Source organism: Zeus faber, assembly GCF_960531495.2.
Source record: "Zeus faber genome assembly, chromosome: 14".
NCBI classification, from domain to species: Eukaryota; Metazoa; Chordata; class Actinopteri; order Zeiformes; family Zeidae; genus Zeus; species Zeus faber.
Genome location: NC_137200.1, coordinates 17461497 through 17514522, shown reverse-complemented (window position 1 = coordinate 17514522; position 53026 = coordinate 17461497). Strand labels below are relative to the sequence as shown.

Sequence of the window (53026 nt, the reverse complement as noted above, 5' to 3'; positions counted from 1 at the left end):
TTCTAATATTACTATTGTTACTATTATTACTAAAATATGTCCAACCCGGCTAAAAGTGTCCGGAACACAAAGAACACTTCAGGTGGTTTTGATGTCGTTTAGACCAGTATGGCGCAAGGATCTCGTGGTTTAAAGTTTCATTCAAATCGATCCACATACGCAGCAGAAATTAGCAAAAAAAAACAAAAAACGACGCAGTCCAATGCATTTCATGCCGATATATGTCCAACCCAGCTAAAAGTATCTGCTACACAACAATGACATACGGACACGGTTGGGGGTGTCGTTGGGGTGTCGTTTAGACCGCTATGTCACAAGGATCTCGTGGTTTATATTTCATTCAGATCAGTCCACATACGGAGTAGATATTCGTGAAAAGCCGAACAACTTTGAATATTCAGCTGGTCCTGCTTGAATGACGCGACACTATTCGTAAACAAAATCAACATGTGCAGTGTGCGGTGTAGACCCCATCGCTCTGTAGTGGTTCGACATGACCAATTATGGGTTAACGTGTATGTTGACGTACCTTCTTACCTGGAAGATGTCTGTGGATCTGTTCGATTGATGTTAAATATCATTGTATTCACAAATCAGGCAAAGTAATGGGGACCAAAGAGATAACATTTTTAACTCTTTGGTCCCCATTACTTTGCCGGATTCATGAAAAATACGAAAAACAGTAGCCCACAAAAACTCGTGACCACGCGGAGTCTAATCCACTGAAATTGATGACTAGGTGATGCGTACAAGATCCATTGAGGCGTCAGAAAAAACAAGTCCACGACGTTATTGGTATTTCATGGAAATGTAACTTATTGGAAATGTAATCCAAGGAAAAAAGTCACCAATAAAATTACGTAGATTGGACTACTATCGTAAATCTCTGTAAATACGTAAATCTACCTAAATAGGATCTCGTGGGTAAAATTCCATCCAAATTGATCCACATACGGAGCAGATATTAGTAAAAAACAGAACAACTTTGACCTGAAATAACTGTTTCAGTTATTTCTGTTAAAATAACTGTTAACTGAACGAGACTAAACTGAACGAACTAAATTGAACGAGATTTATATAGCTTCTTACCTGGTAGATGTCAGATCTGTTTTAAATCTGTGGTCCACATTACTTGGCCAGATGAATGAAAAATATAATAAAAAAGAATCCAAAAACAATGGTCACTGTGTCCACTCGAAACCATAGAAATGTGCGACTGTGACGCGTTTAAGATGCAGCGAGGCGTCAGAAAAATAGAAGACGTTGGTAATTACTCACAGAAATACCACAACGTTTTTTGTATTTCACGGAAACATAACTTACTGAAAATGTAATCCAAGTAAAAAATTCAACTCAGCTTTACAAATAAATTCTGTAAACTCGACTGTTATTGTAAATCGACATGAATACATCATAATTGACGTATATGAGACACAACGTCACCTACCGAGACCCCAGATGTACTTACATGCAAGAAGGTAACTTATAACAATGACAAGATGTAGTTTAAGGTAAAAAATAAATAACTTTTTAAAATAAACTTCATGTATAGACATTTTCCTACACCTAAACTTCACAAACCTTAATGAAAAGGCAGAAAGTGTTTGATATTAACAAATTATTCCATAATAATTCTACTTGCAAATTTATGTTAAAGTATACAAAAGTCATCTATTAAAGTGAATTTTCAAATTGTACATTATTTACAGAAAAGGTACAATAAGGAAGTATTTTTCAAATAACATGTATTTATATATTTCTGAAATGATATGTTTTTACTGTTGTTTTTGTTATTGTGTTAAAATAATATGGCGCCTCTGGTTGGAAACAGTTCTTTGTGATCCATATGCCCTTTTGTGACCAGTCGTGCACATGTTATTCATGACCGTAGCTGCTTGCGTACATGTTGCACACATGTTATTCCTACACGTAGCCGCTTGCGCGCGTGTTGTTCTGCACGTAGATAAGACCATATAAGGGTCCAGGGAAGAAGGAGCGGGGCTTAGACTTTTGTGAACTGACCCTGTTCCATAGCTCTGTCAGGGACACGAAGTGCGGACCCAGAGACTCTGTATCTTGTACTTTTTGATTCTGCCGGACAATAAATATGACAAACTCCTAAAGTCATCGTACATCCCCTGTTTGACGCTCCTACCCATCAACGAGCACGCGGAGAACCTCGAAGGTAATTGTTATCATACTTGAATTGATCAAAAGAATAAGAGTAATTGATCAAAACAGGTTTTCTCCAACAATTGTTACAGGAAAAAAAAGAAAAACCTGTAACAAGTAGCTAAAACGAAAAAGCTGGACTCCTTGTATTGCTGCCTGCAGCTATATTTATTATTGTTATTATTATTATTATTCTCCTTGGCACTTTTCGGGCTAAAGGTGTGTGGAACACGATAACCGCTGGAGCATCTCGTGGTTCAGTTTCACCCAAGTCGATCCACATACAAAGATGGAATTAGTGAAAAACCGACAATATTTGGGCAGGAAGCAGCAGAACGTTCGTGCATCATCCAAGGTTCTAAAACTTGCGGTCAGGTGGAGGAGCAGCCAAGCTGACTGCCCTCCTCCCCTCCGGGAGGCGCTACAAAAACCTCCGCTCTAGGACCAGCGGGTTCAGCAACAGCTTCTTCCCCTCAGCTGTCATCCTGCTGAACTCTACACCACGGTGACAGCCCCCCCCCTCCCTATACATCTTGTTTTGGTGTTCGTCAGAGAGAACACCAAAGAAGAAGAAGAAGCTGTTCTTGTGTCTGGTTGTTTTGGCGTGCCGTGTTCTGCAGCGCCTACCAGAGGGGAGGAGTTGAAACAGGTTGTATCCAGGGTGTGAAGGGTCCGCAGTGATGTCTCCTGACTCTGGACACGTACAAGTCCTGAATGGAGGGCAGGTCGGCACCAATGATTTTCTCTGCGGTCCTGACAGTCGGTTGTAGTCTGTTCCTGTCCTGATTGGTGGCCGAACCAAACCAGACAGTGATGGTGGTGCAGGGGACAGACCGGATGATTGCAGAGTAGACCTGGATCATCAGCTCCTGGGGCAGGTTGAACTTCCTGAGCTGGCGCAGGGAGTGCATCCTCTGCTGGGCCTTTTTGTTGACCGTGTCTGAGTTGGGTGTCCTCTTTAGGTCCTGGGAGGTTGTGAATCCCAGAAAGGTGAAGGATTCCGCAGCAGACACGGTGCTGTTGAGTATGGTGAAGGGGGGGGCAGTGTTGAGGGGCTCCTCCTGAAGTCAACTGTCATCTCCACATTTTTCTGACCGCACCAGAGGGCCAGCCGTTCAACCTCCCATCTATATGCAGACTCGTCACCTTCCCGGCCGTTAGTGATCCCATGGCAGGTGGGGGCTGGCACAGTGAGCTGGGTGAGTTTGAAGCGGAGGATTTCAGGGACGATGGTGTTGAATGCCAAGCTGAAATCCACAAACAGGACCCTTGCGTATGTCCCATGCAGTCCCATGTTGACTGCATCATCCACTGACCTGTTGGCCTGGTAGGCAAGTCTCGTCTGACATGCGCTTTCATTTTGGCACCTTACATTTGCACCGCCTATGCACTGTGCTGGAACATCTGCCGGAGGTGGTGTACAGGGGGTGGGCCGGTCAAGCGTAACCGGTGTGGTGGCCCTCCACCGTGACCGGCTCGTCTCTACCGGCCCCCGGCGCCGACTGAGGAGGGTATCGGGAGCTGAGGACCGGGTCCGAGCAACCACCTCTGTTGGGTGGGAGAGCCCCAGGGCAGCGCGGTGTTCCCGCTCTCTCAGCTGGCTCTGAAGCTGTGAAATAACCACACCCGATGCATTTGCATATAACAACTGGAAATGTGGCTTTATGGAATAAAAGTGCCTTGATATAAATAAAAGTGGAGGAGGAGGTGAGATCATCAAAAACATCCTCCTCCTCCTCCTCCTCCCGCCTTCCCCTCTCCCTCGCAGTCTCCTTCTCCTCCCTCCTTCCTCTCTCCCTCACAGCCTCCTCCCCCCTCCTCCATCTCTCCCTCAGTCTCCTTCTCCTCCCTTCTTCCTCTCTCCCTTGCAGTCTCCTCCTCCTCCTCTTATCTCTCCCTTGCAGTCTCCTCCTCCTCCCTCCTCCATGTCTCCCTTGCAGTCTCTGCCTCCTCCCTCCTTCATCTCTCCCTCAGTATCCTCCTCCCTCCTTCGTCTCTCCCTCAGTCTCCTCATCCTCTCTCCTTCCTTTCTCCCTTGCAGTCTCCTTCTCCTCCCTCCTTCATCACTTCCTCAGCCGCCTCCTTCCCCCTCTTATCTCTCCCTTGCAGTCTCTTCCTGCTCCCTCCTCCATCCCTCCCACAATCTCCGCCTCCTCCCTTCTTCCTCTCTCCCTTGCAGTCTCCGCCTCCTCCCTTCTTCCTCTCTCCCTTGCAGTCTCCCCCTCCTCCCTTCTTCCTCTCTCCCTTGCAGTCTCCTCCTCCCTCCTCCTATCGCTCCTTCGCAGTCTCCGCCTCCTCCCTCCTTCCTCTCTCCCTCAGTCTCCTCCTCCTCCCTGCGTCCTCTCTCCCTTGCAGTCTCCTCCTCCTCCTCCTCCTCCTCTCTCCTTCCTCTCTCCCTTGCAGTCTCCTCCTCCTCCTCCTCCCTTCATCTCTTCCTCGCAGTCTCCGCCTCCCCCCCCCTCCCCTTCGTCTCGACTCCTCCTCCCCTCGCTGCAGAACCGTGCATATTACGTCGCGCCGCTCTGCACACTGTGCGCAGCTGCTGGTGCAGGGCGCTGTAACGGACCCGGGGACGCGGGTCGCTCGTCGGCTTTCGTTTTGTCGCAGAGCAGCCGTCGGCTCCTGGCGGCTCCTGGCGGCTCCTGGCGGCGTCCCCCCGCACATGCCTCCGCCGCCAACTGCAGCTCAAGGTGCCGTCAGACGGTGAACATGGCGACCGGAGGAGCGCGTACGGAACCGGAGCGTCGGTGCCTTGACGACTGTGGCTTTTAGAACCACAGAAGCATCACTCGGGTCGGTGCGCTCTCACAACCTGTCCGTCTCTATGTCTGTCTGTCTCTATGTCTGTCTGTTTGAACAGCTGGAATTGAGAAACAATTATTTAGTTATTGTACTAAATGCATGTTTCCTCTTTTGATGGTGGTGGTGGTGATGATGATGATGATGATGATGATGATGATGATTATTGTTATTGTTATTATTACATTATTATTATTATCATTATAATTATTATCATTACCATTTGATTGCCTTCCATTAATGTAAAGCATAAAAGCACAATGAGTCGTTTGTTGTGTATTAACCATATACACATAAAGACGGTTACTATCTATCTATCTATCTATCTATCTATCTATCTATCTATCTATCTATCTATCTATCTATCTACCTATATCTATCTATCTATCTATCTATCTATCTTTATCTATCCATCTATCTATCTACTGAATCTAGCTATCTTATATTTACATATTTTATCAAATGTATGTTGCCTGTTTTATTACGAGGGCTTTCGTTTTGCTCGTATTTTTATTATTATTAAGCTTCTTGGCATTTTTCGGGCTAAAAGTATATGAAACACAAAAAACACTGAATGTAAAGACATTGTTGAGGTCTCGTAAGAACCGGGAAGTTTCGGACGTCTTGCCCCTCGAGTTTGATCAATACTGAGTGAAAAACTGTTGTAATTTTACCAGAAGTAGAAGAACGTTGGTGCGATTTGATTATTTTCGGGAGTGGGGCACGTTGTGACATCATCATCCAAAAGTTGTTCAAGTCCACTCTTCGTCTCTCTGAACTCATTCGCATACAGCGATTTGCACCTTGTGAACTGCATAGCAGCCGATGCTGCATTTAAAGGAGACTCGGAAAACTGTCACATTCCTACTGCGTTTCACAAAACCCCAAAAACTTTAACTATATATATATTTTTAAGCTGTAAGTTGTTTTTTTTTAATTCCTAAAGATTGCCTTTTTTGTACTCAAAAAATATTACCAGTTTTGTTGTTTTGTCCAATTGTTTTGGCCGACTTTTATTTATTATTGTTATTATTATTATTATTATTATTATTATTATTAATAATAATAATAATTATTATTATTATTTAACGGAGTGGGAATTAATGAAAAACCAACTGAATCAGACCCACATTAGTCCGACAGGTCGTGCGTCACTGACATGCCAAGATTCTAAAACTAATGGACCGAGAGTAAGATGCTTTGTGACGTCATCATACTATGTAAGCTGCTTTGTGATGTCATCATACTATGTACAATAAATATGCAGGTTCTGATTCGAAATGCGAATGAGTGATGCGTTCATGCACCAGGAACGCGTCATAAAAATAGACCGCGTGAAATTGTAATAATTATTTACGCAACCCGTAAATACGTTAACCTCTGTAAATACATCACTTCAAAATGTGACACGAACAGCCAATCATACAGGGTAGAGAAAAGACCATGTGACACAAACAGCCAATCGTACAGCAGGACAGCACACAGTGGGGTTGAGGCCCCCCGGAGCTGACGCGACCGGTCTGCCAATTTGAACTTGAACTTGAACTTGAACTTGCACTCCTCCCAACCAGAGCCCGGCGCGGCCCCTATCCCCATAGAAGGAGAGCGATTAAAAAATAAAATCTGTGGTAGGTGAGAGTCCCTTGGTACGCTCTAAATGTCCCCTGCATTTAATTACATAGCGCAGATTCAGGAACAACGGAACCACCGAAACCACCAAAACCTGTAATACGTATCTAACATGACTAAACTGGACCCCGTGTATTGCTGCCTGCAGCTATATTTATTATTAATGTCATTATAAGGGGTCCAGCCCGAAGGGCAGGCACCCTATTGTTTTGGCTTGGATTTTTAGGGGTCCCTGTCTCCTCTTCCTCCCAGCCCGGGCTGGACCCATTTCCAGCCCAATACGTTTCACAAGAACTCGGAAAAAGTCATTTGTGTAATTGATACAATTGCTGTGACTGGACCCAGCGCATTGCTGCCTGCAGCTAAATTTATTATTATCCATTTTTCTGTCGTCCCGTACTGGAAGTGTCTTTAATGCCGGTCGTCCATCCAGGGTCTGAGGCGATGAGGTGAGACAGGAGCTGCAGCTGGAGGAGTATAACTAAGCCACCACTGCGACAGAGTGACACAGGACCTGGAGAGGCAGCATGGGCTACAAGGTGAGACAAGATTTAGGAGAATATACGCTGGTAGTGTCTTCTGTGTTTTAGAAATGTAGATTGATTATTATTCTCTGCCTCTCCCCTGTGTTTCTGTACCCTGTTGTTTTGTTTCCATCATCTCTCTCCCTCCCCAGACTTGTTGCCGGTTAGAGCTCAGAGCTATGACACATTTATTTCACCCTCTCTCTCGCTCTCTCTCTCTCTCTCTCTCTCTCTCTCTCTCTCTCTCTCTCTCTCTCTCGCTGTTTATCCCTTATTCCTTCTGTCCGCTCTTTTTCTCTCCTGCACTCATTCTCTCCCCCCTCTCCCATCCCCTTCTCTCTCTCTCTCTCGCTCACACACACACACACTCATACTGTACAGCTGGGTATCTATGTCCTGCGCCCTGCTCTTTGGCTGGATTAAAATACACTCACACACAGATGGGAGGTTCTTACGTGCACACACACACACACACACACACACACAAGCATGCAACCACACGTGTGTGTATATACATGCAGACCGACATTTACACAAATTAAAAAAAAATGGCCCAGAAGACTTTCGTCATTTGCATGTGCATACAATATTTTAGTTTCTGCCTCCCTTCCGGCTCAGGTCAGGCCTGCCTGTGCTGTGCAGGGAGTGCTGCATAACCCCCAGAAAACATGGAGGCAACGCCATAAATTGCTATGCAGCAGCACACTATGTGGACGTCTGAGGTCCGGTTGAATGCAGGCATTCAGCCCCTCAGCATTAAGCCCCTCCCCTAAGAAGCCACCCTACCATTAGGTGATACATGCATAAGCTCTTGATGGAGATATATAGATATATCCATCAAGAGCTTATGCATGTGTTTTTCTGTGCCTTTGCTCTCCAAACATCCTGAATTCTTCATTGATTCCAGAAGATGTTGGAAACATTCCGTTGAGATTCCGCTCCATGTTGACATGACTGCATCACGCAATTCATCAGATTTGTCAGCTCCACAATGATGCTGCGGATCTCCCGTTCTATCACATCCCAAAGGGTGGCTTCAGATCCGCTGACTGGGAAGGAAACTGAAGAACATCAACTCATCGTCAGGTTCAGGAAACCACTTTGAGACGAGTTTTGCTTTGTGACATGGTGCATTATCATGCTGGAAGTAGCCTTTAGAAGATGGGTGTGGCCATAAAGGGACGGCACATGGTCAGCAACAATACTCCAATAGGCTTTGACGTTCAAGCGATGATTGATTGGTATTAATGGGCCCAAAGTGTGCCGAGAAAAAAATCCCTCGGGCGGTGATACAGCGACATGTCCTGCCACTTAAATGTTCTAATTCCAGACTATCTGTTTGAAGGCCCGACTTCGTCCTCGCCTTCTTCTGGCGCTGGCATGAGGCTGAGTGGAGTTCCAGCGGAATACGCACTTTTGTTCGCAAAGTGTCTACTCCATTTCAGCAGTCGGCCAGAGCCGGGGTCAGCTGGCTGTCGGATGACTCCGTGCCCCGCCTGGATTTGCGCTATGAGCTACATTAAATGTTCTTAATCTATTCATCTAAAAGCATCAATACCATCAACACACAAAACTGTATGAACATAGCGTGTGTGTGTGTGTGTGCGTGTGCGTGCGAGTGTGTGTGTGCGTGCGCGCGTATGTGTGAACAGGAAGGATTTATCTGACATCTTTAAGCAGATAGTAGGTGACACCACCATCTGTCTGCAGATCTCACTGCCCCGGAGTGGCCTACGGGTGCACATTGGAGACATTTTGGGTTCAGGTCAAAGTTGGGCTTTAAGGATGTGCCGTAGACTCGCTGTTTTTCAACCCGGGGCATTATTAAGATGTAGGTTCATAGCACAACCTCGCTCAGCGCTTTACCGTGGAGAGCCTTTAACGCTCTGCTGCGGCTTATCACTGTGCTGACACGCAGTCTTAAGGGGGAAAACGCTGAAACCTTCGTCAAAGTGAACGTGGTTAATCCCCTTTTCGAAAACGGAAAGTACAGAATTGGGCAGAGGCAGCCATGTTGGTTGACGGACAACGGTGATAGAGGAACAAGTTACGCTGCCGGGGAAGGGATTTCATTGGAACTTTAATAATAATAATAATAATAATTATAATAAGCTTTATTTGTATAACACCTTTCATACGAGATTTGCAGCTTTAAAGTGCATTAAGAGACATTAAGAGGAGAAAAAAACACAGTAGTCATTCTAGTTAAATGTCAGAGTAAACATGTATGTTTTCAGTTGCTTTTTTAAAGTCCAAAAGACAAATTAACATGACATTACAACGATGCCATATTGCATTTTCATCCTTTTTAATTCATTTATACAGTAATGCTTTCACCTACAGTATCAAGAACGCAAATTTTGTCAAATAGTTAGTGACTTTACTTTTTTATCACACAACGTTAATTCTAACCAAACCGCATGACCAACGGTGGTCTTTCCGTTTAACTTCGACTCTTAATCAGTGACAAATTAACTTGTCCTCCCTGCTCCCCGCCTGGCAAGCAAAGACCATTTGAGCTGAGCGAAGTAGAACATTCCACATAATTGGAACTGGATAAGTACAGGGTTGCCAGATAAGGCAGGCATTTCTAGACTCACTTCCAGATCCCATGAGAGTCTTCAAAAAGCAGCAATGCTGGCAACCCTGCGGGTGTGTTGACCAGGGCGATGAAAGCAAGGAAACAGAAAACTGCTTGATTCAAGATTCAAGATTCAAGAGGTTTATTTGTCACATACAATATACACCGGGGAGGAGGTTTACGTTCCATTATTAAGCTGGGAACTTAAGTGTGGCGGCAACATCCCTACTTACCCACAGTCATCTTTTCTGTGGTTCTATACACAGAGGGGCAGCACTGTACCGCCTCAAGGTGTACAGTGGCGTCCTCCAGCTACAATGTGGTAAACACATTAGTGTCCTCTGACACCTCTAAAGCTCCACAACCAGCCTCAATGTCAGCTTGTGCTTTGTATTTTACAGCCACACAGGCTTGTAGGTAGGCTTTATGCAAATCCTTTACAGTAGGGTACAGATGAGGAGAGATAGGAGGCTTGTTCTTTGCCTCATTGCACAGTGCAACCAGCTGTTTCTCTCACACATTGAAATCCTAGTTCTTATTTATGCAAAATCGTAAGCGCCGTTTACATGGCCTGTTCAAGGCGGGAATGTTGCGCCCTTATTCCGCCCTCGCTGTTCCGTGTAAAAGGTACGTCCACAGAATGGGGGGGGGGTTGTTGATCCGGCGCTGAGCCGGCAGCGGAGCTAGCCACAGAGACTCAACTGGGCCGAAACCACGTCTGTGTGAAAGGGACAGCCGGCGAACTGGGACAGGGGTGCGACGTTTGGGTGACGTGTGATGTGTGAGACCGGCCACTGTCACCACTGCTCTCACATGGAACACGGAGACAGCAAACCGGACGGAAGCCCGGTAGAGAACACTGGCAACGGCAACGATACGTGGCATTTGCCCGTGCAAAGTTAAAATGTTTTAGCTTTTTGCTGTCCCCTGTGAAGGATTTACAGCCGGATGAACTGCGCTGGTCTACCAGTCCGGAGTTTTGCACTGCAGTGACGTAGCCGGCCGTTTTCTACGGAGCATCGCATTTAAATGGCGTAAATAAGAACGATGGATTGATATAAAAGTTGTTTTTTTCTATTAATTATTTGCAATGAGACTGTTTGGTGCTTGTAGCGAGGAAGCAGGTGGAGGATTTGGCCGTGCATGGCCAGATTATTTCTTGTGTAATATAACCAAATATGAATAATTAATACCGGTAATTAAAGAAGGGTTTCTTTTGCCAGTGGAAACCAGGTGATCAGCCATTGATTACTCCAGATCACTCATATGTCATACATCACTCTAGAAGCTGACGCTGGTGTGTTGCACGTCGCGCCCCGTGATCACGCCTCTGATCCGGAAAGCCGGCATGCTATCTAAAACCACACACAGGGGTGGAATTATGTAGCCTTTGTTTGGTTCAGTGTAACAAAGCAAAGCCGCGATATCGACAGGTCTTCCTTACGGCAAGTGTTGCGGGATCTCTGTATAAAAGCATCTCTGCAGAATCTCTCCCCCCCCCGCGCTGTTAACTTTTGAACAGCACAGACAGATGTTGAGTTGTAGGGCAAGTGTACATTGCCTCAAATTCTCAGCGGCCCCATGAAAGCCATCCCAAAACGAAATTCCAGTATTCATGAATTCATGCAGTGGCTCTCCTTTTTTTGCTCGAAAGCACTGTGGCGGGTAGGGCTCTGTTAAGGAATTGGAGAGGAGATGTTCTCAGTATTTGGGCTCGGGGATGGAGGCTGCAGGCAAACCGTGCCTTGAAAGTGGGCCCGCAAAGCCATTTGAAACTGTGACTTTGACAAAGTAAAAGGGAAACGCAAATTGACTATACTACGGATTTACAAGTAATTTCTCCTTTTTGAGTGAGAGGGAGCATGAGGGACAAACCTTTGACTCTTTGCCTTTACGACGTGTTTAATTATCGGCCTATTTGGGGCATGTATGTTTGTTTGCATGTATGCCTTTGGCTCCGCGGTGACGACCGCGGATGCGATGTTCAAAATCACATTGGATCACATTGATTTTATGGGTCCACGCTGTCGCTAGGCGTCAACGTTCCCAATCGAGTGTGTATGAGCAGAGTGGCGGCGAGAACGGGGCTCCATCTCTCTATAGACGTTGCGATGCATCGATGCGCTCAATTCAATCATCGATTCTGGTCCCCTTCTGTTCTACTTAACCACGGTGTACAGTAGCCGGAGGGCAATTCTTTCCGTGCCTGTTACTTTTCCTCTCCAATCCCTCTTTGCTTTCATTTCAATTCAATTCAATTCAATTCAAGAATTGATTTGCCATTTGCTCAGGTAGAGGTGTACAAGGGCATTGGAACTCTTCGTATCTCTCAGTCAAGTAATAAATATGCACACGGATACACACAATTAACAGATAATAAAAGATGTACAGAGTAAAAAGTATAAAAAGCAAAAGTGTGTGTCGGGGGGGGGGGGGCGATTGTTAGACACACACACACACACACACACACACAATTCTGTGAGGTTAGGGTATTTCACAACAGCTTGAATGTCTTTTGCAAGTGGTCTGATGGCCGTTGGAAAGAAACGGTTGTGGAAGCGCTTCCTGTTTGTTCTGATGCTCTCTGGCTCTCTGTGTCTTCGCTGGCGTCTGGAGCTTCTCCACCTAAACAGGAGTGTCCAGGTTGATGTAGGTCTCTTGAGTATGGCCCCGCAGGATCAGAATGTCCATGGAGGGGAGCTGTGTTCCTCTGATCCTCTCTGCGGTTTTAATGGTCCTCTGGGGGGCCTTCCTCACCTTTAGTGTGGTCTCTCCATACCACACACACTTATACCTTTGGTGAGGACGCGCTCCACAAAACCTCTTGAGGCATGGGTGCGATTTTTACAGTGCTATACAGTCAATCTCACTGTATCCCACGGTCATTGTCGGCAAAGCTGTCAATGATCGACGCCGGATTAAGGAAGAGTAGGGGGTCAAAGGGTCAAAGATCCCTATGGGAGATTCGTAGAACTCCCCTTTTTACAATTAAATTCTGTTTTTCACTATAGAAGTCTTGCTTTGTTCTTCCTGGCTAGTAGGCAGCAGCCTTGGCAAAGCTATTGTTATCGAGCTTTCACGCATTTAAACAGAGAGATCATTTTAATTACATTTTGTTCTTCAAATCAATGCGGCTCTTTTTTATGGGGTGAGACTGCAATGCCAAGCAACAAATACAGGTTTGCCATTCTTCTTTGCTTTGGATATATGATATAATGGCTGAAATTGTGTATGGTAGACTGCTTTGTCGTTATGTTAGACTGAGATACGTACATACTGGATTATTATGTTAAAATGCTTTTGGGGCTGAATGAGGCATTGCAATGGCTCAGATTCATTACGGGCTGAGGATTAGCTACAGAAAAGCCTGGGTCATATCCTGGGTCAAGGTTGGATTAATATTAGACATTGTATTTTCGGTCTCCCATCGTTCCTTTAACTTCACCCCTACTCTATGCTACTCAGGCCAGAAGGGCATGAGGAAGGCTGGTCTCACAGATTCACTGGGTAGTGGCGATCCTCAGGTGCTGGTCGCTACCATTTTTACAGAGACACGCTGCCTTAAGCAGGGGGAGGAATTTCACACACACATCCATGAAGGCTGGCCATTTATGGGTTCATTTTAACACAATAGCTCTTCCACAGAACGCCATTGACACCATTCTGTGCCCAAGTACTTATTCACTTAATCTCTATTGGGGATCACATTGACCATATTTGAATGACATTCCATTTCACTGTACAGTGTCAATGTCATTTTTGCAGTGTGTGATTGAAAGGGGAAATGGTGCTCCACTTTTAAAGTGGAAAACTGTATGTCAAAACCTATGGCCCCATCTTGAGATGCCCACTAGGCCCATTAGGCCCATTGTATTGTAAAACAATGGGCCTAGAACAACTATGTATATGAAAATTTTCTATTCTCAGGAACAGGAGTTATAACATAGACATTGTGCAGCCTGTGCTTTGTGCGTGTGTATCCGGACGGTGTACAAACAGCTGTTTGTATCAAAGGCCAAACCTGACTCAGTGAAGCTTGTATCTAAGCAGCACCACCCTTACTGGATAGAAATTCCGCACTCCTTCAAAACATGCAGGGCCTTCAGGAATTAGCTGCGTGCGCAGAGGAAAGAGTTTCTGAGGCAGCCTCCCATAGGTTTCAGATGCTGCGACTCTTCAAGCCAAGGACCGCAAAGCCAATGTCCACTGTACAGAGTGCGGCAGCAATCGGCATGTCGCAGCTCTTCATGCTGGTCCTCCGACCTGGCCATCAGTACGGTCATACACCACAACTAGTGGGGAGCGAGGCGCCACTGCGCAAGGCGGAGCACGAAAGGCGGCAGCCCAATGTGTACATTGTACTAAGACTAGCATTCTAGAAAGCGGACAGCCCAGCTACCTCCTACTGTGTGTGAGAGAAGCATCCATCATCAGGCCATCACCGTGCTGAAAATAACTCAAGTCTGATGTTGGCCAAGTCCAACATCAGACTCCACAAGATCACACCAACCCTGATGCTGTGAGAGTTTTCCCAGGGGAAGACCTCGCCAAGGGCTTACATGACCCCAGGATGTACACATCACTGCCAATCTCTAGAGCTCAGAGAAAAGAGATATCTTCTTTTTTTTTTTTTACCTGTGCTGTCAGCATGCTGTGCATACAACACAGAGTATTTGTATGCCATTGCATCTAGGACAGAGTTAGTCTGCAAGTGGAGTTGAACTTCTCAACCTGCAATGCAACTCTTTATTCATTATTAAATCATCAAGAACTGCTGCAATAACTCTGTCCTGTGGACGGCCTGTAGGATGACAAGAGCACAGTTTTTGGTTACGCAGAACCGCCACACATAACCGCTATAAACTATGAGTCTATAACTATGGGTCTATAAACAACTAATCACTACTCCAAGAGGGGGTGATACACCACGGGTGAGACAAATAAACATAGAACCAAACAACAACATGTACATGGAAAAACAAACATCAGACGACAACATCTGTCAGAGACACACAGAGGCAGTCAGATTAAACCACAGACCTCGACTAACATATCCTTGCATCTGCCTCGTTGAGAAAGCACAATCTGTATGTTTATTTGTGTTACATGTGTATGCATACAGTGTAGGAGCTAACGTATAAACAGGTTATTTGCATCTGCATAGAGACTGATCGTTAATCTGCATACTTCTGTACTGTTCCACAGTTTCACACCGCTTCCCTGAAAGAGACCAAAAGTCAGCTCCTGTCGGCAGGTACTTTTTGGCAGTGTTAAGCTCGCTGCGTAGCCATGAACGTCTTCACGTGGCGAGGGCAGAAGATAAATGAACAGAAAGGGTTGGTGATAGACTTTGTTTGGGGGGTTGCCCAACAAAGGCTGGTGTTGGCATAGTGGAATCTGAGCCTCTGTTGTGGTCAAGACACCAATGCCAAGGCCAAGACACTCGATGCGAATTTGAGAGCCCGACTTAAGCAAACAACCAATAACCAACCAATAATTGACTTGACACTGGCTTGGGATAGCGGGGTGATTTCCATCTCTCTCGTCAACAGTTAACCAAGCCGTTTCACGTGAAAGGTCTTTATTGACAGAAAACAAGGTGGGTTTGATGTGTGAAGACGCTAGTGAAAGTCCCAGCTGATGGGCCTGTACTGTATTATGTTGTCGAGATCTGGTGGCAGAGGACAGATATTAGCACACCTGATGGTTATACTCTAGGATTTTTGTTTCATATAACATGCATATTGTATTGATCGAATTCCAGAATATCCTGTAACCACTTTTGTCGGGCGTCATCTTGCCTCCTTGCAAAGGACAAAGTACCTTAAGTGCTGGAGCTAACGAGCTGTGGAGCAGTCTATTCAGTTTCACCTCAAGGGGTAGGAGATGCTTATTTCGTATTTACTTGAACAGTAATTCAGTTTACTGATTAATGTTTTGTATTTGTTTTGCATTTATTTAAAATCAGTGCAACTTACATTATTTAGCAGCATTCCCTGTTGAAACATATTCAGTTAAATAATCAATATTCCGGTTTGGCTATGTCCACTATATACTGTATGTTCCCTCCTGTTTCATTTGGGGGCTCCGGTCCGTTGGGTGTGTCGTCTTTATGTTAACCCCTGTTGTTTTTACCTGCTATGGCCAATATCAAATTTTCTATCAGTTGGACTGAGGCAAATAAATTGTCTCCCCAAATTTTCAAGTTTCAATGTTAATAAATGTCGCTTCCTTATAAGGTGGATGTTATTACTCCACCTTGAATTGGATGCAGCTTCATCAGTGAGAAATCAGGCAAAAGGTCACCTCTCTCATAAAATATTCGTATTCATTCTATTAGTTGTTCCGGACATGTTATTTTCCCATTGGACAATTTTTCAGATCAGTTTCCTCACATATATTTGGCCCTTTATGTCAACAATAAAATGGTATTTCAGTCAGTTGTCATTGTGACCTACTGGAGCCCAGCGCCCTTCTCTACAGGAAGCTATAATTTCCTGTTTTTCTGCCTTGAACCCAACCACGACAGCAGTTATACAACTTCCCTTACAAGAACCACAGAGCGTGAATGTGTAAAATACTGTTACAAATACATTGAAAATACATATAAATGCATTGAAAAAACATAATTGCAAGGCTAATGGACAACATTATCAACAAATGGGTTGGCACATTGTAGATTTTTAGCATAGATTCATGTGGGAGTCGAGTAGGAAATTGGGTAATTGTTTACGGAATTGGAATGAAAAGTAAAGTGACTAATCAGAACTGGCTATATAGGAACAAAAATGGTTAACTTCATGAAGTGTGCTGGCAGCACTGCACCCCTTGCACTTTTTTAATCGTTTATTGGGCAGTTTTGGTATTTATCGTGGAGAACAGTGGAGAGAGAGGGAGAGACACACAGCAAATGACTGCAATGCTGGAACGCTTGGTTAAACACGCAAGACAATCTGGCGGCGAGCGAAGGGAAGTGGACTGGTATACAAGCTGAGGGACCAATGATTAAAGGAGCTGCAGCTAAGGTAATGGGCGGGGAAACTAGGTGGAGGGAAGGAGGTGACCGCATGGCCAGAGGGAGGGACAGGATCTGAAATGACAGGAGAATTAGCGACATGGCATAATAACAAAACCCGGATGCAATTAGCCACTACTAGTTAGGGGACTTAGTGACAGGAAGTCCCAGGGGTGCACGGTATAAATGGCCTACTGTATGGATTTTGACGATACCATGCTGACGGGTAAAGTCCTCTCATCTAAAGTAGGGTTAGTGTTAATATGGATTTTTTTTTTCTATATTTATCGATTGTGAATATTGGAAAGTTCAAAAGCAGATGATATCAGTGGGAGTGGGTACCTGTTTTTGACGGTGATGTCATTGAGTCCTCTCTGGTCGATTCAAGGGCGTAGGGACCTCCTTCCCCCTGGAAGAAAAGCCCAGCTCCAGCAGGGGACGAGGAAGGGCAGATGATCCGCTGCCAGGGAATCATGGATGTACTTACCCGTGGTCTTGGTTTTTAGGAGCAGACAAGGAAAATAGCTGACCCCTAGGATAACATGCGATACGGTGGCATTGAGGTAGCCCGGGCCTTGTTAAAAACCTCCGTTAGGTCCAGGCGATCATTGGGGACACCGGAAAGATCTGGAAACTCGAGAGGGAACAGGCAGAGGGGGCAGATCTGAGACAGACAGCATGCCAGTGAGCACTCCACCCAAGCCCAGTCCACGTGTGGGCTTATGCTTCATAAGCCAGGGGTAGAGATGACAAGAAGATGTGGTGCATGGACAAGGTGAAAGGGGAGTCTTTCAGTGTGGTTACCGGACATGCCCACCTGGAGAGGAGTCGACTGGGGCGTAACCCGGCAAAGGGTTTCTCAGTTATGTTTCCCCATAAATATTTTAGCTGCAAGTTTGACAGAACAATGGAACAATGATTCTTTTCATCGGTCTTGTCGGGCTTTTTCCTCATGGGGTCCCCTCCGCACTTCCAGTCACTGATGTTAAGTGACATTTAACATTAACGTTGACTACACCTCTTTCGGTACCTCCCACTGCTTGTTTCAAACCCGATCTGAACAATCAGCGCTGGCTGGCTTTCCCTCCCAAAAGCCCCCTCCCACCTCTTATCTCGTTGCTTCTCTCCTTCGTCTGCTTCTCTCTCTCTCTCTCTCTCTTTCTGATGTGGGTGGCTGAACTGTTCTCAGATGGTACGCCTGAATCAACCTCTTTCTTCCTTTCTGACCATCTTTCCCTTTTCTAAAAACAACTTCTTGCTCTCTCTCTCTCTCTCTCTCTCTCTCTCTTTCTCTCTCGCTCGCTCCGTTTGCTTGACTCATGTAGCCTGGGGCGGCGTCCAACCATTCCTTACGCCCTCCCTCCGTCTGTTATTCATCTGTATTCATTAATTTCCGTCGTCCCACTTTTCCTCCTCAGCGCCCCCCCCCCGAGAATCCTTTGTGTGTTGTTGACTTTTATACGACTGGTGATTTATTCTGTCGTTCATAAGTTTTTCATTTGCCACCCTTATCGATATAGCAAGCCTTTAAATGCAAAAGAAAGGGAAGTCACTGGAAGTTATGGCTCGGGTTGTGAGTGAACAATGTTCTATTGTGTGGTCTGGAGCAGGACACCGCTGATCTATATTCCGCCCCCGCCAGCTCTCTCGCCTCTACACGCCTCCGTCCCCGTAATAGTTTCATCTCTCTGTTATTTGCTGATCCGCTCCTCCCCGCCCCCCCCCCCCCTTGTTTTCTCTCCTCTTTATTTTGTTGTCGCTTTTGTTGTCCTCTTCTCCCGCCTTTCTTTTTCTTCTCTCGAGTCCTCCCCTCAAGATCTTTAACTCCCACCCCCATTCCTGCCCCGCTTCACCGCTCTGCCCTCCTCACCTCACCTCTCTTTTCATATATGTATTATTACACCATTATTACACTGTCATTATTATTATTATTATTATTATTGTCATTATACTATGTAATTATTACACGACTACACAATTACGCTGTGGCATGAAGCGGAGGAAAAAAAAAAAAAAATAGAATGAATAAAGAGCCGAAAATGTCACCTCTTTATTTCCTCTCTCCTCAGATTCCCGGCGCCGCCATGGACAGAGTCAGCTTGCTGTGGCGGCTGTGGCGGCTGCGGCGGCGGGCGAAGCGCGGGGCGCTCTGCATGGGCTTGTTCTGCGTGTCCATGGCGCTGCTCTACGCCCTCTGCGCCGAGAACAGCGTGCCCGTGACCGACGCCATCTTTGGGGTGCGGGCGCGTACCCGGGCCCAGCCTCGTACGCACTCGGTCAGCAAGGTGGGCGGCGGTTCGTTGTCTGCTTGTTTTGTTCCCTCTTCCCGGTCGAAGCCCAGCTACGACAAACGACGTGCGGCTGGCGGCGCTCATTGAAGCAGCCAACGCCCCCCGCTTTGCTCCTGACATTTCTTACTGCGCTCCCTCCACCTCCCCTGCAGCCACCAATTTTAGGAAGACTCTCATGGTATAAAGAGCACACCACCAATATGCATAAAATCTTGAGTTAAAAAAAGTGTTTCTTTTAAATGCAATCAGAACAGTGGGATCTGCATTCGTATTGATCGCAGACCCTGTAACATCCCAACATCGTAGCACTACCTCTCGTGCAATCTCAGCAGAGGAAAACAATTAAGAAAATAAAAAAGATAGTTAAACCGACATTTTAAAGGCTGGTTATTAGGTTTTGTATTTATCTGTAATGTAGCACAGTGTGAACAAGTTAGCTTCAGCCCTACTGCTCCAAAAACATATATTGGAATAATTAAATAATTATTGTAAACATGCGACGATTAGTCGAGTAATGACTTGAACTGACGACGAAAAGTCGATGTGGACGAGGAAAACCTTTAGTCGGGGGCAGCTCTTCATGAAGGTCTTCCGTTTGGGAACACTTCGGTTTCCCGGTAAAAGCCGAAAGCGGTGTGCCGACATTGTTCAGTCATGATCGGGTATAGTTCTGGCAACACCTCTAACTCTACAACTGATTTGATGGGTCAGGGGTTTAAACACAACACTTAGTGAACCGGGTCGCTGGCCAGCGATTCATTCTTTTTACCGAATCTTCCAGTGAACGAAATCGACTGCATCCTCAACCAAAACGGTTCGTTCCGCCAAAAGCTACTGCAGAAGGAATCGTTGAAAGAACCCAAGGAAGTGGAGGAAATTGTGGTTTTAGTAGTTATTTTAATAGTTCTACAGTTCTTTTAGTTCCTTCCAATCCGCCATTGATCCTCTTTAGTTGTTTGCGTCAGGATGCTGTTATTTCAGTTTGTGAACTGCAAACCGTATAGTGCAGACATGACACACGCATGAGCCCACCTACCCTTGGCAACATTGACATTTAAGTTGAAGTGAAATCTGTGAAGTCAGGTTAGATTGTTCAGTAAAATATTATATTTAATATTTTTATTTTACATAGTTTTGATTTAAATGCCGTATTGATTCAAAGCAGGACCGAAGATTTAATTGTCAAATCATTCGCTTAATAGAATATGGATAAATTGTCACCCACGCGTTTTTTTTCCGATATATATATTTTTCATTCACTTTGAACTGCGGCAAATGAAGTTCTGTGCCATGGGGTTTATGTCGGGCTACATGGGTTCTGTGGCGTCACTAGGGGACGCGGACCGCACCGGTTGACACCATTATCACACTCAACAGGGCGCAACGCCCCCCCCCCCAACCTGGAGCGATGAGCACAAGAGCCCAGACGCCTAAACTCTAAATGCGCAATAAATAACGATCGTTGTGAAGAGTTGTCCGTCAGAAATGTCATTGTCTGCACGACTGTTGAGACAGTGACGGTTCAATGGAACAAAATAAAGGCTACAAGAATATGTACATGAAAGATTTGAGTGATAATTCAACTATGAGAACATTGTGTTAAGAGCCATTCAGTTACGTACGTTGGTGGAGTTTGCTGTTGTACAGACTGGTAGCTCTCATAGTACATCATCAACAAAATTGTGTATTAAGTACATTTTATCTAGTAAAATCTGGGAAAATGAGAAAAGAAAATTCTTCCAGCACCAGTAGTTTTGCATATTATATCTCCAATCAATGGTCTTTTGGACTGCAATATGTAATATGGGCTGCAATTTGTCTTTCTAAATATACACTCTTGTAATATTCAATGAATGTAGTTTAGAAAATAATAATGATTTTCTCTGCAATTAATCCAGCCGTCCTAAACTTCCCTCGCCTCTTTACATTTTTCACAAAGGTGCTGCGTGGGGGAGCCAAACCCGGACACATAGACCCGCAGAAGCTCCCAGGAGTCATACCCGGAAACCCCAACCGCCCCATCCCTGTCCTGTCCGCCCCGAACCACACACAGGAGGCGAAGGAGCCTAAGGACGCAAGGCTGCCGTCCAGAGGGCACCATGGCAAGTCAGGTGAGCTCGACTTTATTTGTGTATCACATGTTTGATATAAGCGATAACGCTGTGGATTATATAGAGAAAAGGAAAAGTTGGGCGGGCCAGGCCGAAAATAAGAAAAGGAAACTTGATACACGCATTAGCCTACTTTTAAAAGAGGACAGTTGCAGTGCATCGCAGGTCATTATGCATTTTCATGCATTCCTAAATGTGACTAAATGAAGCTTCCCCGGCTCTTGGTTATATTCTGGGAACAGCCAAGAGACCACTGATGAGCTGAGGGGCTGGACCGGTTTGCAACCAGCGAACAAGTGAGAGATGTATTCCGGAGCCGACCAATTTATTTTATTAAGTGTAATGGCAGCGCTGCACTCTTACTATTGTTTCACATATTATTATTATTAAACAGCACAATTTCGACATGATACTCTTCCCATAGTTCTTGAGCCCCATACACGCAGTATATATCAAAAAACAACCTTCTTGATCCTTCGGGTGAGCTATAGCTTTGTGAAAGGTTTGGGCGAGCGGTTTACGAAATATTGCACTTTTTGTGCCAAGTGCAGCAAAGAAATCCATTATTTCCTCAACGTTCCGGGAGCCGGTGCGGCGATGGAGGCTCAAGGGCCGGAGTGATGCGTCTTCCCTTCCCCCTTCTCCAGGCTTCTTCGCTTGGTTGCTTCCTGGCCCCTTCAGGCGTGCGCTGGAGACCCTGTTCGGGGGCCGGCGCCGCGGGGAGCTGAGCGAGGTGGGCGTGGGCGAGAGCGACTTCTTCCGGCCTCGCACCAATCCCATGCAGGTGTGGAACGACGAGATGTCCATCAGCTTGCTGGGAGGCCGGCTGAGGAAGGTGGTGCAGAACTACCAGGTGAGGGAGCGCGTTCCAGGCCACGATGCCGAAACGATGGGATTAGACACACGTACAGTAGGTCATGGATAGTGGTGGGGTTTTCGTAAAATGACAAGAGGGTCGTTGCGCGTGCCATCGGAGGGCGACAAGTTCCATCCTGATCATTTATGATGCATGAGTCATAGGGCCGAACGATTAATGAATGATTGAATGATTGACTAATGAATTCGAACCGACATCGCAATTTAACAGAATGAGGAAAAAAAATGATGTTGGACAATTTAGCAAATAGGGCTGTCCATGGCCGCCTCTTCCTCTTGGCGATCTCGGCGGCCGCCACCCCGGAGCGGAGTGGGTGGCACGGAGAGGGGGCGGCGATCGGGGCACATTTTGTGCACCCGCCTCCCCCTCCGACGGTGCCGACGACGCGGGCACCGGGACAGTGTGTTTTTATTTCATTTGACGTCTCCCGAGGGAACGAAACAAGTGCGTGGGGAAACGAAGACCCGCCCGTCGATTTTTAATTGAAGGAGCACGAAGCTGTCCCCAAGCGCACGCCGCCGTACGCCCGCAACATTTTTATAAGATATGATACATTTGTGCGCAAACGCTGCGTGTTTTTGGAATGTTTGGATTCGAACAATTACGAGGCTTGAAGTTAAATCAATAAAGATATGTTTTTCATATCAATTCATGCATCAATTCATCTCATTTCATCATAACAATGTTGACTGTATCCAATGTTGTGTTGGTCATACTAGAGAATGATTTATTGCTTGTGTTTAGTGGATAATACAGAAGATAAGGAACTCAAAAAAATATTTGCATACTAAGTTGCAGCCGCAATATCGGTCAAAAAAATTTCTATTATTTCCCCAAATCGTTCGGCCCTAATGAGTCAGTGGAAAATAGAAAAGATCCCCACGAATTGCATTCACTACTGATGAGTTTTGTTTCATATTGAACCTGGGAAATAGCGCGACTCACTGGAGATCAAATCATTTCGAGAGGGAGGGGCGGGGCCGGCCGTCGTCCGAACTGGGAGAAGCTATTTTTATAGACATTCTATGATATCCAGCCTTTTATGACGCCCAGTCTCTATGATATCCAGCCTTTTATGACGCCCAGTCACCACAGCCCGGTGATGGTGTCCACTACCCTGCAAAGCAGGACCTAAGCTGCATGGCTGGCGGTACAATATCGTGTTCAATTAACATTCTCCGCATCCGGGTTCTAAAGTCCGCCAGCTTAAGTTCACTTCTCCTCTCACCTGTCTCTCTCTCTCTCTCTCTCTCTCTCTCTCTCTCTCTCTCTCTCTCTCTCTCTCTCCAGGCGATGAATAAGTACGGGGTGGAGATTTCGGGCCCCGGCGGCGTACCTGGCCGGCTCAAGCTCAGCGGTCCGGAGCTCCTGTGCCAAATGAAGAAGAAGGTGGAGGTCACGACCCTCACCTCCGACATCCAGCCCTTCTCCACGCTGGCCTGGGCCTCCCAACTGCCGCCCAAGCCCATGACCTCGGACCTGGGCCCGTACAAGACATGCGCCGTCGTTTCCTCGGCCGGCTCGCTGCGTTACTCCGCACTTGGGAAGGAGATAGGTGAGACACATGGTCATGAGGGGTATGCGTCTCTCTCTTATAGATGCTCCCATACGTACCCAGAAACACGGGCTGAACCATTCGGTGTGATATGATACACAGTACGATACACACATTTTGTACAGTTCTAAACATTTGTTTCATGTAGACATTAATTTTCCGTAATAAATTAGAATAAGCCAATTCTATTAAAGTATATCTTAAATATCAGACAACTTCTGTTTTGTATACATACAAATGATATATATTAGATATAACAGATATCTGCCATTTTGAATTGTATTTATTTTTTTATTATTATCCTATTCTATTGTATTCTTATTTTTATTCTAGTTTTTCTGGACTGTTAACCTAACCAAACCTCACCAAAAGAAATTCCTAGTATATGTAAATGTGCCTGGCGAAAAATAAACCACTTCAGATTCTAAAAGTGGCATTGCTTACCTTTAAATTGATCCTAAAAGACCACGGAACCCCAAGAATTTTTGTTACTTTATGGCATTTAAATATAATAATATGTAATATATTGTGATTCTGATATACTGTAGTAATAATATAATATTGTAACGACCCTGGATGCTTTAGAGTATTGTTAACTGTCGGTTAATTATCTGTTTTACTGCGGGCGGTTCACAAGTCGCACAAGATGTACACCCTGGTGTGTGGGTGTGTGCGGGTGTGCGCGTGTGCGTGTGCGTGTGCGTGTGTGTGCGTGCGTGTGTGTGTGTGTGTGTGGCGAGACGGCGTCGGAGAGAGCGCGGAGGACAAGTGTTGGGTCGTCCGTTCATCGGCGTGGAAGTAACATGACTTGTAAGGTTAGATTAGTGAGTCTTTGGCAGCAGCTTAGTTTATACTGAAGTACAATTTGCAGCAAAGCGTCAGTCGACCCGAAGAACTTTAGAATGGGGGGCGTCGACCGGTTCACGGTCTGCGTATGGATGTGTTCGTTACGCCCCTCATGGGCATGGAGAATGACAGATAATTAACAGAATATAATAACGCCAGCACCCTGCATCACTGCAGGCTAGGCTAGGCAACTAGGGCTGTACCCGACTCAGAATTTTGTCAGTCGACTATTCGACTATTCGGCGCCGGGCCCGCTCCGCTCTTCCTATGGGCGTGATAGGCGGCCCCCTCGGGCGCCATCCCGAGGGGGAGCGATTGGGGCGCATTTTGTGCACCTGTCTCCCTCTCACACCAGGTACCGCCGATGCCCGCTCCAGCGATGGGGTGCCCGCGATCAGTGCGCCATACAGTGCGTTTTTATTTTCGATCTACGTAGGTCATCTTATTTCACGTCTCCTTATAGAGCGAAACAAGTGCGTATGGGACGAAACCGTGCGTAACGGTGACACTTTCTCCGTGACTGTAAATGTCTAGCCAGTCTAGGAGTCGTGCCCCGTTCTGTGGCAATCAGGGCGCACAGAGTGCTGTGGTCGATTCACACATATAAAAATATATTTCTGATTCCTCTTATTTATAATTCCTCATTGAAATGTCATTCCTGTTTTATCCTGTTTTTGTAATGCACACTGACGGACAAAAAAAAAAACACGACTATTTGACTTGAAGAATCTTAGTCAACTGACGGGTTTCCGACTGGTGATTTGACTTGTCGACTTTCAGGGGGCGGCCCTAGAGATAATAAATACCTGCACCGTACCGTGCTTTTACATCATGCTCCAAAACTCCCAAAACATGGAAATGGGATGAAAGTCCGCTGCTGGTGTTGCCGCTTGGATCATTTCTTTTGCAAAGCCAGTGCGCAAAGTGGGCAAGTGCCCAAGTTGCTTGACCTTATCTCCACTCCACAGACTCTCACGACGCCGTGCTGAGGTTCAACGCCGCGCCCACCGTGGGCTACGAGAAGGACGTCGGTTCCAAAACCACCATCCGCCTTATCAACTCGCAGGTACCGTAAAATGCCGCTGCAGCGCCAACGGACAGAGCAAACTCTCCCGGACCGTTTTTTTGCTGAAGGCGACGCCATTTCCACGGGGCTGAGAAATGGGTTTTCTTGGCTTTTTGAAATGTATTTATTTATTTATTTTAACGCACACATCGTGGTTTTCGAAGAGCGATACTTAATCCTGCAACTCAGGACACTACTAGTCGTTCGGGGTGGGCGATACCGCAGATGGTTTAGATCCGATACCAAGTAATACCAGGGAAGAAGAAGAAGTGTGACCTGCTGAGCTGCGCTAGTGATCTGGATCATCTAGCTCAGCTCAGCAATAAGAGCCGCCTCTTCATTCAGTACAACTTCTGGCTTTTATATTTCAGCCAATTTTAGCGATGTTTTGATCTTTAATTGGTATGTGTGCACATATGTCACCTTAATTATTCTATAATTTCAAGAATAACATATTTTCACATTGTGTTTGGTATAAAAACCTTAAATGTTGTAATGGAATGTCATGTTATATTGATGGTGGAAAGAATAACTATCCTAGTCGTATAACAAAAACTGCTAATAATATATGACAGTTAATGAATAATTACACAACTATACAGATACATATATATTTTTTAAATTAATTTGTATGATATAACATGAAACAAGAAATACTTCTGTTCTGTTCAAAATGTTATTTGTTATTCCTCGTGCATTTCTTTTTCCGCCATTCAAATTTGCACTCCGGGGGGCAGGGGGTGACCGCCCCCCCCCGGTCGTGTTGTTACTTAATGTTATTACCATACCGTCCGCATTATTAAGTGACACGTTTTTTGGATAGTTTTTAGATACATGACAGGATTATCCTACTATTGTGTCTACTTGTAATTTACAAAAATAAATAAATGAAATGGGCTCTCCGGCGGGAGGCGGCTCCCATTGTCCGCAGAAGCGGCTCCTAGAAACGACACATCACTGCACGGCAAGTGGGCGCTGTGTGAAAAAGGATCTCCCGTTCACCACGCGAACAGTGTTAAGGCACCGAGCAAATGACAAAATATATACGTAGAATTAAAAAAAGGAGCAATTTCACTTATTTTGGAGAGAGAAACTGATCCAAAAATCGCAAGAATCCATCTTCAAAACGAAACGTGGCATCGGCAGTGTCGAGGCTTTTCGTATCGATCTGCCCGCCCCTGCTGGTCGTCTGGTCCGCTCAAGGACAAGTCCTCCCATTATCCAAATCACATACTGAACCGCACGTGGAAATAGCGCGGCACGCCTCCGGTGCGCTCTTCGCTTTCAGCCCGGGACGTGGGAAGAGGACGAGACATTTAATCTGCTGCCCGCACTAATGCCGCATTTAGCAGGACTTCCATCAAGAAGGTGTGACTCCCTGCTGTTTCTGGACTATTTCATGGTAACAGAATGTACATGCCGATGAACGAAACACTGATAATGCATAAAACATCTCATATTTCAGGAAACCTCCGGTGAAAATAGGATGGAATTACATTGTAGTTGTGCGGACTTTTGCCTTCGGTAGTCTCTCTGTCCGCAGATTTTGCACGTAAAATGGTGTAATCAGAGGCCCCAACGCCTCCGATTTGATCTTTTTTCTTGTCGGTCGTCTCCCACGTGAAGCACGGTGGGGACCGCTACTGTAACTGAGGGAAACGGGTTCGGTAAACGGACGTGAGCCGACCCCGTTGCCGTCATGGTCATCGTCCCGCTCTCCTCCCCGTGTCCGGCAGGTGATGGCGTCCGACGACCACCGCTTCCTGTCCAGCTCCCTGTACAGCACGGGCGTTCTGGTGGGCTGGGACCCGGCCCCCTTCTCCGCCAACCTCTCCCAGGTGAGACGTGAGGGGGAGGCTTGGGGGGGGGGGGGGGGGGGGGGGGTGTCGGTATTCGGTATTTTCCATGCTTTATTAATCCCTCTGTGTTGGGGGGGGGGGGTGAGTACTCGGTACTGGATATCTGACGTATCTAGGAGCGCTGGGCTGCCACGGGCTGCCACCAAATGTCTTGCAGGTTAGGATTACTGCACGTCAGGGTGGGCACTCCCGCCGTTGCCGTGGTCGGGGGGGGGGGGGGGGGGAGTGCCCACCCTGACGTGCAGTAATCCTAACCTGCAAGATATTTGGTTTTTATCACATTAATCAACTACGATCGCTATTTAAGACGGCAAATGTCTGAATCCCGTTGTCGGCGAGGGAAATCTGCCCGTTGTGGAGGAGCTAGGCCTTTTCGTTTAAAAGGGGGGGCAGGCGCCGCACCTTCAGTCCCCATGAGGCTTCGAGCCTCTTGGACGTCGGTTATCGCGCTGAAACCGTGGCCCCTCTCTCTCTCTCGCCCCGCAGTGGTTCAACAGGACGGACTACCCCATCTTTGTCCAGTACCAGAGGTACCGCCGGCTGCACCCCCTGCAGCCCTTCTACATCCTGCACCCTCGCTTTGAGTGGCGGCTGTGGCAGCAAATCCAGGACAACATGGCCGAGCCCATCCAGAAGAACCCGCCCTCCTCTGGCCTGCTCGGTACGGCGCGTGATGCCCCGACTAATTGTACTTTTCATGTGGGACGCCTCTCACAATTTAAAGAGGAACTGGAGGGAAAACGCTGCTCGTGACGACACTGTGTCACCGCTGCCAAAATATTTTCGCGAATCCTCGGCAACACTTGTCACCATACATTTAAGGAACGTCTCTCGAGTTTTCAGCTGATAGAAGTTCCTGTTTTAAGAGAGTCAGACGCACACACACAGACAGCCACACAAACCCTTCTGTAAAGAGTGGACGGACTGTACGAGTTCAGATGAAATCGGTTTTAAGATTTATGAAAAAAGACTTTAGTCATACACGGGGGCGGGTTCTGGAGTAACAGCAGCAAAAACAGCGCAGTCCAGAAAGAGAAATGTAAATGTAAAATGTAAATAATATAAAAATATCACGTATTTTCACATCTATCTACATGAAGTTGACACGGAGTAGCACTGTGCTACTATTAGCACTAGTGTAACTAGTCCACTGTTGTAACTAGTAGTTGATATGGGTAGTAGCTGCGGTGTAGCAATAATGTCTAATACTGCACATTATTGCTACACCACTTACCCATAGCACATGGTATCACAGCAGCGTTACAGCACGTGTAAAATCAGTGATTATAGTAGTATTAACTACATAGTAAGTAAAGTTTATATTATCATTTACATCATTTACATCATCATTTAGCTTTGTCCAAAGCAACTTACAATTACTACTTTTAATAATGATGTATAATACTGGGTATTATACCAGCTATTATTTTATAATAATCAAATATTGTATAATATAGTCCAGTATTGCATGAAATAACATAGTATAATGATGATATTGTACCATGGTATGGTACAATATATTATATTATAGTATAGTATAGTATAAGTATAGTATAGGATAATATAGTATTGCATAGTATAATGTAATATGGTATAGTATATTATAATAGTGTAGTAATATAGTATAGTATAATATAGTATAGTATAATATAGTATAATAAAGTATAGTTTAATATAGTATAGTATAATATAATATTGTATAATATAGTATAGTATAGTATGGTATAGTATAGCGTAGTATAGTTTAATATATTATAGTACATTATAATATAGTATAGTATATAGTATAGTATAGTGTACTGTATAGTATAGTGTATAGTATAATATAATATAGTTTAATATAGTATAGTATAGTTTAATATAGTATAGTATAATATAGTTGTTGCAGTTTCTCCTACCACAGGTTCTAAAGGGCCCTCACTGAGACACAGAAGACGAAGGGCTGTGAACACCAGTTTATTGTAGAGAGTGGGCCAGTTGGAATTAGCCCAGGAGCAGACAACATGTCATCACAGGGCTCCTCTCCTGACTGTGTCCTGAGTGTGTGTGGTTTTACCTGCTGCTCGTAGACCAACCAAGGGGCAACAGGTGTGCAGCCACTCTGATCCAATCACCTAGATCCAGGTCAGATGTCGCTGCTGAACCCAGACCGTCCCCGCACCACAATAGTATAGTATAGTATAGTATAGTATAGTATAGTATAGTATAGTATAGTATAGTATAGTATAGCATAACCCAGATAAGGGCTGTATTGTAAGTGTCCATAAAACAGTCCATGTTAATAATAATCAAAATTGTATTCTGAATATCTGAATGTAAGTAAAAATGTGGAAAAGGAAACCCATTTCAAACCCCCAAACTCACCCTCTTCCCCCTCCTCCTGCAGGCACCGTGCTGATGATGTCGCTGTGCGACGTGGTGCACGTGTACGAGTTCCTGCCGTCGCGCCGGAAGACGGAGCTGTGCCACTACTACCAGCGCTTCTATGACGCGGCGTGCACGCTTGGAGCCTACCACCCCCTGCTGTACGAGAAGAACCTGGTGAAGCGCATGAACCAGGGCTCCGACCACGACATCTACACCCAGGGGAGGGTCACCCTGCCGGGCTTTGGCAGCCTCAACTGCAGCCTGACCCCTGGAGGTCCCGCCAGGTTTTGAAGGACATGGAGGAGAAGTTCACACACTGGGGCATTCATTGCAGGGCATCTCGGCACACAAATACGACACACACACACACACACAACCACACACACACACACACACATGTACACACGCTCGTACGCAAACAAGCAAGGGTGGAAGTAACTCATTACAATTATCCACATTACTGTTGTTGAGTAGACTTTCTGTCCACTGCTTTGGGTGGATCATCGGACCCCTACAGAGTGAAGTCTAGGCTGCTCTGGACATATTGTTCAATTATTTTCAATAATCAGATTAGTTTATGTTCAAAAACTAGCATAAATATATATGGACGCAGCAATGCACGGGGTCCAGGTTAGTCGCAGCAATTGCACCAATGTGAAAACAAGCCAAAAAATGGAAATAAACGATAACTCATGTACTACTACCAGACGTAAACAGGAAACCCCCCAATTAACCACAAATCACTTCAAACTCTTGCGAACATTTCAGCTTTTTTTTTTTTTTTTTTTTTTTTTTTTTTAATGTCACCAAAAATCCAGATGAATGTGAAATCACATGGATTTGTGTTCTAGTTGTAATCTGCAGTCTACTGAGATAAGCCTGCACTGTCGCTTTCAGAGTTTAGGTCGCCACTTGATGATGTGATTTCTCTGCTGCGCTGAGTTCGCACTAGACAGAGAGAATATTCGCCAATAATAGTGACGAATGCAGCCGTGGCGGGAATCCTCTCTTTTGCAATGCGGACACAGAACACAACGCAACGCAGGGAGCTTGTATGTTGACGGGTGTGCGACCGGACCAGACTTTCATAAATGACCCACCTGCGCAGATCCTGGTACACAGCATCACCTGCTGCTGTCCCACGTCTCGACCTGGTGCAGATCCTGTGCGGAGCAAGCAACACACCCCAATGGAGTCTAGAGCGCAGCGCGCACCGCGCCCAAAGCAAAAGCCCCCCCGGAGCCAGAGCCCTGCACATACAGTATGTGCCATATTGGACGATGATGTCACAAAGCGCTCTGCTTAACCACTCCGAGCGCCAGACACTTTGACTGGTGATAATAGCTAGAAGAATTAAGAATCCGAACAAAAGCAATAGGGTTCCCGCCCTTCAGGCTGGGCCCCTAGTAATGACCTTGACTACTCTACAGGGGGAACTTGCTAATCAATTTTATTTCATTTGAATGGGATGGATCAACATTTGACTGCTCACTTAAGCTGCTTTTGCACATGAAGTCCGGACAATTTCCGGATAATGAGATTATCCGAAGATTGTGCTTTCACACATGTAGCACACAACCAGGGATTGTCCGTGTCAAATGCATTCACACATACTTGAAATACTCTGTTTGGTTTAGGCACGGGGCGGAGCCTAGGTAGAGCGTGCAGGGGGCAAGACGTGACGCAATGACGCATGACGCTGCAGTGTTTTACGACTATCAGTTATTGTGACATTTTTTGCGTTGATACCCCATGTGTTTGGACGTGTCCGCAATATTATTGTATATTATCATCTTCCTCGTCCTTGTATGTTATGGCTGTAAATGATGGATTATAGGTTGTCTGCCGGTCTGTAAAACGTTTTAACGTTTCTTAAAGCCAGTTTGACCGTCGTCAATGTTGGAACTTAGAAGGCATAAAAAGCTCTGAAATTTTGAGTTTAGGAAGTCTGCATGTCATCAAAAGTCAGGTTCCTCGGCATGCCTTCATACTTTCCATATTTCAGTTTTATTTCAAGCAGTATTCAAGTTTCTAAACTCGTACATTGCTTCAAAGCACATTCTGTTATAGGACAATACTTTTTCTTTTCATAACCCTTTATATCAGTGCATTTATTTATTGCTGTTCCATGTACATTCAGAACTCATCAGCAATCTATGCTGCATATCAGTGGGAACAGTGGAGCTGATCTCCCTGCTTTGTCAGCTTTTCCAAGTCTGGTAGAATTTCTTGTCGTGGAAATCCACAGCATGGCACGCAAACGTTTGTCCTTTAGCCTGGATCTCTGCTTGGACTTGTTGATGCTCGTGACTGAGAAGGTTTGCTCGCAGACGTAGGCGGATCCAAACAGCGCCGACCTGCTTTGGACCAGTCGTCTTGTGTTTGGATACTTTGCCTCGCTCAGAGAGGCGTAGAACGCAGGCAGGGTGGATGTCTCAAACTTGTCTCTGACTGTAGAGTCGCAGGAACGTAGATATTTAATATTTGCTAATGTTTTGACACAGCAACCCCGCTGGAAACAGCTGAAGACACACTGGAATGTGTATTGGTACCGGCAGGGGGGCACCTGTCTCTCCCCTCGCTATTTTTAATAGGATAATGGCAATGGCTGGAGAAGCTGATCATTCCACGTACTAAAATTCAGATCTTTTTTATCACGTCATGATAATAATATCTAATATATTCTGATTGTGATGTAGTAATATATAATATAATCTGATAATCAGTTGAAGCTCTGGACGGCACGCTGAGACGCGGCGCAGGGTCCAAGCTAATCAGCGATTTCGAGAAGAGTTTAGATTTATTTTGTTTCCTGGTTTTCTTACTTGTACGGAAAAGGAAAAAGGCAAACGCAACCAAGAGAATTGGAGTGGACTTTATCTCTCCTCCAGCGGCACGACGGTTCCCGTGCCGGTTTTCCTGTGTTATTATTTTAGATGTATTTATTTTCGTCACTTTCCTACTTCCGCGAAACAAAACATTTTAAACCCAACGAAGGGACGGTCCCGCTGGGGCCTCGGATCGGGGACGGTGGATCGCGTTGTGGAGAGGGCGTGATCTCCGCTCAAGCTGCGTGTCGCCGCTCTCCGTGTCTCCAAACAAAACAAATTCTAAAAGGGTTTTTATCTGAGATGCATTTCTTTTCCTCCGTTTCCTCATCGGACGAAACAATCGCGTCACGCACGTCTCCCCCCCCCCCGTGAGCGGCGGCCGACGACCGTCGAGATGTCTCGCGGTGTCTCCATTAAAAGTCTCAACTTCAGGAATCGCGCCCACACAGTGTCGCGCGTGAATACGATTTGCTCGAGAAGACGCTGCATACTCCAAACGTTCTTCTGTGGTGTTTGACATCAGGTTGTATGAGGTATTTATCGCCCCCTACTGTGGCCTGGAATGCTTATCTCAGCGTTTTAAATCGCTTTTGCGTTCTCGGTTTGCCCGCACTCAGTTCTTTTTAACGGGGGGAAATGAGGTTTCAGAAGGATCCGTACACGCGTGTTCAGGGCCCGAGTTACTTTCCACCTCTGCAAAACAAACGCTCACCCAAGAACACGCAAACACACACGGAGGAAACAATGTCGTCACGCTTTCACACCCGCCTCCACACAAACACACCTGACCCCAGAGGCGTCCCGGACTGATACGCGTCCGAGTCCTCGGCTTGAAGCGCGAGTTCCAATCCATCCGATCCCATCCGTTGCTTTTACCAAGCAGATATGGCTCTTTGTTACGATTTTTGTGTTACTAACCCAATAAAATGTAACCCAATACCCATAGTGGCAACGTGCATTCCTACAGCAACCTCCCCAATCTACTGATAGACGTGCCTGCTTTTACGCTTTTATGAATGCAGGAACACACACACACACACACACACACACACGCACACGCGAACACTCACTGTCCCACAGAAAGCCTGTGCCTCTTGTCAAGTGTAAATATATTGTAATATTGGTCATTCCAGTGTGTTTTTCCCTAATGAATGTATTTTGCATGCCAGCTTACACACACACACACACACACACACACACACACACACACACACACACACACACACACACACACACACACACACACACACAGAGCTATCTGCTATAGCTCCATGTGCACATATTCTTACAACATGCTCCCAAACACCATATGGTAGGGGTATTCAAACTGTGAGCCCCCCAACAAAGGGGTGGGGGGTGGAGAAAATGAAAACAAATTAAGTTAAAGCAATAAATAAACAAAATACATAAATAAATTAAAATACATTTTAATTATTATATTGAAGTCTTTGAAATCCTGGAGGGGTGAATACCACTACCATATGGTACAGTGTAAATACTATAAATTATTTCTACTACCAATGCAATATGCAATCCATTTTTCCACAACTACTCGTGTTTTGTTTTTTTGGGGTTTTTTCCACATGGTATTTACAAACATCCACAAAACCTAAAGCACTTTGTCAACATTTTAGAGTCGAGATTAGATATAAGTTTAAGGGAGAGTTTGATAAAAACTCTGAATCTACTGTCCAGGAAATGTATGCTGTATCTGTCTTGATTCATAAAAAAAACATACATCACCGTAAACAAATGTATGAAACTTTTTTTTGCAAAGACCAAAGAGATATTTTGTTCTCGTCTGCATTTAAAATATGAGTTTGACACATTCACCTGTAGTCTGTATTTTTTCTGGTTTGGTACGGGTCTAGTTTGGGCATTTTGCTGATCGACTTGATTTAACTCATCGTTTCAGCCTATTTACACTAAATCTGAATTTTGGGAGATTCCCAATTATTAACCAAAAATAAAAATTTAACAAAAAGTTACATAAAAATGTAATAAAATATACAAATATCCGAAAATAAATTAACAGTAAAATAAAAAAATTGGTTCTATTCACAGGATGGGTTATTTACAGGTATAAATTATAGTTATAAATTATTCAATGTATTTACTAAGTTGTTACAATTTGTATAGTGCTTGCATGTATATTTCATTTCATTCAATTGATTCATTTAAAATTTCCAAATTTTTATATCCACCTGTATATACCCATCAACTCAATCCTGAAGGTGCCACAATGATAAAAAATAATGAATCAAAGAATAAATACATATGGAAATATAAAGAGGAATAAAAACTATTGGAAATACAGAAAAATATAGAAAAATCTGGAAATTAATAGAAATAGAAATTGGTGTGAATCAGAATTTATTACTGCTTTATTCATTTCCCTTTTTCCAAATTTGTATCTTTATTTTCACATTAATTTGGTCATTTATTTCCAAGTGTCTTTATTTCCAAATATATAATTTGTAATTAATTTATTTCCATATACATTTCTTTATTTATTTTCATATATATTTTTACTTTTAAAGTATTCAGCATTTATTCAGCACAAACTGTCAGTCAACCCGTTTTGCCCCACCCATTAATTCCAAGCAGGTGCTGCGTTCGCGACAACTGGAAACTGGAAAACTTCCTACTTCCGCTGAGGAAAATGACCGGCCCTCCATCTCATGATTCTGAGACAGAAACCAAGGACCGAGTTCCCGAGTAAATGTTGTTCTGTGACGTCACTTAAACGTAAATCACCAACGTTGCGTTCACGGTGAATGGCGTGGGGAAGCATATAATGAATGGTAGGAGGTTGGGAAGTTTCCCAGTTGTCGTGAACGCCGCATGGCTTACGGCAGAATTTGAGCAAGAGCTGAGAAGTGAACTCAGACAAGCTCTTTCAAAAGTTGTTTGACAGTTTGTGCTCGTCAGGAAAAGCAGAAATAGAGAAATATATACGGAGATAAATGGATAAATGTAAAAAATGTTTTATGAAAATAAATAGACTTGTATATGGGAATAAATCAATCAATAAATAAATAAATAAAAAATATAAATATATATATATATATATATATATATATAGAAACAGATAAAGGAATAAACATAAAATTGGAAAAAATTATTGGAAAAAATAAAAAAGTAATAGTTAGAAAAGTAATAGCTCTTTTTTACTCCTCTTTATATTCTCATGTGTATTAATTTATTCTTTTATTAATGTATTTATCACTGTAGCACTACAGGATCCCATACAGTGCACTGCCCTTTAGCAATAATAATTGTTAAAGGACAGTGCAACGAACACACACTAAACACAAAGTGCCCGAAAAGGTAATAAAGAACCAAATGCAATAAACAAGAAAAATGTAATTATATCAGAATAAGAATAAATGGTTTTGGGTTTTTTTACCACCAGATGCATTTATATGTACAGAGAATTTGTCATGGTCAGGATACAGACGATTAGCATTAAATAATAATAATAATAATAATAATAATAATAATAATAATAAGGACATTTAATAAAAAGTAAAGTAAGAATAAAATAAAATTGCCAAACATACACAAAGAGCAGAAAAATACAAAAAAAAAATAGTCAGATGTATAACAATATACAGAATATACAAATGAGAAATGGATAATTTATTGGTATGGGCATATAGGGTGTGAATTATAAATTATCGTTAAATCAATGATCTACATTTTAATAACCCACACTTTTATGAGGTATTGTATGATGTTCATTAGTTCATTGTTTAATTGAGGTACATACTTAAATGAAAGACTGTGGGAGGATGGCTCTAAAACAACATTGGACGGATTATTCATTGTACCGATCACAGACATGCAGGAAAAAAATATCTGTAAAGCAATTCGACAAGGAAGCAATGCATATTGTATTTATTTTACATACATTAATGCATATTGATGTTAATGCTATACGTACAGTTGTTGTTTTTTTATTAACTTGTTTTTTTTATGTATTCCTTTCACAAAATACATTTTGGCAATTATAAAATAAAACAAAAACAAACGAATTTAATGTTTGTGTGGAAAAACATGGAAAACAACAATAATAATAATAATAATAATAATAATGACATTTAATAAAAAGGTAAAGTAAGAATAAAATACAATTTGCCAAATATACACAAATAGCAGAAAAATACAGAACAAAAATAGTCAAATGTATAACTACACAGAATATACAAATGAGAAATGGATAATTTATTGGTATGGGCATACGAATTTAATGTTTGCGTGGAACAACATGGAAAACAATAATAATAATAATAATAATAATAATAATAATAATAATAATAATAATAATAATAATAATAATAATAATGACATTTGATAAAAAAGTAACGTAAGAATAAAAAAAATTGCCAAATATACACAAATAGCAGAAAAATACAGAACAGAAATAGTCAAATGTATAACTATACAGAATATACAAATGAGAAATGGATAATTTATTGGTATGGGCATACAAATGTAATGTTTGCGTGGAACAACATGGAAAACAATAATAATAATAATAATAATAATAATAATAATAATAATGATAATAATAATAATGACATTTGATAAAAAAGTAACGTAAGAATAAAAAAAAATTGCCAAATATACACAAATAGCAGAAAAATACAGAACAGAAATAGTCAAATGTATAACTATACAGAATATACAAATGAGAAATGGATAATCTATTGGTATGGGCAAACGAATTTAATGTTTGCGTGGAACAACATGGAAAACAATAATAATAATAATAATAATAATAATAATAATAATAATAATAATAATAATAATGACATTTGATAAAAAAGTAACGTAAGAATAAAAAAAAATTGCCAAATATACACAAATAGCAGAAAAATACAGAACAGAAATAGTCAAATGTATAACTATACAGAATATACAAATGAGAAATGGATAATTTATTGGTATGGGCATACGAATTTAATGTTTGCGTGGAACAACATGGAAAACAATAATAATAATAATAATAATAATAATTATGATTCTAATAAAAAGACCTCACCACGTCCCACCACAGATGTCACCGCAGCATCATCTCCTCACAGCATCCGCTCTTCCTGTCACGTGGGCTCTCGCCGCAGCCAATCAGCGGTGAGGGATGCGAGGGGCTAGGCGGCGGTCCATCCGTTCGCTCCGTGGACGTCGGCCGCGGGAAGGGGAAGGCGACGCACCCGGAGCCGAGAAACAAGGAGCCTCCCCGGTGCAGGACGCCCGGGCCCCCCCCCCTCGCTGTAACACCGGCGCGTTCCCCGCCTCTTCCCCGGCGACATGGTGCAGATGATGGAGTCGCAGTGTGAGTATTTCATGTATTTCCCGGCGGTGCCCATCTCGGACCTGTCGGACCCGGCCCGCTACAGGAGCCTGCCCCGCCGGAGCCACCTCTACCTGGGGGAGACCGTGCGCTTCCTGCTGGTGCTGCGGTGCAGGGACGCCTCCAGTGGGACTCCGTGCGATCCGGGCCTCGGTGAGGATGCGGAGCTGGACGGATAGGACTTGATAGAAGAGAATATATTTTATTGCCATTGTTTGCAATGTGTTATCCTTCGGTGTTCTTTGGCGGTTTGAGGAAGGAAGAAATGAAGGAAATGGGGGGAGGGGGTGAAATAAGGAAAGGAGGGAGGAAGGGAGGAAAGGGAGGGAGTAGGAAAGGAAGGGAGGGAGGAAGGAAGGAAGGAAATTAAGGAATGGAGGGAGGGAGGAAATTTAGGAAGGAAAGGAGGTGGGATGAAAGGGAGGAAGGGGGACAAAGAAAGGAAATAAAGGAAGGGAGGGGGAGTAGGAAATTAAGGAGGAAAGGAGGAAGGAAGGAAAGTAAGGAAGGTAGGAAGGGGGTGAAGGAAGGGAGGGGCAGGTAGGGAGGGAGGAAATTAAGGGAGGAAAGGAGAGGAAGAAGGGGAGGAAGCAAGAAAATGAATGAAGGGAGGAAATTCAGGAAGGAAAGGAGAGAGGAAGGAAAGTGAGGAAGGGAGAGGAAGGAATTAAGGAAGGAAAGAACAGAGGAAGGAAGGGAGGTAGGTAGGGAGGAAATTAAGGATGGGGGGGTAAATTAAGCAACGAAAGGAGGGAGGGAGGAAAAGAAGGAAGGGAGGAAGGAAGGAGATGAAGGAAGGGAGGGCGAAAATTGAGGAAGGAGGGAAGGAAAGGAAGGGAGGGGGGAGGCAGGGAGGAAATCAAGGAAGAAAAGGAAGGAGGGAGGAAGGAATGGAAAGAAGGGGGGAGAAGGAAGTAAATGAAGGAAGGGAGGGGGAGGGAGGACATTTTCAGAAGGAAAGGAGGGAGGAAGGGGGAGAGAGGAGGGAAATTAAGGGGGGGGATTAAGGAAGGAAGGGAGGGGGAGATAGGGAGGAAATTATGCAACGGAAGGACGGGGGAAGGAAAGGGCGGAAGGGGAGGAAGCAAGGAGATGAAGGAAGGGAGGGAGAAAATCAAGGAAAGAAGGGAGGAGGGAAGGAAGGAAAGGAAGGAAGGGGGAGGCAGGGAGGAATTTAATGAAGGAAAGGAAGGAAGGGGGGAGAAGGAAGGAAATGAAGGAAGGGAGGGGAAGGGAGGAAATTAAAGGAATAGAGGGAGGAATTGGGAAGGAAAGGAGGGACGAAGGAATGGAAGGAAGGCGGAGGAAACAAGGAAATTAAGGAATGCGGAGGGAGGTAGGAAATTTAGGAAGGAAAGGTGGAGGAAGGGGGAAGGAAGGAATTGAAGAAAGGGAGGGAGTGATAAGGAAGGAAAGGAAGGAAGGGGGAGGGAGGAAGGAAACGGAGGAGGGTGGGGGGAGGAAATGAAGGAAGGGAAGGAGGGAGGAAGAAAGGAAAGAATGACAGAAAACAGAAGGAGGGAGGGTGGAAAAAGAAAGGAGGGGGAAGGAAGGATGAAGGAAGAAAGGGAAGGGGAGGAGGGAAGGAAATTAAGGAATGGAGGAATTGAGGAAATTAAGGAAGGGGGAAGGAACGGGGCAGGAAGGGAGGAAGTAAAGAAAGGAATGAAGGGAGTGCAGGGAGGAAGGAAGGACAGGAGGACAGAAGGAGGAAGGGAGGGAAGAGGGGGGGGTGAAGGAAGGAAATTAAGGAGGAAACAGGGGAGGGGGCAGGGAAGGAATGAAGGAAAGAAAGGTAGGAGGGAGGAAGGAAGGAAAGGGACGACGGGAACGGGAGGAAGGAAGGAAATGGGGGGATCGAGGGATGGAGGAAATTAAGGAAGGAAAGGAGGGAAGAAGGAATGGGGCAAGGAGGGGGGAAGTAAAGAAAGGAATGATGGAGGGGCAAGGAGGGAGGACGGATGGAAGGAAAGACAGGAGGACAGAAGCAGGAGGAAAGGGGAAAAGGAAGGGGGTAGGGACGGAGGAAGGAAGGAATGAAGGACAGGACGACAGAAGGAAAGAAGGAGGAAACACCGCACTGTGGTTTATTTTCTGTGACCTTATCAGCGCTTCCCTTGTCTCTGTGTCCGACACCAGGGGTCGGCGAGGGCCCGGCGGCGGGGCCGCCGCCCGGCAGCTTCGGCAGCGAGACGGCCGGCGGGCGGGCCTGGCGGGAGCTGGCCGGCTCCCTGTGCGCCGTGGCCAGCGTCAGCCCCGGGGAAGGCGGCCGCCACCGCTCCCACCACAAGGACTACCCGGGCGGCGGCGACGAGGGCCCCGGGGAGCCCGAGGAGGATTACATGGCGGCGGCCGAGGCGGCCATCGCGGCCCTGGGCAACCGCGTGGACCCTCGCTGCCGGGGCTTCAGGGAGTGCAAGCCGCTGCTCATCCACAACACCACTGGCAGCGGCGAGCGGGAGTTCCGCAGGGCGCCCGTCCAGGTGAGGGCCACGGGTACAATAGGTTTGAGTGGAATAGAATGAAAAACCTTTATTGTCGTCGCACAATGTACAACGAAAGTTGATGTGCAGCTCCTTAAACCGTTGATTTAGCGTTCCACACACGCACACACACACACACACACACACACAGCTGCTCATACAAATAAATAATAATAATCAAAAGAAAAAAAATAAATGGCATATCAGAAGCTACTATTCTACATCGTAGCAAATACTATTGCACCTTATAAAAATAGTTTTGCAGATGTTATTGCACATTTCCTCATTGTACGGAAATAATATTCCACTTGTCCTGTTGTGTGGACGCACACACACACACACACACACACAGTGAAGGGAATGTGACTCGTATGTTTTGAATATCATATACTGACATTTAAACTACTTTGACTTCATAACATTTAAATATTCCCACTTTTATTTCAAAAACTCGATACCAAATATGTTATTGTTCCATGTTTAAAAATTCAGATCCAACAATTTAACTTGCAGATATTTGTGAAACTAAATTCAGGTATTGGAATTGGAGTGGTCAAATCCGGTCAGCGAGAAGCAAATTGTGGAGTTGAACTGTTGAACTTTTTCCCACCATTTTTGTGGCCTGATTTTTTGGGCGATCCGATATCAGGGACACGTGATACGCTGGAGTCCACAGACAGCAATCCTAACATAATTACCCCTCCCGATGTCCAGGTGGATCGGGGCAGTGTGGACGAGGTGATTTATGGCGTCGTTTGTGGATCGGTTGGTACAGTACACAAACCTCAGCGGGTCCAGGGTCAGGGGTAGTGAGGAGGTGATGAAGTCCTTGACGGGTCTCTCTCAAAGCACTTCATCACCACAGAGGTAAGGGCTACCAGCCAGTCGTCATTCAGGCAGCTGGGAGGGGGTTCCTTTGGGACAGGGACTACTGCCAACAGTTTGAAGCAGGTAGTAATAACGGACTGAGCCAGGAAGAGGTTGAAGATCTCCGTGAACAACGGTGTCAGCTGGTCAGCGCAGGCCCTGAGAACCGGTCCAGAGATTCCGTCCGGACCTCCTGATGTTCACTCTCCTAAAGCTCCTCCTCGCGCCGTGCTCTGAGACAGTGACTGTTTGCTCCTCTCCGGTGGAGGCTCTCGCCTCGGATGCAATGGCTTGTCGGCTGCTGGTAGCGTTAGCCTCAAAGCGTGCGTAGAAGGTGTTGAGCTCTTCAGCCGGAGAGACGACCGCAGTCACCGTCCTGGAGGGAGGTCACTTTGTAGTCTGTTGTGCTCCGCAGTCCCTGCCACAAGCGTCTGGAATCTGCTGGAATTGTGATTCCATTTTTTTCCTCCTTCACTGCTCTAAGGACATTGTATGATTTAACTTTATACTCATCCATGTTCCCAGTTATATGCCCTGTAGTGTACAGTGTGCGGCTGTGCAGGTCTTCAGAGCATCACGGATGGTGTGATCCACCTGTAGCTTCTGGTTGGGAAAGGACCTGATGGTCACCTTAGGGACAATATCATCCACTAATTTCCCAAATAAAACCCACAACAGAGTCCGTGAACACGTTGATGTTGTCATCAGAGCCAGTCTGCGTCACACAGCGCGTCTTGGAGAGCGGCAAAAGAAAAAATGGCGGCGTGGTCGGATTTGCCGAAAAGCGGGGAGAGACTGCGCTTTTTACCCGTTCTTGAAGGGTGTATAACAGTGGTCCAGAATCCGTTCATCCCTGGTGGGGCATGTGATGTGTTGCCAAGCGTTTGGCAACACCTGTCGGAGATTAGCGCTGTTGAAATCCCCGGCCACGATGAGGGCTGCATCTCCGTGATTAACTTGGTAGCTAATGAGGATGTCATGCAGCTCAGACAGGGCAGTGTCTGTGTCCGCCTGTGGTGGGATGTCGACGACACTGAAGCTAACTGAGTAGAACTCCCCAGGGAGAGACAAAGGCCGCCATTTGATGGTCGGGAGCTGCAGGTTGGGTGAACGGGAGCTTGTGAGAGACACGATGTTCCAGCTGTCACACCAGTTGTTGTTTACCATGAGACATACGCCCCCTCCCCTTGATTTTACAGAGTCCACTGTTCTGTACATGTGGTGAATCAAGAAGGAATCTGCTTGGCTAAATGCCGTGGTCTGGCACGGAGGGGGTCCGCCATGTTTCCGTGAGGGGGAGGATATCACAGTCCCGTATGCCTCTCTGGTATTTTATCCTGGCCCTGAGGTCATCCAGCTTGTTCTCCAGAGACTGGTCGTTGGCTAGTAGGATGCTGGGCAATGGTGAACGGTGTGACCGGGTCCTAGGCCTGTTTCTGGCGCCCCATCGTTTTTCTCGGTGCCTACTTTGCGTCTTCTGGCTGGCATGTTCTTTGTTGTTGTCCCTCTGTAGGATCGCGCTGGGACGAGTTGGTGAGTGAGAGAAAATGTACGACGGAGCACGGAGCCAGTACGTCTGTGCATGCCGCCATCAATAGGTTGGGTACAATAGGAAAGTTGTGGATTGTTATCTGGGTTCCCATCCACTAGATCCTTTACTTTTTTACGGATTGCCCTGAGTATGTATGAAATTACAACTTTAAGCTTTAAACTGTAAGAGCTGAGTACTAATACTATATGGGGCGGTTTCACAGACTGGGTTTGATCGAAATCAGGACGAAGCTTATCCTACTTAAATTTATCCAGAATTTAAAAATTGCCTCTCTGAGATGTTGCTTCATTTAAGATGAGTGAGTTCTAGACTAGAAAGTCCTGGACTAAGGTGATGAAGGACTAGTCAGCTCCGTCTGTCTGGTCTTGGTGCTGGTCTTAGTCCAGATGATCCATTTCCTCTGTTGCCAAGGTCGACCTGGAGGCCCCACGTCCATTAATCCAAAGATAAACCTGCCTCTGGTCAGGTTTCATTTAAACCTTCACTTAGACCCAGATAAGCTCTGATCTTTCTTCTGGAAGATTCTAAAATTTGTTTAGGCCTCATCTCAGACTAAATTGATAGTCTGAGACTATTTTAACAAATGACCGAGAAAGGCCTTTTCAGTTAGTCCAGATTAAAAGTGCGATTTAGTCTGCAAATAGGTCAAAATTCTCTTCTTTCTCTGGCTCATTTTTTCCCTTCATCTCTTCATCTCAGTTTCTCCGCCAGTCTTCGGCTCCTCAGCGTGTTTTGTTCTCCTCCCTCCCTCCTTTTCTAGTCTCCGCTGGACGAGCCTGTCGTGTTGACCGACGAGGTCATCTTCCCTCTGACCATCTCACTGGACAAACTACCCGTCAACACACTCAAAGTCAAGGTTTGTGTCGCCCCTCCTGTCCATCCCTCTGTCCGTCTGTCTCTGTGATCAAGTCCCTCTCTGCCATCGTTCCCCGGCTCAGGTGATGGTGACGGTGTGGAAGAAGGAGGCAGAGAAAGCCGAGGTCCAGGAGCACGGCTACCTTAGCGTCCTGCAGCAGCGCGTCCCCACTCACACCTTCAGGCACGACCTCAACACCTTCAAGGCGCAGGGTAATAACGCCACGGAGCTGTGGAATAACACACACACACAGATGTATGGTGTATCGGGAGCTCGAAGTTGACTATCAGGGACGAATGTTGCTCTCACCGCCTTCCCCTCGCTCCGCAGTCAGCACCACCCTGACCGTCCTGCCTCCGCCCACAGTCCGCTGCAAGCAGATGACGGTGTCCGGGAAACACCTGACGGTCCTGAAAGGTAGCGCTGGGATGTGGGGGGCCAGAGCCACATATGGACTAGGGAAGTTGGAATGTACCGTAGGGCTTGGCGATATGGCCAAAGATGTTAGCACGATAGGTTTTTTTATATTGATCGATGTCAAAGTTCAAAGTGTTTTATTTGTCGAGTGTACAGTACAACACAAGGTTCGTTCGGTACAATGAAATTCTCGGGGCATGACAGGCAACAACTGCGTAGTGGGCATAAAAAGATAAAATAACAAGGCCACTATAAGGAGGACCTTTTTTTATTTATTTTTTAATAAGATAAGATTTGAATATAAAAAAAAAAAGAAAAATACATACATGCGAGGAAATGAGGATAATTGTGATCATGTCGATAATTATCACAATATATATTTATTAATAATAATAATATTAATAATAATAATAATAATAATAATGATTTAACAGTATTCTCCCTAGGACAGAACCCTTAGATTAATTATGGCGTATAATATACAATTATTTATTATCAGAGCGAATAGGTGACAAACATTCAACAGAGCCAACATGGCTCTACATTAAACCCTGTTAAATAACAATCAACAAAATAAACTCATAAATATGTAAACAGCTGATTCAGATGCCTCGTTTCAAATGTTTAACCATCGGCAACCATGCCGAACCGTTTCCAAATAACCAACGTGGTATGACCTTTTTTTCGGTGCACTCATTTTCGTGTGAGTGGGGTACTCCGCACAGTTGGTCTTTCTGAGTTGTGGTGAGTGGGAGGGGCCGGGAACATGCGTCAACCACATGGTTGTTTCCCTGCTGCACGATTAGCTGTTCGCGTAGTGACTTTGTACAATTTTTTGTTACAAAAATAACTGAATCGAGAACACATCTCATTAAAGTTGTCGTCATTGTCGTGGAAGATTTTATCGAGAAAGTTTTAGCGCCCAGCTCTAATGTACTGTACAGTATGTATGTCTGTCTCTGTGACGATCTTCCTCTCTGCTCCTTCCTCCATCTCTACTCCCCACCCCCGCATCAGTGTTAAACGAGTGTTCCCAGGAGGAGGTGAGCGTGAGGGACGTGAGAATACTCCCCAACCTCAACGCCTCCTACCTCCCCATGATGCCGGACGGCTCTGTGCTCCTAGTGGACAACGTGTGGTAAGCGTGTTCCACGACAAGGGTTTGACTGACGGAATTGAAAGATGGTATGGGATTTGCAATCAAACTTTGAGAGGGACTTTTTTTTTCTGAGCAGGGGCATTTGGTGCGCAGAAACTTGCGCGTTACTTATCGGACAGGTATGTTCGGGGGCCGTTTACGGGCGGTTTCGCAGGCGGGGGTTTAATGCAGCTCAGGACAAGCTAATCCTGCTTAAATGAATCCAGAATATAAAAATGCCTTTCTTTACCGTCTTCACGTAATCATTTGTGGGTTCCCGTGTCAACCCACTGAAAAACGGCGATTGACACCTTTCCCATTGGCAGGAGAAATGCAGTTTTTTCTGGTGCGTCACGTTCGACATCGCCAACACGTCGGAAAAGGGGCGCGTCATGGTTCCAGTGTGATTGGGAACAGAACAGAAGAGGAGACACCAACGTAAACAAACAACGAGATAAAACTGTAAATCATGAAAAAAATATATATATTTTTGAGCCATTCAAAAGAATCGGATCGTTCATGAACGACCCAACACTACAGTAGAAGCAGCGGGGACCGACTTGGGCGGTGCTGGAGCGTGGAGGTTCTCCGCTGTGGTCCCCACACTCACAGCAATTCACTGTCCCCCATCCGGAAAAAGTCAACAACTTCTTATTTTTGATTCTAAATGGGATATGACATGATGGAATGATACACAGATATTCCTGTCTATTTACGTCTGACGTACGGGACTGAGACCCGGGTTTTTCCTTTCCCCCTGAGGACAAATGCCAATTGTTAGTGAGTTTTACCGGGTTTTTGGTGAAGTGGGAAAGGTTTATGAGACATTGCTTAATTTAAGATGAATTAGTTATAGACCAGGGAGTCCTAGGTAATCAGAATCTGAATCAAATTATTAATTAATAATGAAGGACTAGTCAGCTCCTTCTGTCTGCTCTTGGCGCTGGTCTTAGTCCAGATGATCCATTTCCTCTTGTTGTCAAGGTCGACCTGGAGGCCCCACGTCCATTAATCCAAAGATAAACCTGCCTCTGATCAGGGTTAATTTAAACCTTCACTTAGATCTAGATTAGCTCTGATCTCCCTTCTTGAAATCAGACTTTTTTAAACAAGACTTAGGAAAGGCCATTTCAGTTAGTCCAGATTAAACATGTGATTTTGTCTACGATTAGGCCTGATCTGTGTCCGCCAGGCCACCCCATGGAGAGGTTTGCTTGTCATCCGAGGCACACCTTGCACACCTCACATCATTTTTTTGTGGAATTCCTCCACCTCCAAAGAGCAGGTTTTCGAATGGATGACTTCCTCCGACCATGGCAGCAGCGATTGCAGCTGCAGTGATGTCATCTTCGCGGTAAACCTGCTCCGTGAGCATCCGCTGGACCGGTCCCTCTGTCTGGGTCGGCTCAACCCAAGCACCAAATTTGTTCAAAAATCAATTAAATCATCAATATTTATATTTCAGCATTACAGAAGCGTGTTCCTTCAATCCATCTCGGCTAGTCAATGACCTCACTTCCCCCCGCTGTCCTGTGCTTTTTGCGTCCCGCAGCCATGAGTCCGAAGAAGTAGGCATGGCGTCCTTCTGCAGGACGGAGAGCGTTGCCTGCCGCCTACCCACGATGCTCAGCGCTCTGGAGGAACACGACTTCCTGTTCCAGCTGCACCTCAACGACACACTGCAAGACGACAAAGAGGTGTGTGTGTGTGTGTGTGTGTGTGTGTGTGTGTGTGTGTGTGTGTGTGTGTGTGTGTGTGTGTGTGTGTGTGTGTGTGTGTGTGCGTGCGTGCGTGCGTGTGTGTGAGTGTGTGCATAGTATATATGTGGTGGGAAATGGTGAATTGTTGCTTGAGAGAAGCCCCTGCAGCCCATGGTCACCATGGTCACCGACACGTCCTACATCCTACCTCCGTCCTGTATTTTCAGGGACTGGAAGTTCCCCTCGTCGCTGTTCTTCAGTGGTCGACTCCGAAGATGCCTTTCACCAACTGTATCTACACACATTACAGGCAGGTTCTCAATGACGCACCTTTCCAAACTATGAATTCCCGTTTCAGAATTAATAAGCAATATCATCTCCAATCTCTCCTTGGATTTACCTTAAGCCCTAATTTCAGGCATAAGTAACAATATTTGAACAGCACTAAAATGCTCCCTTCTCAACTATAAACAAATGCTTTGGTACAGGCTAATGCAAGGTTAGGGTTCCACCAGGAGTGTCAAGGTGGTGGAGGTTACTGTTTTGAGCCAGTATCATCATTGTGGTGCAAATGGGAATATGGGTGTAAATAATTTAAAAAGTATACCAAACCACCACTATATCGACAAAAAAAACAAAACAATGAACCAAATCGAAAGAAAATGGAAGTGCACGTTGAGCCGTGAGTCTTAAATCTTATATAAACCTCTGTCCTTCTCTGGGTTTTGTTCCAGGTTGCCCAGTATCCGCCTCGACCAGCCTCGGTTTGTCATGACGGCCAGCTGCCCGAGCACGGTTCGGGTGAAGGAGCACTTCCGGGTCAGATACGTTCTGCTCAACAACCTGCAGGACTTCCTGGCTGTCCGACTGGTCTGGACACCAGAAGGTAGGGAATGCATGTCTGTCATTATATTATTATATTCATTCATTAATATTATTGTGAGGGTACTGGCAAAATTCCCTATGCAAACGTACAGTATGATACCAAGAGTGCTGTCGTGTCTGTTTTTCAGGCCGTGGACAGAGCGAAGACGCGACCCTGGGAGCTGTGGTGTGCCACACTCCCCTCAGTAACTTAGGCCACTGTCGCAAAGGCAGCACCATCTCCTTCACCGTGGCCTTCCAGATCCTCAAAGCGGGACTGTATGAGGTAAAAGCTCGGGCCGTTTGTCAATCCCACTGTGGCCAGATGGCCACTTCGCAGGGTGGGAGGGAGGAGGTAGACAGCAAAGACCGGTTCAACGGCGCTTGGCGTGCGTTTATTCAAACGCACGCCAAGCGGGCTTTCTTTTAATAATGTAAACTGAGGGCCGCGCAGGCCAAAATGAGAAGCAATAACGGAACAGATAAATTAGGGCGCAGGACGAACGCCGCCTTCTGGGGCTCCTGGCACCGCGGCTGGTCTCCTGTCGAGCAACACACACCGAAACAAGACAGACGAACATTGAGAAACGTGCCCTACCCCGAATGGGACCAATCAGCGCCGCTGGGCCGCTAATTCGGCCGATGCGGGGCAGCCGCGCTGCCGTCTACAGCCACGGCTTAACCACGCCCCCTGGTTGGCCACAATCAGGGACACTTGGAGCGTTCTTCCACCTCCTGCAGCTGACCGTGGCCAGTGGGCATAGACACAGCACAATGAATCAATCCCGAATCAATGCACAACACAAACTAAAATGGGTGCAGAAGATGGGCTGTAAAAAAATCAGGGACAAGGAGAAAAGATCAATAGATCAATAGAAATGTATTAATGACCAAAGTCACTCTACACAGTGCAGGGGAAGATCACTGGATTGGCACTTTCTAATGCTGTTTTTATACTCTGCTGTTCAGGCCCGGACTGGCCATCAGGTAGTTCTGGCAGATGCCAGATCGGACGGTCTGTCTTTTAGCTTTTTTGGGGCCGGTCTGGTTGTTTTGGGCCGTGTTGTCGGCTGCACAAACTCTTGTTGTGAAGCATTTCATTTCCAAAAACCCATTTATTTTCTTCTCCTTTCCCACACTGACGTCGGCCTGGCGTGCCCCCTCCTCTCTCTAGCTGAGTCAGCATATGAAGCTGAAGCTGCAGTTCACGGCCTCCGTCACCAACCCTCCCCCAGACGCCCGCCCCCTCTCCCGTAAGAAACCCAAGGATCAATGGCAACCGGCCTTTACTTTTGGTTTGCTTTGGCTGCATTTGGACTCTCCATGTACATTTTGACTGTCTTTACCGTGTCCTCCAAGGAAAAAACAGCCCATCCAGCCCCGCGGTCCGAGATCTTCTGGATCGCCATCAGGCCAGTCTCGGTCGCTCCCAGTCTTTCTCACATCAGCAGCCCTCGCGCTCACACATTATGAGGTAGGTGCCGCCATCGTGGGGTACGACCAGCTCGTCTTGTTCGGTAACGAGACGGCCGCTGAAGTGGGCAGATCTAACGTAAGGGTTTGGTTTGGCGGTGTGTAGCGCCCGGCCTTCTTTGTGCCCGTGTGATTGCGATGACGTTCGACGGATTGTTTTGCTTTCGTGCAATGTTTTCTGGTGGTGTTTTTCGCAGGACGGGCAGCGCCATGGAGCGTCGCGCTATCACCCCGCCGGTGGGCTCCCCCGTCGGACGGCCCCTGTACCTTCCTCCCCCCGAGAGGGCCGTGCTCTCCCTGGACAAGATCGCCAAGAGGGAGTGCAAGGTCCTGGTGCTGGACCCTGTCGGTTGAGAGCGACAGAGCCGGAGGAAAGCTGAAGACGCAGACTGAAAAGAGGAACTCGTTTTTTTGTTTTTTTTTGAGGAAATGAAAGAGCAGTATTGCAGAGGAAGAGGTTTTTTCGGATCGATGCAGCCAGGCCGAACATGCAAATCAGTCTAATGGACTTTTTAACATTACACAGCACTGGAACCGTTTTACTCTAGACAATTTGAGACAAGTGACAATTTGAACGGCGTCCATGGGGGCCCATTTGTGCTTGGAAGCCGTCTGCATCTCCTCCTGCGTCAACGTTTTACCGTAACGCTTGTTATAAGCGCGCAATGACACCTGTTTTCTCGCAGCTGCTGTGTACAGTAGCTTCGGTGGGTTTGACCAATGACAGCCTCTGTAACATCTGGGAAATGATCGACTGCAGTTAATGGGTCCCATCTCCTGGCAGAGTCGAACAACAGGTAATAGGTGAATCGATAGAAGGGCGATAGAAACAACAATCGACAAATCCAACATGTACTTATCAATCAGCTCATGACAACATTATAAAAAATATGCTTTACTTTCAATTGGTTGTTTAGTTATTACTTTACCGATGTGTTTATTTATTGCTTTCTGTTTATTAATTCATTTTTATTATCAAATTGTTGATTAATTTATCCATTTTATAGATTTATCCATTGGTTTGAACATTTCTTAAGTGATTTACTAGTTGACCACTTTGGCCAATGAGCTACTGTAAATCCACCGCGCCATGGTAAGCCAAATGGCTTTAAATAGATAACATGTTAAAGGGAAACTTGCAGGTTGGCATACCCAGTGATATAATGTGTGGGGAAATGATATAGCAATTTAAGAATTATTTTATTTTTTTATAACTTGGAATTACAGCTGAACAAATTTTTGTAATGCAATTAGCCACGCCCACCTGAGAATTGGACATCGCCAACTTGAGCGTGACGTCACATAGGGGAGACGGGACAGACGCTGAGGGTGTGTTTTTATTTTAGATTAAGATGTGTTTGTTTTACTTTGTTTTCTATTTTAACGAAACAAAACAAAATCTGTGTCACCAGTCCAGATGTACAAAAAAGAGGCCATTTTTTTACCCACAAACTTAGAACACCTTAATCTTTTCTTTATCGTTTCCCTTTTTAGCCTCTAAAAAAGGTTGACTTTTTTTCTTCAAACCATCTTCTCCATAAGCCCAAGATTGTAAATAAATAAAAAACTCTGCTTTAACAATAACATGAACGAGAATGACTCATCGAAAGGTCACCCGACTAATCAAAAGGTCAACCGACTAATTGAAAGTTTACCTGACTAATCAAAAGCTTATCCGACTAATCCAACGCTTACCCAGCTAATCGAAAGGTTACTGACTAATGGAAAGGTCACCCGACTAATCTAAAGGTTACCCGACTAATCGAAAGGTCACCCGACTAATCGAGAGGTTACCCGACTAATGGAAAGGTCACCCGACTAATCTAAAGGTTACCCGATCAATCGAAAGGTTACCGGACTAATCGAAAGGTTACCTGTCTAATCGTAAGGTCATCTGATTCATTGAAAGATTACCCCGCTTAAACGTCAAAAGTGTGTATTTTATTAACATCAGCAATTTTATTAATCTTGGCGTTTCTGATCAGTGACTGATTTCTGTCACCGACTGTTGGTGCTTAAAAGGTACATCGGGCCTCATGACATAACAAACAGATATGGCAGGAGATGTACTTGTGGGTTGCCGGTTGCTCACTGTTTAACTGTAAACACCTTTTTGGCCATTTGGTTCCCCTTACTGTAACTAATGTAAGCAGAACCACAAACTTATTCTTACGTACATCTTCTGTTCGGTAATTGTGGCAGGAAGTGTGAAAATGTTATTTTGAGACGCAGATTTAATTTTTTCAGATATTGAATTTGTATATTGTGATTATTCATATTTATTTATTTATATGTTTATTTATTTGTTTGTTTATTTACCCGTTCTTAAATCTTAATTGTGCAATTACTTGCGGAACGCGGCTTCATCTCCCAATATTGCGGAAAATTTGAGGAACGCTGCTCTTTCTGAAGTTAAGAGACGAGCAAACGTTTTTCAATTGAGTTTGTTTTCATGTATTTATTTTCATGTATTTATTTATCTATTTTATATATATATATATGATTTATCCAAACAATCTCCAGAATTTTTTGTAAATGTCAATGTTTTCCTATTGGTTATTTCAAAATTAGGGGAGTTGGCGAAAAGTAACTTGAAGGTTCATGGAAAACTTGGATTGTTATGATTATGATTACAGTTTACATTGTTCTTTCATGGTATTATTTATTGAAGAGAATTTTGAATGTTTCTTCTTTCATTTATTACTGAAAACTGATCAGGGGCTGTAATCTGCCCTACATCAACTCTGCACTTACAGAAGTATTGTATTCCGCTTACTCAGCTGTAATATGAATAGTGTTGTTCCTTCTATTTTAATCAGTTATAAACTCATTTTCAAAATGTCGATAGATAAGCTGCGAAGGTCCTTTTTTTTCACAGTTTGCAGAACTTTCATCTCTTCCAGTGGCTTTCTGGTTCATCCAATGAAATAAGCTTGAATTTCAAAATACAAGTTCATTTCAAGTTACAAATCATTGTTAAAAACAGACTTATGCTCAACTAACGCTCAAAACAAACAAGTAAAGAAATGTCATAATAATGATAACAGTAGAAGGTTTCATTTCCATTTCCGTGGTTGCATTGGCTGCACTGCTCACAAAAAAAGAAAAATAGGTTCAATTAATTGTATGAATTATCAAAAGAAATTAATGAATAGAGTCATGAAAAAAAATACACTTTAATATTGAGTTAATTTCATTGAATGTGATGATTGTGCTGGTTGATAATTCTTTAGAGGGAGTTAGGAAAAATCCCGTTTCAGACAACCTTTGCACAGTCACACGCACGCCCGCCCACACGCACACGCACACACAGACACACACACACACACACACACACACACACACACACACACAGGCTCCCCCATTCCGGGGGGAAATCACTCAATCTTGATTATGTGCAATATGGACGTCACCTAGGCTTACTTGAACTGTAAAATTATGACCCGCAATTACGTGAGCACTTATGGAAAGTCGGGGACAAACACAAAGGAGCGCGACTGACTCATTACTTCAGCCCTGAGAGCCAAAACGAGTTTCAAGATTCAAGATTCAAGATTTTTATTTGTCACATACATATACATACTTCCATACATATATGCAGTGAAATGTAATGCAACGCACCCGGTGATAGCACACAATATGTCCTAGGAAAAATAAAAAAATAAAATAAAATAAAAAGTAAAAAATTCCTTTCTAATAGACTAACTGACTCCTAAAACGTAATACATTAAGTGGAATACTTATAGAATAAAATAAAAAATATATAGAATAAAATACAATAAGAATAAATTGAAATA

At 44.9% G+C, this 53026-nt stretch overlaps 2 protein-coding genes across 5 annotated transcripts; both read left to right on the top strand.

Moving 5' to 3' along the window:
- The first annotated feature begins 4876 nt into the window (after positions 1 to 4876).
- st6gal1 (ST6 beta-galactosamide alpha-2,6-sialyltranferase 1) lies at positions 4877 to 34317 on the top strand. The gene is made up of 10 exons (XM_080013668.1): positions 4877 to 4965; positions 7034 to 7139; positions 18790 to 19005; positions 20951 to 21122; positions 21770 to 21975; positions 23290 to 23554; positions 25369 to 25466; positions 27203 to 27304; positions 27812 to 27986; positions 29712 to 34317. The coding sequence occupies exons 2-10, from the start codon at positions 7128 to 7130 to the stop codon at positions 29981 to 29983; spliced, it is 1518 nt and encodes a 505-aa protein (XP_079869794.1). The 5' UTR covers positions 4877 to 4965; positions 7034 to 7127; the 3' UTR covers positions 29984 to 34317.
- Positions 34318 to 37836: 3519 nt separating this feature from the next.
- Positions 37837 to 49583, top strand: LOC307239700 (trafficking protein particle complex subunit 14-like; the record flags this gene model as incomplete). Of its 4 annotated transcripts, none has more annotated exons than XM_080013223.1 (13): positions 37837 to 38005; positions 40019 to 40362; positions 43542 to 43637; positions 43720 to 43849; positions 43968 to 44054; positions 45072 to 45192; positions 46745 to 46889; positions 47120 to 47202; positions 47627 to 47778; positions 47906 to 48042; positions 48931 to 49009; positions 49116 to 49230; positions 49427 to 49583. In XM_080013223.1, the coding sequence occupies 13 exons, from the start codon at positions 37837 to 37839 to the stop codon at positions 49581 to 49583; spliced, it is 1815 nt and encodes a 604-aa protein (XP_079869349.1). The 4 variants fall into 4 exon arrangements, with proteins under 4 accessions (XP_079869349.1, XP_079869347.1, XP_079869350.1 ...); XM_080013221.1 differs by having other exon boundaries at positions 39989 to 40362; XM_080013224.1 differs by having other exon boundaries at positions 37837 to 38015; positions 40059 to 40362.
- Positions 49584 to 53026: the final 3443 nt, after the last annotated feature.

Excerpts from the sequence above, each read along its gene's own strand:
- st6gal1 (XM_080013668.1), top strand. Across the intron at positions 23,555-25,368 it reads CGCACTTGGGAAGGAGATAG|ACTCTCACGACGCCGTGCTG; the intron begins GTGAGACACATG and ends TCCACTCCACAG. Across the intron at positions 27,305-27,811 it reads TCTCCGCCAACCTCTCCCAG|TGGTTCAACAGGACGGACTA; the intron begins GTGAGACGTGAG and ends CTCGCCCCGCAG.